General features: G+C 40.4%; 2 protein-coding genes across 4 annotated transcripts; one reads left to right on the plus strand and one right to left on the minus strand.

Annotated features, from left to right (window-relative positions):
* On the plus strand, positions 2,957-16,233 carry AGR2 (anterior gradient 2, protein disulphide isomerase family member). 3 transcript variants are annotated; one of them, XM_005678997.3, is made up of 8 exons: positions 2,957-3,133; positions 6,054-6,199; positions 6,460-6,523; positions 6,641-6,693; positions 8,007-8,080; positions 11,113-11,176; positions 13,961-14,044; positions 15,924-16,222. In XM_005678997.3, the coding sequence occupies exons 2-8, from the start codon at positions 6,061-6,063 to the stop codon at positions 15,971-15,973; spliced, it is 528 nt and encodes a 175-aa protein (XP_005679054.1). In that variant the 5' UTR covers positions 2,957-3,133; positions 6,054-6,060; the 3' UTR covers positions 15,974-16,222. The 3 variants fall into 3 exon arrangements, with proteins under 3 accessions (XP_005679054.1, XP_005679055.1, XP_013818591.1); XM_005678998.3 differs by having other exon boundaries at positions 2,961-3,115; positions 15,924-16,233; XM_013963137.2 differs by lacking the exon at positions 2,957-3,133 and adding an exon at positions 3,207-3,344.
* On the minus strand, positions 23,098-60,699 carry TSPAN13 (tetraspanin 13). Its single transcript, XM_005678996.3, has 6 exons — positions 60,440-60,699; positions 36,282-36,449; positions 35,233-35,313; positions 34,326-34,439; positions 31,450-31,563; positions 23,098-24,214 (listed from the first exon to the last, which is right to left on the minus strand). Exons 1-6 carry the CDS (start codon positions 60,500-60,502, stop codon positions 24,140-24,142), a joined length of 615 nt encoding a protein of 204 aa, XP_005679053.1. The 5' UTR covers positions 60,503-60,699; the 3' UTR covers positions 23,098-24,139.

Genomic DNA, 60,948 nt, shown 5'->3' on the forward strand with positions numbered 1-60,948 from the left:
GCGCGCGCGCCCCAGAGTGTGTGCTCTACATCAAGAGAGGCCGGGGCAGTGAGAACCCCACACACTGCAACAAAGAATAACCCCTGCTCACCGCAACTAGAGAAAGCCCTCTCAGAGCAACAAGGACCCAGAGCAGCCTAAACAAAATTTTTTTAAAAAAGAAACCAGTTCTAGATATCTGATTACAGCATTATGCTTATAGTTTAAAATATCATCTTGCACACTTCATTGGTTAAGAGGATAGCTATATTTTATGCGATTTTTTTTCTTACTATAATAAAAAAAATTAAAATAGATTTTGAATTTTATGCCAAACTTCTCTGTGCTGAGGCGCTTCAGTCGTGTTCGACTCTTTGTAACCCCATGGACTATAGCCTGCCAGGTTCCTCTGGCAGGAACCTTGCCTGATTCTCCAGGCAAGAATACTGGAGTGGGCCACCATTTCCTTCTCCAGCAAAACTTCTCTAATCAAAACCAAATTATTTTTGTATACTTTATACAAATAAACAAAATTTGTATACTTTTAAACAAACTTTTAGATGTAGGAAGAACTAGGTGTTTACATTTTACTTTTAATACAGTATCAGTTCAGTTCAGTTCAGTCGCTCAGTCGTGTCTGACTCTTTGCAACCCCATGAATTGCAGCATGCCAAGCCTCCCTGTCCATCCCAAGAAATGGGAAACGATTGTATTTGTACACAGAAGCCCCCATACAGCTGAGTGACTTTCATAGAGAAGCAAGTTCTGTACCATCGATAGTATATTCCAGTGCTTACTATGTGCTATGTACCATTCTAAATATTTTTTCTCAATTATTTTATATAGCCTTCCACAGATCCTATAAAGTGAGTCTTACTGTTTCCACTTCACAAAGAAGACAACTCAAGTACAGAGAGGTTAGGTAATTTGCAGGAGTTAGAAGTATATGTAGTAATCATCACACTAAATTTGAACTCAAACCAAAGGTGAATCTATAAAATGCCCCCTTCACCATCGCAGGACACTTCCTCTTGAGGATGAAGTCTAAACTCCTTAAAACAGTATTCAAGGTCCCGAGTAAATCAAATAGCCCCCAAACAACTTTTCAAACCTATTGTTTATGAGTTGCCCAGATGTATCTGACTCTAGTCAGGGGTGGTTCCACTAAATATCCAACAAACATATTTTGGGAATTCTTTATCACTGTCTGCATCTGGAAACCTTGCTGTCTAGCATTAGTCATAGCATTTTCATGACTAGCAATCGCTATCTCCTCTGAAAAATAATAAGAGCTGATACCTCTACCACTTCTCGTGTTGGACTCTTTGTGACCCCATAGACTGCAGCATGCTAGGTTTCCCTGTCCCTCACCATCTCCTGGAATTGCTCAAACTCACGTCCATTGAGTCGGTGATGCCATCCAACCATCTCCTCCTCTGTCACCCCCTGCTCCTCTTGCCCTCAGTCTTTCCCAGCATCAGGGTCTTTTACCCATCCATTATGGCATGCTCTTCTCATGCAGATGATTAATTTTTAGTGTGGGTCAATCTTAACTCTTCAATCAGATCATTAATAACCTTACAGCAGAGATAATGTATTCAGTGTCTTTGTTTCCCCATGGGTATGGCTTACCATCCTGAATTGCAACTGTCCATGGATGTGTTTGTCTACCTCAATAACTGACCATGTCTTTTTCATTTTCCTATCTTTAATGTCAGGCATAGTGTTTGCTACATAATCAGGCTTCAAGAATATTTGGTGAAGTGGGTGCTCAAGTGTGTCCAACTCTTTGCAACCCCATGGACTGTAGCCTGCCAGGCTCCTCTTCCATGGGATTTTTCAGGCAAGAACACTAGAGTGGGTTGCCATTTCCTCCTTCACGGGATCTTCCTGACCCAGGGGTCGAACCCGTGTCTCCTGCATTGGCAGGCAGATTCTCTTCCACTGAGCCACCTGGGAAGCCCATATAAAAGGCTTACTGCTTTTCAAAGTTGAGCTCAAATCATTATTTTTATTCAAATTCCTAAAGAGATTATTTCTGTGAATTCATTTCAAATGAAAACTCACCGTTTTTGAAATCCCTTCCTATTTTGCCCACAGAAACTCAGGCTTTATCAAAAAATTCACCTGCTTGAAAATATTTTGAAATAGTATGATCTCAACTCATTTCAAATTTTATTTTTATAGGGCTTGCATCTCATTAGCTAATTTTCTGTTGTTAAAGATTTTTCTGTTCTGAACTTTTAAGGATTACACATAGTTTTCACAGGATTAAAATTTTTTACAGAAAACCCAAGTCCAGTCTTAAAATGTTGAGTGAATTATTGCATAAATTTAAATGAGAAAGTAGTTGCACATCTTAGTTTATAGGTGTGAAAAATGATGGAAATAGCTTCCTGCTATGCTTAGCAGTAAAGTTTGCCATTGAATGAGAGAATATCTGTGAAATACCTTTGAATTCTTTGGAGGGGAGTTCCTGCAGGTGATTAATAAAAACTCATAGTGTTAGGATATCTTTTCTTCAATAACTTCCTTAGTTTTAATATATTATAGGAATTTTTGGTTTGGATTACTTTCGTACCTACAGTGAATACACATTTTGTTTGCCAAGAAAAGGAAGTACATTGCGTGAAATAATTTATACCATAATGGAGGACAGCAGCTTATATGAGTGTAGGGGTTAGAACAGTGAATCATCTCTTGTGTGTTTCTAACTAAATAGAGGCAATCTGCCCAAGAGAGAGAGAAAAAAAAAATTTCTACAAACCACAAATTCCATCCAATCACGTAAAGACAAATCAGCCTTCAGGCAAATCAAATGTCTTCATTTAAACTGTACCTGGATTTGGCACTCTGCCCACCTTTCTCAGATCTCTTAACAATATGCTTTCACAAAGAGTTAAAGGCATGCATACTGAAAGGGACTCCCTCTGCAACATTATTTTTTAAAAACAGGGAACTCTTTAGCCCCGGGAAGACCTGGGGAAAGAAAAGTTCCTTTCAGAGTCTGCACCATGTGAATACAGGATTAGTGGGTGGGATCGAGGTGTGCTCAGGTGCATAAATAGAGGCGTGGGCTGAGCTAGCATACTAGGAAGCTTGGACTGCATCGAGGCCTCCTGGCTCACACAGACAGGTGGGTGGGGAGATCCAGGTAAGGCTCCTGACAGTATTGTTAGACGGGCACCTGTTAGAATGAGCTTTGGCCTCTGGTTACCATGTAAAGGTGTAGGCAATCCACAGGCAGAGGAGTGCGGGGCAGTTCCAGGAGCAGCAAAATGGGATTTGGAGAGGGAATTGATGGAATTTTCACCAGAGGCTTCCTAGAACCTCTCTGTGAAGCGATGTTCCTGAGCTGATTCAAGGTAATGCTTTCCCTTCCAGAAAATGAGAGGTTTAAGAGCGAGCCAACTCCTAGAGTTTTCAAGCCTGACACACAGCCCAGGGTCTCCTGTCTTGGTTACTGAGCCCTGATCACCATCTAATGCTTGTTTCTTTCTTACTGGCAAAGCAAAGACTCACAGGGCTGTGAAACGTCAGCTCAGATTAGCTGCTGGGGATTACCAATCAGAATATTATTGCAAATCAGGAAATAGCTTTCCTTCTGTGTCTGATATAAAGATATCCTTATTGCTTATTCAGTCTTTAAATTCATAGGGCAGAATGTAAAAGGAGAGATCTGGTTACTTTCCTAAAGCATTTATGAACAAGGACATTGAAACCTCCTGCAAGGCATTCATTGATGAAGACAGAGATATAATGAGCAGTGAAAAGTGCTGGTTTCATAGTGTGTGTGTGTGTGTGTGTGTGTGTGTGTGTGTCTCCAAATTATCAGTGTCCTCCATGGTTAGCTTTCTGTTTTGAGGTGGTTTATGCATGCAATTTGCAGATCACAGTCAATTCAGGACTAAAAATTGATGTGTTGAAAACAGTACAGTGAATCTCAGAAAATCTTGTTTGTACAGCAGGAGTTATATTCGGCTCCCTTGAGTCGTTCTGCCAAAAAACATGTATGAGGTATCAATAGTTCCAATCTGAAAGCTGCAAAGCTGTAACAGGAGGTCCTAATGGCCACTTGCACAACAAGAATTGTCAGTGAATGACATAAATACTTCACCACCTGTTTACTGCTATTTTTGCTAATATACATTTGTTGCCATACATAAAATATAAAATCAAACGTTTGTCGATAAATTTCAACCCATTACTTGCATGATATTTTCTGAATCAACCATTATCCTGAATAGTGTAATTATTCTCACATAAGGGTTCTTGGTTTTTAGTGTTGTTGGCATGAAAAAGAAGTCTTTGTAACAAAAAGGCTAGAAGACTTGTGTAGCACAGTTGGGGTGCTTGTGCAAAATACTGGATACAAAAATTGTTACTGGCATTTCTGTATCTTTACGGATATAGAAAATGAAGACAGTGTATCCCTGTTTTTTGCTTACGTCTTTTTTGTGAGACATTGCGTGGCTACTACATATTATGACATAGACAATAATTGGTCAGATTAATACAAGGCATCATCTGGATTTGGTAACTTAGCAATGCCTTTTTTTTTTTTAATTGGCTAATGCTTAACAAAGGCTTCCCCAGGTGGCTCAATGGTAAAGAATCCACCTGTCAATGCAGGAGATGTGGGTTCAGTCCCTGGGTTGGGAAGATCCCCTGGAGAAGGAAATGGCCACTCATTCCAGTATTCTTGCCTGGGAAATTCCATGGTCAGAGGAGCCTGGCAGGCTACCGTCCAAGGGGTCTCAAAAGAGTGGGACATGACATCACAACTAAACAACAATGCTTAACATGCTATCAGAATATAAGAAAGTTTACCCCTTAAAAACACTGAACATTGATGGTCCATCCTGTTTCTCTTGCAGAGTTCATTTCATTTGAAACACACCAATATTAAGAGTTAGGTGTTTCTTTTTAACCAATTTCAGTCTTCGGCTTTACTAGCATCCCAAGTCTCCAGCTTTGCACGTCATGGTCCCTGGACAGCCCTAGTGACTCGTTAGTGCAATTCACTTTGCTAGCTCACTTACTTCCTCACTCACTCATGGACCTTACCTTGCTATTCTCTTTCCCATTCAAAAGCATCTGCTTTGAAATAGTACAACATTTCCTGATATTTAAATTTGGAATACTGGAAAGAAAAGAAAAATTAACAAAGAGACATTTACGAGATTGGTCTCTCTGTGTGATGAGTCCCATAGAATATTTTATGGGATAAAATAGAAATATTTTGTGCATAACCACCTACCTATACAGGCCCACACTAAGCGTCAAAGAATTAGCTCACTGGAAGAAATTTCCACTGATGTATTTTAACCAGTTCAGAACCAATATATCTAGAGTTTGAGTAAATGTTACACTAGGGAGAGAGCTGTGTGTATGCAAGCCTTTAGTTAAAAGATAAAAAGTTGGCAGTTTCTAAATGAAATAAATCATTTCACTCAGATCTTATTTTTCAATGGCAGTGTCCCCATTTTAACAAATATTAAAGAAATATGTATGTTTAGGGCAACTTTTTCCAAATGGGAAGATGGGAGCCAGCAGTGCAAAGTGGCAAGATCCAAAAGCCTTGGTTCTATGCCCCTCTCATTGGTCTTCATTTCTCTGAATTTCAGATTCTTCATCTACAAAATGAGACACTGGGGAGGTGGGGAAAGAGGATGTAACTCCTAAGTTGTCTTCTACTATGATGTTTTTTAGAAAAATATAAAATTTAAAAGCAAATTCCCTTAACTATAAGAATATATACATCTATCTCCTAATTTTCTTAAAATATATCTGTATCTATTTCTACATTGTATATTTCTATGGAGATCTTAATCAGTATATTTTTTTTCTATACAGATCTTATATAGAGGTGGATAGATAGAAATTTATACTATGCATTCTTAGGAAAGTTCTGTGGAAGGTATTTTTGCACTCCAATTGCATGTGCTCAATCCCATCTAAGCCTCAATTCTTGTTGTGTCCCACGGTTGGGTTGCAATCTAAAGACTTTGAAAAATTGCTAGTTTCTTTTAGTTTTACTGGCTTCTTGCTAATTTACTTGTTTTCCATATCAGATTTGCCATGGAGAAGATTCCAGTGTCAGCATTCCTGCTGCTGGTGGCCCTCTCCTACACTCTGGCCAAAGAAACCACAGTCAAACCAGGAGCTAAGAAGGACACAAAGGACTCTCAACTCAAACTGCCCCAGACCCTCTCCAGAGGTAGGAGTCACACTCCCACTGGCCTCCAATTATACTTAATTGGGAAGGATTTAACTCTCAGACCTGAGATCTGTGTGAACAAATTTTTGTATGTGTTCTTTCTACATTTATCAAAGTTTACCATTATTTCTATTTTCTCCAGAGGTTTTTGCTCTTCTTTAGTATCAAGTATATAATGATCCCAGTTTTACAACTGTGTATCAACAGCTCTGGGTCTGAAAACATAACAGTTTTAGATAAACTGGGTTTTTTTGTTCTAGGTTGGGGAGACCAACTCATCTGGACCCAGACATATGAAGAAGCTTTATACAAATCCAAGACAAGGTAAAGACAAGTTTAGGGAACTCTCTCAAAGCTCTCAAGAGAGCCATCTAGCGATCTTTAGTGACACACAAAATCCTACTCATTAAACATGATCCTATCTCTCTTTGTCTCTTGAAGCAATAAACCCTTGATGATTATTCACCACTTGGATGAATGCCCACACAGTCAAGGTAATTTATACTTCTAAATATAATTTCTTTTATAGGTTTATAGCTTTAGAGGGAGGGTTCAGATCTCTCATCTTTATACCCTTAGCACCCAGCACAGTTGAATTAAAAAGAATATTTTATGTAGTAAACACAGTAACTTCAAATATTTCCACGTTTTGTGTTAACCATTGGCTCACAGTTTGAAAATACCAGCTCTAGAATTCATCCCTGACTTCTTGCTTTGTCTTTTATCCCACATTCAATACATCAACAAATACCAAAGATTTACCCTCACAGTATGTCCAAAGGCCAGCACCAGCCTCCTGTGCACACCATCTGCGCAATCACACAGGACACAGCGCTTCAAAGGCTCCTATGCTTGTTGTAAAGATCAGCTGTTGCCATCTTAAAAGTCATAGTAATTTTTGAACAAAGGGCTCCATATTTTCATTTGGCACTGGTGATGGTGGTTTAGTTGCTGTCTGACTCTTGTGACCCGATGGACTGTAGCCCGCCAGGCTCCTTTGTCCATGGGATTTCCCAAGCAAGAATACTGGAGTGGGTTGCCATTTCCTTCTTCAGGGGGATCTTTCCAACCCAGGGATCAAACCCAAGTCTCCTGCATTGCAGGTGGATTCTTTACCTCTGAGACAGGCACTGGGCCTCATATATTACATAGCTGCTGCCCAAATGCAGCCACTTCCTACCTTACTGCTACTGCCCTGGTCCAAACCTAGATGAGATCTTGCCTAGCTCTGTGACAGGCACCTACCTGGCTACCCTAGGATGCATCCCTAATGTCTTTGAACGTATCAGCCTCTCACTCCAATGTCATTTCCTCAAAGAACTCTTCCCTGAACATTCTATACTTTTAAACCTCTTGCTTTGCTTTCTTTTTCTTCAAAGTGCTTATCTCCACCTAAAACTACTTGCTTGTTTATGATCTGTCTCCTACATAAGCATTTCAGTCCTATGAAGAAAGCACATTTTATTTTTTTCCCACTGCTTTATTCCCAGTACATGAAACAGTCTTGCCACATAGTAACCACTCAGTAAACATGGGTTAAAAAAAAATTAAGAGATGAATGATTGACTGACTGAGCAGGAGAAACAAAGCTGGTCAATGGTCTAGATATTTCTTTGTTAACCATTTGCAGAAAGGGTGGGGTTCAATACTGTATTAAAAATACAGTTCAGTTTATTATTTTTTTTTTTTATTTTTTTTTTTTTTAAATTTTAAAATCTTAAATTCTTACATGCGTTCCCAAACATGAAGAACAATGGTTTTACCTGGTGATGAGATGAATGCTTCACTATTTTTCTTTGCATTATAGCTTTAAAGAAGGCATTTGCTGAAAATAAAGAAATCCAGAAATTGGCAGACCAGTTTGTCCTCCTCAATCTAGTTGTAAGTTAGCTCTTCATCCTCACTACCATTTCTCTCAGTATTTGAAATGGATGGTTCCTTTTTCCTCTATGTCTTAATCATACTACTTTAACGGGGATCTGTTCTGAATACCACATCGCATAGACTACAGAGAGAAAAGATTTTATTTTGCATCTGTCTTGCATGTCTACATTTTTGTTTACATGTGTGCGTATATATGTGATCACATCCGTGCCCAGTTGCTCAGTTGTGTCCGACTCTGCAACCCCATGGACTGTAGCCTGCTAGGCCCCTCTGTCCGTGGAATTTCCCAGACAAGAATAGTGGAGTAGTTGCCATTTCCTTCTCCAGGCAATCTTCCAAATCAGGGATTTTGTTTAGTGACTAATAATTTTAAACTGTCTGAATAACACTCTCCTGTGGTCCGGGATTTCTTGGTTGCTGTAATAAGCGGGAAGTCTTTGGCATTTACCAATTCCTTGCTGTGCCCCTTTCCCCTGCAGTCCTGGCTGCTCTCCACCCCTCCATGTGCCCTCTCTCTCTCTGGAAGAGACAGCTTTCTGGGTGGCCAAATATAATCACTTCACGAATGCTGTGGGCCAATGCTTCCCTATCCTAATTGGCCATCACCACCTCTCTTCATGGTAAAGCTTTCTGTTTTTACAAGTTCTACTCGGTGTAGAGACAGGATCCACTTCTGTTTCAAAGGCAAGCGATCAGTAAACAACTCAGAAAACTCTTTCATAACCCTGTGTCACCCGGGACTTCTCTCTCTCTCTCCTCTTTCTGGGTTGACAGGTGAGCTTCTTCAAGGAGCATCCATACCAGCCGTTCTTCTTCACCTCCTTCCACAGGCTCCTCTTTCTCCATTTATCCCCTTAATATAAGTGAGTTCCTGATCTCTATTCGATCTATTTCTCTTTCCATCTTTTATATTCTCTATGGACAATTTCATCCAGACCTGCTCACTGGTAACTCCCCCGTCTTCCTCGAATACACAACAGCTTCCAATCTGTGTCCACAACCAAATTCCAGAAATCTTGCAATCAGCTTTAATGTGATATGTCCAACACCGAATTTATCAACATAACAGGTTTTTCAAAAAGTTCTTTTTTCTCCATTCCCTATTCCATTAGAGTGTTATTCTAGACTTGACTCTCTGGCAGTCATGAAGGCCTGTGGTTCTGACTTGGAAACAGTCTTACTATTGGTCACTTCCCTGTAAATCCAGGACAGCTGTTTTAGTGTAGGAGTTTTTCACTTTACTAGCTTACAGTAACTGGCTCTCTGACTGCAAAGTAAATCCTGTCTGATTCCACATGATTGTCAGGGTAATTACTCTAAAAACCGAATCAGGATCAGGGCTCTTCTAACATCCGTCCAGCGGTTCTCGATTTACGGGCAAATCTGAACACTGTGGTGAGGAGTGCGAGGCCACTCACGAGCCGCCCCCAGAGTAGCTTTCTAGCATCACCTCTCGCTACAGCTTCAGCATCCCTAGCCTTTCTGTGTGTGTTCAGTCACTCAGTCCAACTCTGCGACCTCACAGAATGTAATCCACCAGGCTCCTCTGTCCATGGAATTCTCCAGGCAAGAATGCTGGAGTGGCTTGCCATTCCCTTCTTCAGGGGATCTTCCTGACCCAGGGATCAAACCTGCGTCTCCTACATTGCAGGTGGATTCTTTATCACTGAGCCATCCAAAAGCCATCCCTACACTTTAGACTCATCCAAATACTCGATTATAGAAACTTCTAGGTCTTTCATCTGCCTTTGTATCATCGTCCCCCCTCCTCTGCCCAGAATGACCTCCTTTTCTATGTAACTGACTCCGATTCATTTTCTAAAGATTTCTCTTCACCCACTTCAGAAAGTTCTATGGAACCTGCAGACAGGGTTAAATGTCCCACTCTGGGCACTTGATGTGCCTGCATATCCCTCATCATAGCAACTCACCCACCGGACCCCCAATACTCCTTCCTCATCTCCCAGTGTGTGCTAAGTCACTTCAGGAGTGTCTGACTCTTTGCGACCCCATCGGCTGTAGCCCACCAGGCTCCTCTGTCCATGGGATTCTCCAGGCAAGAACACTGGAGCGGGTTGCCATTTCCTACTCCAGTGATCTTCCCGACCCAGGGATTGAACCTGTGTCTCCTGCACTGGCAGATGGGCACCACTAGTGCCACCTGAGAGGCCCCTGTCTCCCAACAGACATGCATTAATTCAAGAGAAGTACAGTATACTGCTCAATAAAGTTCTGAATTAAAAAATGATAGATGAATTCCCCAGACAGTCCTGTGTGTTCTGTAGTTTCTCCAAAAAGGACTTCCATTTTTTTTCATTGATCTATTTCTTCCTACCTCATCCAAGATGCTTCCCCTGAACACCATCAGTTCAGTTCAGTTCAGTCCAGTCGCTCAGTCGTGTCGGACTCTTTGCGATCCCATGAATCGCAGCACGCCAGGCCTCCCTGTCCATCACCAACTCCCGGAGTTCACTCAGACTCACGTCCATCGAGTCCGTGATGCCATCCAGCCATCTCATCCTCTGGCGTCCCCCTCTCCTCCTGCCCCCAATCCCTCCTAGCATCAGAGTCTTTGCCAATGAGTCAATTCTTCGCATGAGGATGGTGTGATCACTAGTCTAGAGCCAGACATCCTGGAATGTGAAGTCAAGTGGGCCTTGGAAAGTATCACTACGAACAAAGCTAGTGGAGGTGATGGAATTCCAGCTGAGCTGTTTCAAATCCTGAACACCATATGCCTCCCAAATTCTCCCTTATTGAGTGCTGGGGCTCCTTATTCATCACAGCCATCAGCTCTACCTCCTGTCCTGCATCACACTCTGCTCCAGCTTCTTCATTATCTCATGGGTGCAATTAGCTTCTACATCTGTATCACTGAACTCTCTGTTAGAGATGTGCCTTATAGTGTCTTCAGTGTTTTAGTGTTTAAGTGTTATAGTGTTTTAGTCCAGGAATGGACATGTTTTTATAACACGTTTGAAAATAACTGAAGGATAAACAAACTGACAGTTGCTTTTTTTTCATCTTAGTATGAAACAACTGACAAACACCTCTCTCCTGATGGCCAGTACGTGCCCAGGATTTTGTTTGTTGGTAAGTAAAAGTGACGATGAGATAACACACACTCTGAACACTACACAAACACTGCCACATCTTCTCCTCTGTCCTGCGCACCCTCACCTGTTGTTTCACCACAGCCAAGGAAACGACAAAGCTGGGGTGAGGGGTGGTGGGGGATGGTGGGTCCGCTGTTAACTTTCAGTTTCACCAACTGTTTGCATTAGAAAATGCAAGCGCCTACCTATTTTCATACATGACATTTTTTCACCTGCTAATTTGAACTTTTCGTTTTCTGCCATAAGAACACCTGAGATGGAAGTACCCTATTCACTGTTTAAATGTATTTCCCCGAATTATATCCTGCCTGGAAATATTTAATCGGGCATCCTTTTGTTTTGTGCGCTGGATTTTTCTTTCTGATGCTTTTGATCATTATTTTTAGGTGTGTTATGAATATGAGCTGAAAGAAAAAAAAAAAAATCAAAGGAGCCATGCTCCTTCCTGCCCCTGGTACTTTACACGTGCCGTCTCCTGCCTGCCCCCGGCCTGCCTCAGTATCCCCAGGCCACCTGGGTAATCACTGTCATTCACAGACCTGCTCAAAGCCCCATGATGAGCTCTTGTAGCACTGTGTTCCTCTCAATGGTCACTCTTTCCTCAGTTATATTTTTCCATTTACTGGGTGATTGTTGAATAAGTATTGACCCTCAGGTGGCAGAGACTAGATCTTTTTCTGCTCATCATCATATTTTCAGAATGACCCTGTGGTGGGCTGACAGTAAATATTTGTTAAATGACTGAACAAATGAATTGAATTTGGCTTTGATCAAAGTAACTCAGATGGTAAAGAATCTGCCTGCAACGTGGGAGACCTGGGTTTGATCCCTGGGTCAGAATGATCCCCTGGAGAAGCAAATGGCCACCCACTCCAGTATTCTTGACTGGAGAATCTCATGGACAGAGGAGCCTGGCGGGCTGCAGTCCATGGGATTGCAAAGAGTCAGACACAAGTGAGCAACTAACACTTTCACTTTGATCAAGGTGATACTGAAAAAAATGGGGAAAAAAAAATCCGTAATTAAATTCATCCTATAGCACACCTCACTCTGACCAAGTGTAATTCACCCATGTTCACACTAACCTATAAAACAGAGAGAAAAAGTGAAGGGAGGAAAGGAGCAAGGTTGAACCAGAGCTAATCTTACAGATTTGGTCTTGCTGGGATTTAGAAGACTTAGAATCCTTACATTGAAAGGGCCTTTAGAGGTTATCCACCCACACCCCGTGCAGGAATTCTCTTCAGTGCTCCTCTTAAGAGCAGTTTGCAGTGCTGTGCTGTGCTTAGTCGTTCAGTCATGTCCAGCTCTTTGTAACCCCATGGCCTCTAGCCCACCAGGCTCCTCTGTCCATGGGATTCTCCAGGCAAGAATACTGGAGTGGGTTGCCATGCCCCTCTGCAGGGGATCTTCCCAACCCAGGGCTGGAACCCAAGTCTCCCAAACTGCAGGCGGATTCTTCACTGTTCGAGCCACCAGGGAAGCCCAAGGGCATTCTAAGCCCTGTCTAATTCCTCTGGTCATAAGAACCAGGTCCCAGGCAGCTTGCTCTCCCAGCTCAGTAGTTCTCCACGAGGCCTGCATATTAGAATTGCCAGGAAGGTCTGAAAAATCACGTTGCCTAGGCTATCTCTCAAACCAGTTAAATTAGAATCTCACAGTGTGGGACGCAGATGTCAGTCTTTGAACGCTCTGCTGGTGACTTCCCTGGGCAGCCAGGGATTGTGAGCCAATGGTTGGGAGACTTAAAAGCTTTTCTTACGTTAATAGATTATGAAGGTGAGACCCTGTGTGTACCAGGCAGAAGTAGAGTAGATCTTAAGTCTTTTTTGAGCAAACACACGTCAGTTTCCTGTAATTTATGTCTGCTGGTCCCAGTCTAACATTCTGAAATGACAGGGACTGTCCATCAGGTACCAGTGACAGACTTGGCATGCATGAGGCTGGGTTTCATGTGTCCTCTTCATCTAATTCTCAGCTAATGGACCACAGGCTCCTTTAATCACGCTCTTAAGGAAAGGCTGCTAGGCCTCTGTATGTCTTAACACCTCCCTTTTGGATGTATCTTGTTTATACCGTTTTTTTCCTCATTAATTGATAACGTCAAGTTAAATGTAAAACATGAAAAATAAAAAGACTTAAACCTAAAGGAATATATACATAAGGGACTCTCAAATCTCTATTTTTAACATGCAGCTTGTTAACAATAAAGCAAAAAAAAAAATCATAGAGGACAGCACACAATTATTTTATCTTGGCTGCTCTTAAGAGCTTGCATTCTTCTATTCATAAAAAAAAAAAAACTTTGGTTTGGAAAACTATCATTTGATGTGTGTTTCTAATTATCTAGGCTGCTCTTGGTAACATATTTCAATTATAACATAATCATTTCAAAAGTTTAAAATAATTCTTTAGTAGAGAATGCCATTGCTTTCACCAAAAACAAAATACCACTTCAACAATGTATATTACCCTGCTTTCAGGCTGCTATAGATAGAACAACAGAGTTTGCAACCTTTTCCACAAATACCACTGCCAGGCTACTGAATGCTCCCAGTCTGGCTCTGGGTACCAGCTGCGGCGGCCGGGTTGCAGACTGGATGGAGGAGAATCCCATCCAGCAGGGCATGTCGTGTTCCTTTCATGGGATGTGAATAAAAACACAGGCTTTCATGGGATGCAAATAAACACATAGGCTTCCTCTGCAAAAGAGGTTCCCTTGAAACAAAATACTTCATTCCTTTTGGCTTTTTCTTTGTAGACCCATCCCTGACTGTTAGAGCTGACATCACTGGAAGATACTCAAACCGTCTCTATGCTTATGAACCTTCAGACACAGCTCTATGTAAGTGTTACCTCCTTGGAATATCCATAGAATTGCTGTTGTGATGGGTAGAGTCTACATTGGGAGGGGAAAAAAGCCGTGCTCAGAGACTCCAGAGAAACAATCTAACCATATCCAGTCTTGTGTTCTTCATCAAATCACATTCATTTTGATCCCATTTTTTAAAATCTCAAAGAATTATTTACATTAGGTGTCTTTCCCTCCACGAGGATCCTAGGACCATATTACATGCTTTTCACGTTTCTCTTCAGCACAAATAACTCCTTCTACCACAAAACTGAGTACAACAGTAATAGTACCAGGGTAATAGTAATAATCTGCATGCTTTGTTAATTTTTTTTCCCAAACAACAAAAGTAAAATCATTTAGTCCAGCTTTTTAGAGCTGAATTTGAGTTCAGTTTTAAAGATCAGTAGGAAAGGTGGTTCCAAACAGTTGCCAAGATACTCAGTTCCCCAGGGGTTGCCATAAAATGGAAAAAAAAAAAAGTTTGAGACTCAAGGCAGAAGAACCTCAATGGGAGACTGTACCTAGCTGTGACATGTAATTAGTCCTTCTGGGAAGCAAACTGGGTTTTGTCCTAAGGATCAATTTGCTCAATGACTAATGCCTGTATAGACTGGCATTGTCCAATTTGTCAGCCATTAGCCACATGGAGCTATTTAATAGTAACTTTAATGAAAATTAAACAAAATTCACCAAGAGAACACTGTATTTCAAAAAGACACATGTACCACAGTGTTCACTGTAGTACTATTTACAAGAGCTAGGAGCTGGATGCAACCTAGATGCCCATCAACAGATGAATGGATAAAGAAGTTGTGGTACAAATATATGATAGTATATTACTCAGCCATAAAAAGGAATGAATTTGAGTCAGTTCTAGTGAGCTGGATGAACCTAATGCCTGTTACACACAGTGAAGTAAGTCAGAAAGAGAAAAACAAATATGGCATATTAACACAAATATATGGAATCCAGAAAAATGGTACTGATGAACCTATTTGCAGGGCAGGAATAGAGGACTCAGTCACAGAGAACAGACTTGTGGACACAGTGGGGAAGGAGAGGGTAGGATGGAGAGAGCAGCGTGGAAACATAAACAGTTGCTGCATAACACAGGGAGCTCAACTCTGTGATCTGTGACAACCAAGAGGGGTGGGCCAGGGTGGGGGGTGAAAGGAAGGCTCAAGAGGGAGGGGGACACATGTATAGTTATGGCTGATTCACCCTGTTGTATGGCAGAAACCAACGCAACATTATAAAGCAATTATCCTACAGTTAAAAATGAAAATTAAAAAAAATTTCAATCTACAGACACAGTGACCACATTTAAGAACTTAATGAACAAGCACTGAATATTTTTCATCATCACAGAAATTTCTATTGGGTGGCATTGACCTAGAACGTTATTTGGGGAAGGATTGTGAGGTGTGTCCAGCAGCAGGAAAGAATGTCCCAATCCATTAGCAATGTCTCCACTGGGTGCTGAGAGAGCCAGGGGATGCACACCCCAAGTGTATTGAACATTCTTGAGATAACAGTATAAAGCTTAACCTATTAAGTCTTAACTTTGGGCTCCTGAAAGGCAGGTATTCTGCACAGGTAATATCACCATGCCTTGTAGAAAAGGAACTGAATAACCATTGGAAGCGATCTGGATTATAATGAAAGCCATTTCACGTACTTTTAGAAAAAATTTACAAGATTACCAACTATTCACCCTATGATAAAATAACACCTATTATAAATTAATTAATTAATTTTAAAAAACAGCACCTATTAAACAAGAAATAGAATACTAGAGTTTGGGGATAAACTATCACTATTAATATAATTCTGATGATGTGTTGATTCTTGTAACTTTTTCCTCTGTTAGTGCTTGACAACATGAAGAAAGCTCTCAAGTTGCTGAAGACTGAACTGTAGAGACAACACAAAATCTGTAAGATCCTCCCTTTGTGTTGGGCCTTGAGACTGGGAACCAGAGGAGGCTCTGAAAAACCGTGGAGAAGGTCTGAAGCACTGGTGAACCTACTGATTAGATGATGGTTTCATGTTACAACAGCTTTTTTTAAAAAAAAAATTGGTTTTACATATACATGTATGAAAATAATATCATATGCTTCCATAGTAAGCCGTGATTTTTTAAAAAAATAAATCCTTTTAGGAAGTGTTCAAACTGTTCATTTTTTCCCCAACATGGTCTTTCATGAAAAGCTATTTGGTTTACTCACCAAATAGGATTTTTAAACAGAAAGTGTTCGAAAAGGGGACAAGACAAAACTAGTTCAAGCAACAAAGCCCAAAGACAAAATTATCATCTCATCTCACTATAGTTTCTCACTGGGTGACTAAAAGTAGATGTGAGCTTGAACAACAGAAGTATCAAACAATATGCTCTAGGGGGACTGAATATCTAGAAAGGCATCCCGAGCAAATCAGTCTCTAATTGAAGAGGTTCTCCGGTGGCTCAGTGGTAAAGAGCCTCCCTGCAATGCAGGAGACACCAGACATGTGAGTTCGATCCCTGGGGCTGAAAGATCCCCTGGAGAAGAGAATGGCAGCCCTCTCCAGTATTCTTGCCTGGAGAATCCCATGGACAGACCACCGTGGGCTGCCGTCAATGGGTCGTAAAGACTCGGACATGAGTTCGCAGCTGAGCATTACCACTAATTGAAGACCACCTTGCCTCACTCTGGCCAGAAACTCCTATGGACACACTTGGATTTAGCAATTCATTTTTATTTAGACTTTGCTCTCAGAGAAAGCCTCTGACAGGTAGCTTTCTCCTTCAGAAGGCCAATTTTGTGAAAAGGTCATTCAGAGAACATCTGTGTCCTTGAACACACTCCAACCACATCCTGAGAATTCAGTCTCATACTATATTTGGTTTCTTAAGATTTTAGAGTGCTGGTCTGAAATAAATTCAGTAAGAGCAAAGGGCAGTGACATCACCTCTAAGGGGTAAAGATCAGAGGTCACCATCTCTCTTTGGATGGTTAAGGGGGAAGGTGTCATCAGAAATAGGAGAGCAGCTTTACCTATTTTTAACTCTGTCTTCTGCCTGACAAAAACTGTTGTTGTTGTGTTGTCCAGTCACTCAGTCGTGTCTGACTCTTTGCAACCCCATGGACTGCAGCATGCCAGGCTTCCCTGTCCTTCACCGTCTCCCAGAGTTTGCTCAAACTTCATGTCCATTGAGTCAGAGATGCTATCTAACCATCTCATCCTGTAGCCCCCTTCTCCTTTTGCCCTCAGTCTTTCCCACCATTAGGGCCTTTTCCAAGGAATACAATGAAAAGACAAAAATTAGCAATGTGTATTCCTATGTCCTTACTAATTAATACTAAGTATCACTAATGTACTTAGTACATGTGTGCTCAATTATATCCAACTCTTTGCGACCCCATGAACTGCAGCCTTCCAGGCTCCTCTGTCCATGGGATTCCCAGGCAAGAACACTGGAGTTGGTTGCCATTTCCTTCTCCTGGGGATCTTCCTGACCCAGGGATCGAACCTGCATGCCCTGCATTGGCAGGCATGTTCTTTACCACTGAGCCACCTGGAAAGCCCACTAATGACTTCAATACATATTTAATCTCACATTCATTATTATACAAAATTCCTTTATCATCCAACCTCCACTGCCTTCCTTAGCCCCCAGATGGTTGTGGTGGTCTGTGCCATGCTTTGTATATTGGTTATCTATTGCTTGTCTTAATTAACTTTTTGTTTGTTTGGATAGAGCCCTTCTGAGTAGGTCCTTTGGCATTAGTAACTTTCCCAGTTAATACTTTCTAAAATACTTTCTCTCACACAGTACTGTCAAAGAGCTCTGCACTAATCTGTTCTAAGCCTACACTGATGATTTAAATCCTTAACAAAACTGTCACCAGAGAGACTGGGTGCCCTTCTTGTAAGTAGGTAACCTACTGTGTTTAAAAAGGTAAAATGTTCCATTTAGAAATGTCTCTGAAGGTTAGCTGGAGGAAAAAAAAGACATTTCTACTTGAATAAACTAACATTTTGAGTAACAACTTCTAAGCTATTCAGGTTTCCCTTATTGTACAATGAAAGTGGTTGTTTTTTTCTTTTTTTTTAAGTTGGGCTGATACAAAATATGATTAAGCCCTTAAAATTTATCGAATGTTATTTTAGCAACCCATATAATTTATAAAATATAAATACATCTCTAAGAAGCCTAATGTTAAGGTCCCACAGGAAAGTGGCAGAGCAACAGTCATTTTAAAAAACTCATCAACTTTGACCCAGTTTCCTCTACTTGCAATAATTTGTCCCAATTAAATAATTCAAGAGAAATTGTTCTGTGAAGATGCCTATGGAACATTATTTAAACACCACCTCCAAATCTAATGATTACTTGTTCACTAACAGAAAATGCACTATATTGTCATCAATAAGTTATAAACATCACATACAGAAACAAAAAAGACAAGTGAAAAAGAGTTTTTAGGAGTTTCTATGCTATAACTGCAGGTACAGGAAATGTGTCTGTACACAGGTTAGAAAGAGAAGTTGCAAACATAAAAACCGTTGTTTTAGCTCATGGAAATGTTAAGAGTGCCTGCTCTTTCTACCAAGCCCTTTACTGTCATCTCACAATCTTTCCTTTGTGTTTAAATAAACTTACATGAAAGCATACCTTGAGAGAGAAACGGAAGAATGCTTTAAGACTAGAGTCTTATTTCAAACAGCTGAATAAAACTGTTGGTAACCTAGACAGGATATAAAATGGTGCAGCTACTATGGAAAAACATATGACCATTCCTCAAAAAATACAGAATTATCATACATCTGAGAAGTCCACTTCTGAGTAGGTACCCCAAAGATATCTATACACTCACATTCATAGCACCATTGTTCACAACACTTTGGAGGTGGAAGCAAACCAGATATCCATCGATGAATAAACAGGTAAACAAAATGTGCGATATACATATAGGATGGAGTATTATGTAGCCTTTAAAAGAAGGAAATTCTGACATAGGCTATAACATAGATGAATATGGAGGACATTATGCTAAGTGAAATAAACCAGCCACAAATTCTGCCCCATTTCAGTATGAGGCATGTGTATCAGTTAAATCCATAGAGTCAAAGTAGAATGGTGGTTGCCAGCTGCTAAAGGCAGGGAAAAGATGAGGGGTTATTATTGAACAGAGTTTCAGTTTGGGAAGATGAAAAAAACTCTAGAAATAAGTGGTGGTAATGGTTGTGCAACAATGTGAATGTACTTAGTAACACCGAACTACATACTTGAGGCTTAAAATGATAGATGTTATGCTATGTATATTTGACCACCTTCAATTTTTTAAATCAGTTTTATCTGAGGCCCCACAGCATGCAGGGGAGAAGGCAGGGACAAATTCTGGAAAAAAATTAGTAACAAAAAGCATCTGTAAAAGTCATTTATGTAGACCATCAACATACCTGACTACACCTGTTTTAGAACTGTGGTCTTCAAAGGACCAGCTAACTCTGCTCTGGTTTTCTGCTTGCCTGATGCCTTCAGTAATCCTAGGTAGCTACCGAGGTCCCATATTTAGTAATCCCTGGTGAGAACAGAGGCTGAGAGGGAGAAGAAAGAGAGCTCAAAGGCAAGAACGGCACTTTCCAGGGCCCCACCAAGCAGACTTCAAAGGCCAGATGAAGTTAGCCGACTTACTATAAGGCCACTTGTCAAGTGGTGACCTCACCAACCTGTCAAAAGCAAGATCCCCAAAGTAAGCAGAGTGGTTTCATCCTCCAGGTGGTGGCAAAGTCCATTCTTCGACATATATTTTAACTCACAGGCAACTCCCTGAAGCCCTTCTCTGCAAAAGAACTCCAAAAGCTGAGCTTCCTGAAGGGAGGGGAGAGAAAAGAGAGAGGAGGGGAGGAGAGGGGAGTGGGGAGGAGAGGGGAGGGCAGGGGAGAAGCAGCCTGGCACTTGGAGAGGGAAGGGGGGGTCTGCTTTTCCCCTTTCCCACTGTCTCAAGAGTCATTTCAAGGACTACAACTGTCATTGACTACAATTGTGATAGTGACATTCCAGAAACATTTCAGCACGAAAAGCTCTGTCTGGTCTCTTTTTTCCTTTCTCCCTCTCCCTCTGGGGTCAGGTGGAAGTGTGGGGCGAAGGGCGCTGCCCCTTTAAAATTATCTAGAAAACATTCTCTGAAAACCCACCTTGTAATTAATTGCACCTGGCACAGAGAGCCTGGTGTAAAAATCAACTGCTAGCCTCAAACATACTGAGGGCACATCAGCTTTAGACAAACCCCTTTTCTGATCCAGACACCCAGACAACAGTTTTTCAACTTACTGTCATCTCCAATAAAACAACTGACATGTGAATGCCCCTATTTGCATAACCATGACGTCTGAAAGTGTTTTTCCCCTAGAAAATACTACGTAGAAACAGGATTCTAACTTTCTCACTACCAGCTAAATGGTGAAACAGTTTCACATATTTACACAGTGCATTTTCAAAAGAATGAATAAACTTAAACAGGGCTAAACAAATATTTAGAAAAACAGTGTGAGCTTGTTTCTGGCTGAAGGAAATGAAGAACTAAAAGCCACTCTTCTGGTTTCTTTTTCCTCTGAAAGGTTCCATGCAGCAACATATTCCTGAGGTTGAAAATGTATAACTGGTTTTCACAGCAAAATTACGGTGGCTCGGACACAGGAGCTGAGAGGAATTTAAGCTATATGAGCTGAGATTTCTAGAATGCACAGCCTCAAAATTTTCCATTTGTAGTAGCATTATGTTTTTCTAAAACATTTCTCTATGTGAAATACATATACAGAGAATGAGAATTTTTAAAGTCGAGTTTGTCTTTTTTAGTAAGTGCTAGGTTTAGAAGGAAGAAGCTCTAGAGTCTTTAGTCCTCAGTCTGTTGTCGGTCAAGACAGACCCTGATTTGACATGCACCCTCCTCTGAATTCACAAAATGTTTTTGTGGCAAAATTTCTGTGCACACAGACAGCGGCCCTCCCGTCATCCTGGGATCAGTCAGACCTCAGCAGGTTCACCAACAGCCATCTGGGACTCAGAGGTTAGTGGCCCTAAAGAGTCATGTTTCTCAATCCCCGGGCTGTAACTGAGTTGACCTAATTAATGCTGTTGCAATTAGAGCACAAACCAAAGCTATGGGTTGCTTTTCTCTGGAACAGCCCCTTTCCACATAGAATCATTCGTACCAAGAAAAAGTATTCTATTAGGAGATTCTAGAACCTCATGGAAACTTCAAAATGCAACAAAGCAAATGGGGAAAATACAAAATGCTCTAAAGGAAGACAGAGTCCAGAAATCTCACTTCCTTCATGTGTCACACTCTCATGGTACAAGTGGGAACATTTTTAGGGTTGCCCTGAGCCCTGAGGGAGAACAGAACATGTCACCCCAGAAAATGCCTCTTTGGCATAAAGATCATTGTGAGCTGATTACGTGAGGGGAATCACTGACTGAAACTGCCCACCCTGCTCAGGCAATCACAGAAACCATCTGCATGAGTTATTTTATAACAGGAGATCCTGGTAAGGAACATGGAACTAACAGGTTACCACCAACCAGAAGAATTCGGGTCGAAAGGTTGGAAGGCGACAGGAGATGCGAGTCCATATGTCGTCCCAGAATCCTCCTCGCTGGAATCCATCTTGACTGAGCGACGTGTGAGCCACTGGGAAGGACCCTGAGTCAGAAAGATCGGCCAGAGACAGCCCGGAAACTAATCGCATCACCACAAAACCCAAGACAGTGAGCCACATGGCAGAAGAGTCCTCTGGGGCTCCCTTACCCTGCTGCTCTCCACCCAGGTGGCCCTTCTCAACAAAGTCTCTTGTTTTGTCAGCCTGTGTGTCTCTTTGGACAATTCACTTCTGAGTGTTAGACAACCGCCCAACTCTCGGGACCTGGAAGGGGTCCCCTTTCTTGCAACAATTATTTTGGAGGAACAACAGACAGGAGAAGCTCGGAAAAAAAGAGTAGAAACTTACTCTTCTGTAAGATAAACTTACATTTCAATCTCCATTTGTAAATACGTCTCCTTCTCTGTACCAGGAAGAGAAGCATGATTCCAAATCACCAAAAACTCATATCAATGGTGCTGGTTTAAAACTGCTGACAAACCTCATCCCTGTTTACTGTGCCTTTCCTGGTAACTTCCCATAACTGGCTTCCAGACCACCACACACACACACACACACACACACACACACACACACACACACACACACACACACACACACACACACACACACCCACCACACCCCTGGTAACTTCCCATAACTGGCTTCCTGACCAACACATACAAACACACATAAACACACACACACACATACCTGGTAACTTCTCATAACTGGCTTCCTGACCACGACACACACACACACACACACACACACACACACACACACACACACCCCTACCTTTCTCTTGCCCTTAGCTAAAGATGGTATTAAGACAATGGCTTGAGCCATCTCAAAGAGTTAATCTGTCTTTCTGGGTATTTCCTATACGTACATGAGGTATACATGTTAATAAATGTCTGTTGGTTCTCTTGTTATCTGTCATTTATTAAGTGGGGTCTGTGTCGAGAACTCAGGAGAATAGAGGGAAAATGGTTCTTCATCTACAACAGCGTGGGAATTGCAGCAAGAGAATTTAGCTTGCTTAAAAGATGAGCCAGTCTGTCAGAGGCATGTAAGTACCCACCAACAAAATGCTTTAAAATTCTATATATAGGTCAGCCATTTCTCCTCTTTCTTGCTCTAAAAGCATCAAAACAATTACTAATGAAATATCATATACTACATAAAATATGACAGGTAATTAGTAGTGACAGGAAAGAACTTCTATATTTCCCCCCACCGAGATAAGCAGCTTCTCTTTTAAAAAACAATTTTCACATGGAGAAAATAGACACTGAAACATTTCAAGAAAAGATTCTGGCATGACTTACTGGTGCAGGAAGTTAATTCCACAGTTGGATTACAAACTTAAATAGCAACTCAGTTCTATGAACCCAAAGCAAAAAAGAGAATTCCACTTCACTTAATTCATTTATCAACCTTTCCATTACTTTCTTTTAATTCAAACATCCAAAGACGAAGAAAGGTTTCCATACTTTAATTTTTTAACATAATATACAGAACCACAATACTATTTAAATTTCAAATTATGGGAGATCACATTCAAATATGCTTGGATTTGACAAGCTGCTGTGACAATACTGAGAAATTTCATGAGAAGGGTATTTAGAATTTGTAAGATAATCAAATATTGTTTTACTATGTGAGCCAACGAATTAATAGTAACTTGTTTAAAAAGGCAATCTTTTGGACTTCAAATTATTATAAAAGGATACCAAGATTATATATAGATATGCTTTCTGAATTTCTCAAACTCATTTCATTTTGAAGGCCAAAGGTAAACGTTACACATTAGGACATTAAGGAAATCATTTCTCCTTTTCACTTACCTGTAAAAATCAAAACCTAAACCATACTTTCCTAAAGACACGACTATTTCTAGACTACATTAGTGTGATCAGAAAGACTACTAGAACTAACTTATCACTTTTATATTAACAATATTCACCACATCACTTCTTTCCTAAAAGGACAAAAAACTGGGGAGTTTAGATTTCCCTTGTTGAACTTATAATAATCTCATACTTTCTGGCTTTAATAAACTTCAACTCTTTTTTTCCAGTGAGAACTATCTATACAGCACAGTGCCATTTAACAATTATTCCAGTGAGATGTACATTAAGAGTCACAATATGATCAACACAATAGTGCCTTACAAAGTTTTTCTGCAGGTAAAAATGCTAAGAAAGGCCACAGTAGACAGTGCCAGACACTGTGAAAAACAGCAGATTACAGCTACCACTGAGGTTCAGAGGAGACCACAAGTTTCAGATTTGTTTCAGCAACGGAAAAAGAAAAACATTTAGAGAAACATAAAAATATGTAACTCCACTGTCAATAATGTAATTTTTCAGGTACTGTTTCCTTAAACAGGCAAACTAGCTTAACTTAGAAGATGTGTACAAGATCAGCATATGAAAGATGTTCCTTGTTTTCTCATCAAAGGAATGCACTAGGATTAGCACGAGGGTCTTTCTGGTTCCTGTATCTGTAGGTCAGCCAAACTCCCAGGATCTGGAAGGGAAGCAAGAAAAGAAGAAAGAGAAAGTAACAGTTGTGTGTGTTTACTCAGTTGACCCATAAAATAATCTGAACTCTCTGAAGCACTTTGTATTGTTTGTTCAAAGAGGAAGAGATTTCTTTTTAAAATGTAGTAAGTAACCCAAATTCAATGCCCTAAGAAAAACTGAACATTAGGGTAGGCCAACTAATGGTGCTCTGAGCTTGTCCACACCATAATCCTCAGAACCTGTGAGCATGCTATCTTACACCATAATAGGGACACTGCAGACATGACTGCGTTAAAGCTCATGAGATAAAGAGATCACGAGAGTGAACTCTGTGATGTAATCACAAGGGTCCTTGAAAGAGGGAAGCAGGAAGGACAAAAACCAAAGAGAGCCCAGACATACAGCTCAAAGGCAATGTGACAACAGAGGCATTAGCAAGGAGAGTCAGAAGGCACCATGCTGCTAGCTTTGAAGATGGAAAAAATGTCAATTTGGAATCGAGCCAAGGAGCGCAGGCAGCCTCTAGAAGGTAGAAAAGGCAAGGAAACACGTCTCTCCTAGAGTTTCCAGAAACAGTCTCTACTTTAAGCTTCTGATCTCCAGAAGTTTAAGACAGTAAATCTGTGTTGCTTTAAGCTACTACAAGTATGATTACTTATTAGAGTGCAAAAGGAAGCAAATACAAACACTAACTTGTCTTAATAGCTAAAATATCATATGTTTTGCTAATTCAAACTAAGTTCAGTGAAAATTAAGCAATAACAAAAACCCTGCAATAAATACATTTTCCAACACAGATCATAAAAAATGTAATTCCTACCTCTCGAAAGGTGGGGAGATGTATACTTTCAGAAAAGTAATTAAATAGTGATTGTCACATTTCCCTCACCATGTTCACTAATGAGATAACCAATAGAACCTATCATTTTTTTAAATAAGAAATGTGTTCATTCTGGTGGTCCTGCTACCTCAAAGCTGATTTATTTAAAATATTCAAAAATTCTTAGACAAAATTTAATGAAACAAAATGAAATTCAAATTATATTTCCATATTTCAGACCTAGGCCAACTTTTAATCTAAATTTTGTTTGTTCGACTTCATAACTACTCATTAGCTATTGAAACTCGGAGAAGGCAACGGCAACCCACTCCAGTACCCTTGGCTGGAAAGTCCCATGGACGGAGGAGCCTCGTGGGCTGCAGTCCATGGGGTCGCGAAGAGTCGGACACAACTGAGTGACTTCCCTTTCACTTTTCACTTTCATGCATTGGAGAAGGAAATGGCAACCCACTTCAGTGTTCTTGCCTTGGGGAATCCCAGGGACGGGGGAGCCTGGTGGGCTGTCGTCTATGGGGTTGCACAGAGTCGGACATGACTGAAGCGACTTAGCAGCAGCAGCAGCAGCTGTTGAAACTACCTCTAGACAACAGTGGTAAATCCAAAATTTTCTCCATTTACCACAGTAATAATTCCCGAGTTACTGTAAAACTCATGACTGGCAGAGGAGTTCCCTGGTGGCCTAGTGGTTAGGATTCTGGGCTTTCACTGTCATAGCCTGGGTTCAATACTTGGTTGGAGAACTGAGATCCCACAAGCTGTAAGGCATGGCCAAGGGAAAAAAAAAAAAAGGAAATTCATGACTGGCAATGTTTATATAGTTGTTATAACATCTAAGGATGTAGGGGCTGCTGGTTTGAGAGGTAAACTAAGGAAAGATAAGTGTAATTTAGGAAATAGCAACCCACTCCAGTACTCTTGCCTGGAGAGTCCCAGGGACAGGGGAGCCTGGTGGGCTGCCGTCTGTGGCATCGCACAGAGTCGGACACGACTGAAGTGACTTGGCAGCAGCAGCAGCAAGGAAGTAGAAAGTCTGGTTTGGAGTCTGTATGACGAGGCAGGGATGGGGGGAATTTACTTAAACATACAAAGAGTACTTTGTGTCTAGCTCAGTTCTTCACACTTCACAAATTCATACCATTTGATCAAAAACTCTATATGATAGGAATTGTCATTGTTCTCATTTTACCAATGAGGGAACTGAGGCATGGAGAGGTTAAGTAACTGGATGACAATCACCCTGGGCATGAGTGCTAGAGCCAGGTTCAAATCTGGGGTCCATGCATCTAATTATTCTGTTGCTTGAGAGAAGAATCTGATGTGGTACTGGCCATTCTCAGGCTAACAACATTCCATCTGCCATTTCAGCCACACTCATATTACAGGACTGAAATCCTTTCACACAGAGTAACTTCTCCACCACCCCTCAACCTGCCTGACCATCATTTCCTTGCCCCTGTCTCAGAAACATGGGCACACAGGGAACTTCTGCTTTAAAGTTTTGAGATTGTTGAATACTTTTATTATCAACCCAGGATACAAGCTGATAGTGCAAGTTACAGTCCTTCGGGGAAACAGGGCCATAAAGTAAATTAAATGCTCATAACCTGGAGCCATATTCTATCAAAGTTTAATTCCTCCAATTCAACTGTGACAAAACGAGACCACCTCTTCTGTGTGTCCCACTGCCAAACCATCTCCTTGCAACCAGGGAGAGCATGACAGGGAGGTCATGCCTAAAGTACAGAAAGATCCAAGTTGGATAATCATGTATAGTGGATTTTTAGATTACAAAGGTGCTCATGACTTAAAGATTTTCAATGGTAACTTTGACTAGACCTGATCATGAACTCTGCTGATTCTAGAAACTATACCCAGGACATGGTAGGTCACCAAAGTACAGTTTTATAAAATGTCTATGTAGAGTGTGCAACAAGTGTGTCCTTTGCTATTTATTTTTATATTTATTAAATGCAGAAAGATGTAACATAATATGCCAAATTATTAATGTTGATGATTTGAGTAGGTAACTTCAGGTAGTAGATCCCGTCTTTCAGCTTCACAATTTTCTGTATTTTCCAAAAGTTTCTACAAAGCATATGCACTAACTTTTAAAACTTCTTTTTTTAATTTTATTTTATTTTTTAAATCTTTAATTCTTACATGCGTTCCCAAACTTTAATTTTAAATAAATATTTCTTTGATGGTTTAAATTTATTTTCATGTGTTACAAAATAGTTCAAACGAACTCTTTCTATTTCTTCTATGACAAGAAATCATCAGCTGGTTAGACTCATCCCTTCAAGTTCTGAGAATTGCTGATTCTGTGAAATACTGAATAATAAAAATTTAAAAAGAAAAAGTGTATACACCCAAAAAAATATCAGATTGGATAGAATGTTATAAAAATCTCTAGTTAGGTTTCAAAAGGAATTGGTGTATAAAATATAAAGCAGGATTCCATGAAAGAACACTTGCAAAATCTAAGACCCAAGAGTTTATACTCTTAAATAATTAGTATTTTAAAAAAACAGTGGGGGCTGGGAGGAATGAACAGAGCACAGAGGATCTTTAGGGCAGTGAACATACTCTGTATGATACCACAGCAACGGATATATTTGTCTGAACTCATAGATCGTACAACGGCAAAAGTGAACCCTAACGGAGGTGATGGACTTGGAGTGGTTAGGATGTGCCGGTGTGGGTTAAGCGGGACAAACGCAGCATCTGGTGAGCAGTCGTGATAGTGGGGGAGGCTGTGCATGGGCGGGAGTGGGGAGGGCGATCCTGGACATCTTTGTTCTGTACTCTCAGTACCATTGTGAACTTAACTGCTCTAAAAATACAATCCTCTTTAAAAAAATATGCATAGCCGAAGCAGCGTGACCTGATGAGAAGAAAATGGAGCTGCTCAAAAGGATTAAATTCTCAAAATATATCCCAGATATAAAAAAGAAACCACGTGGCCATTGATTCTGGCTAATAAAGCATATTCAGATTGGTCATTCTGGTATTTTTACCATCTATATTTTCAAGTTTTTATGACAAAAATCCAATTTTCTTTTAAAGGAAAGATAGGAAATGTGTACAGAATTGTTTTCAAGTGGTATATGAATTTTCTTGGATCGATGCCATGACCGACCCAGAAGTAAGATGGCTCTTTCCTGAGAAAAACTAAAACGAGAAAATGCTTAGATTAGAAAGGGATGTTAGGGGAAACTTCCTTTAAAAAGTGACTACTGAGCTTGGTCTTTATCTCCACTTTGATCATTATAGCTAAGAGTGGACTTTTCATTCTTGAAGGGAAACAAAAATTGAGTTAGAATAAAATATGTAAAACACACATACACATACATGTATATAATGTGCTATCTATATTAATTATACATTTTATACATATGTATATACATTATATGCATAAATGCAATACATGTCACACACAATTAAAATGAGATCTAATGTGTAACATGGTGACTGTAGTTGATAATACCATATTGTACAATTGAAATTGGCTGACAGAGTAGAATTTAAATGTTCTCACCAAAAAAAATAGGTAAATGTTAATTAAATTGATGCGGGAATCTTTTCACATGTATAGTGTAGTGTAGTAGCGTTACGTCGCTCAGTTGTGTCCGACTCTTTGTGATTCCATGGGTTGTAGCCCACCAGGTTCCTCTGTCTAGGGGATCAAACTCAGGTCTCCTGCATTGCAGGCAGATTCTTTTACCATCTGAGCTACAAAGAAGAGCTTCCACATGTATACATCCGTCAAATCATCATGATGTACACTTTAAATACCTTACAATTTTGTCTATTATACCTCAATAAAACTGAGATTAAAAAAAATTTAAAAAAACTGAGATATATGTATATATTTTTATATTTAGTTGTACAGAGAGAAATAAACTTCTAGGCCCAAGATGAAGCTGCTATAATATTATCCAGAGTGCCACATCAGCGAGTAAAAATATTTGGGTAACTTCTGTGTCCCTGTAAACTCTCTGCTTCACCAGAAGTGCAGCATATTCGGCCAGCCAATCCCCAAAGGCCAAGCCAACTCTAGACCTTCTCCTCCCAAACAAGACTGACTCTCTGGCCCCAGCTAACGAGATATTTTCTATTATTCTCTTCCTTATTCTTCATCCTATAAAAGCTCCTTGCCTTCTGCCTTATTCTGCAGTTCTCCAAAAGAAGACTTTCCACAAAGCGTTAAAGTGTGTTCATATCACCTATACTGTCTACTTTAACCATTTTTAACATATATAATAAAAATGAGAAAGGCCTTTCTAAACATACAAATCAACTGGGTAAACCATATAGGTAAAAGCAATAAACTTACTATGCAAAAGTAACATCTATACATTTTATTTAAAAGTCATAAAAAAGTGAAGTCAATGCCCAAGAAATTGCAAGCAGAACAAGAAGCCAAGCAGAGTGACAGACAAGAGGAAGAGGGGATGGGAGGGAAGGCAGGAAAGAAAAGCAGAACAGACAGCCTTCTGTGTGGCTGGTGAGCCCCCAGCCCTGGGCCCTCCTTTCTAGACACTTTCTGGGCCCTGCGGCCCGCTCTCATCTTTTAAAAAAATTTCCCCTTTTTGGCATAGACTGAGTGACAGGGGACCCAAAGGGCCTTGACCGAGACAGACTTTAGGCGGGCAACTGATAAAAGAAATGCCAGTGGGCCAGAAACACATGAACTTATTTTCAAATTCACTAGTCACATTTCCAAAAGAGCAAGCAAAACTGTAATACTATTTACACCTATTAAACTGGCAAGTATCTTTAAAGATAAAAATATCAAGAATTAGTGCTTAAAGCAAAAGTTGGTAGAATCTCCCCCAAATGGCCATTTGGCAATATTTATCAAACTCTTTTAAAATGCCCACATACTGAACGTGTCATAGTTTACTTCTGGAGGTGTACTCAAAGAAAAAAGCTCACAGATAAAAAATTACATACAAGGAAGTTAACTATGGAATTACTTATTATAGGGACATACTGAAGGGGAAATTAAATATCCAAGAAATTAAATGACACAGTGAACTTCAAACATACAAAACATTAAATATTTTTCTGATTTTCTTTTAAAGATAAATGTTTATTCTTACAATAGCCTACCATATATTTCTATAGTTACGTGCACAATCTCACCTAACAGCATTACTCTATACATACTATTCTATTATATGTCTAAAATAGGGGAGTAACAAAAACAATTAACACAACAATCATAGGGGTGCCAGCATCTTTTTTTAAGCGGGCATAATATGTACAATTTACTCATGTCTACAAACCAGCAGCTAAACACACAGCACCTGCCATATATCAGGCATTATTCTAAATATTGCAAGCTTTATTAATATATATACTAGCTCCTTTAAGTATCACAACAACTCTATGAAATAGGGGCTTTCCGTTATTATGCCTGTTTGTAAAGATGAAGAAACATAAGCACAGAAAGAGAAAATTACTTGCCCAAGGTCAAACCTGGTTACCTGCTTACTAAGCAGGGTAAGTAGGTTTCTAACCACACAGTGCATTGTTTAACTAGTGGCTCTTGTCTAGTAAACTCAAATTTAACCAGCTCCTTATTGGAAAACACAAGCTGGCCCAAAGGTCCACTGTTACAAACAATAAACATTCTTGGTATCCATTTTACAGACTTATAGGAACATCTCCAAAAATAAAGCACTGCAGGCAGAATTTATGAATTAAAGAAAAAATTTAATTTTAATATGTAGTGACAATTCAGATGCATCAAAAATGTCCACGGTTATCAAGCATTCAACAAAAATAATGAGGAATTCTGCATTCCTCAAAAATTACCAAAATAATATGCATGTGGTTTTGCTTAGATGTATGTCAATATAATAATACACTAATATAATATAAATATTATATAGATAAGAAATTAATAACTGTGGTTACTTACAGATTTTAGAAGGCTAGGAATAAAGGGGAGTGAGGGATGGAGTTGGAAGGTAATTTTCCAAAGTAAACCTTTATGTAAACATATGTGGGTATACTACACATTAACAGATATATTAAACAATGTGAAGGTGCTACCTATGCCAAAATTATATTTAAAGTTACAATTTATCATACAACTGTAGAAATAGAAGAGACCTTAGAGATGACTCAGTCCAGTCTCTTCATCTGTTTATTTTATTTTACATAATTTAATGATCAAGCATTTCCTTAAAAAGGAAGCTCTGTCTTCTGATTTCAAGCCAGGGGTCCTCCTATTGCAATATTAGTTCTCAGTGAAAACATCCATCAATATGTTCCAAAAGTTCAGTGCCATGCTAAGGCAAAATGCCACGCCCTCATGCCCTAGAAAACAGAAATCCCTGTTTGTCCCTGTGACAAAGGTGTGAAGATACTGAGTTATGTGCACATACCTCTGTAAAACTGAAGAAGAGGCCAATGCCACCGACAAATCTCAAAACCTCTCCCGCATACCTTCCTATAATTGGAGCACAGGGTGAGCAGGGGTGGCTGCTTTTCACACAGCTCTGTATCAATTAAAAAAAAAAAAAAAAGAAGTTGTATTGAAAAGTACATTTATAATGAGAAAGTTTAAAAAAAAGATACCCACCCACATAAAAATTAGTGTCTGGAATATCATATCCAATTGGAGACCATTCTTCTTTAGCAGTGTCCAAAATGGTTTTAGAAAAGGCAAAGGAACCAGAGATCAAATGGCCAACATCCGCTGGATCATGGAAAAAGCAAGAGAGTTCCAGAAAAACATCTATTTCTGCTTTACTAACTATGCCAAAGCCTTTGACTGTGTGGATCACAATAAACTGTGGAAAATTCTGAAAGAGATGGGAATACTAGACCACCTGACCTGCCTCTTGAGAAACCTGTATGCAGGTCAGGAAGCAACAGTTAGAAGTGGACATGGAACAACAGACTGGTTCCAAACAGGAAAAGGAGTATGTCAAGGCTGTATATTGTCACCCTGCTAATTTAACTTATATGCAGAGTACATCATGAGAAACATTGGGCTGGAAGAAGCACAAGCTGGAATCAAGATCACCGGGAGAAATATCAATAACCTCAGATATGCAGATGACACCACCCTTATGGCAGAAAGTGAAGAGGAACTAAAAAGCCTCTTGATGAGAGTGAAAGTGGAGAGTGAAAAAGTTGGTTTAAAGCTCAACATTCAGAAAATGAAGATCATAGCATCCAGTCCCATCACTCCATGGGAAATAGATGGGGAAACAGTGGAAACAGTGGCAGACTTTATTTTTGGGGGGCTCCAAAATCACTGCAGATGGTGATTGCAGCCATGAAATTAAAAGACGCTTACTCCTTGGAAGAAAAGTTATGACCAACCTAGATAGCGTATTCAAAAGCAGAGACATTACTTTGCCAACTAAGGTCTGTCTAGTCAAGGCTATGGTTTTTCCAGTGGTCATGTATGGATGTGAGAGTTGGACTATGAAGAAAGCTGAGCACCGAAGAATTGATGCTTTTGAACTGTGGTGTTGGAGAAGACTCTTGAGAGTCCCTTGGACTGCAAGGAGATCCAACCAGTCCATTCTGAAGGAGATCAGCCCTGGGTGTTCTTTGGAAGGAATGATGCTAAAGCTGAAACTCCAATACTTTGGCCACATCATGCGAAGAGTTGACTCACCGGAAAAGACTCTGATGCTGGGAGGGATTGGGGGCAGGAGGAAAAGAGGATGACAGAGGATGAGATGGCTGGGTGGCATCACCGACTCGATGGATGTGAGTTTGAGTGAACTCCAGGAGTTGGTGATGGACAGGGAGGCCTGGCATGCTGCGATTCACGAGGTCGCAAAGAGTTGGACACGACTGAGCGACTGAACTGAACTGAACTGAAAATCCTAAGCTGGCTCCCAAGATCCCCATCCCTGAATAATCACCCCTGGAGACTGGATAGAATTTGTGAATATGATGGGTCCTCTCTCCCATGTTTATGTGGCATTACATAAGTCACTGTCTTCATAAAACGAAACTCTGTTGTGAGATGGCTGTATAGTTAAGACCTGACCGCAGCTTCCAGGAGCTAGGAGACACCAGCAAGAAAATGGAACTTCAGTCCTACAACCACCAGAAGCTGAATTTGGCCCACGATAGCTTCGTAGGAGACTCCAAACCTCAGATGAGACTGCAGCGCTGGCTGACACTTCATTCCGGTGAGATCCTGAGCACAGGACCCAGTCAAGCCAAGCCCAGACTCCTGATTTAGGAAACTAAGGTAATAAATGGATATTGTTTTAACCACTAAAATTGCGGTAACGTAATACACAGCAATAGAAAACTATGAATCCCACAAAGGAGGCCTCAGTGAGGGGATATCCAGCTCAGGGCTCAGCAAGGGGGTAATAGAAGTTTCCCCAAAACATAAACACATCTGACTACCAGGAAAGCCAAGCTCCAAGTCTATCCCCATAAAGGACTGGGTTGGACCTGCAAGGTCAGGATTTAGGCATGATCAACAGAATGTCTCTAATTGGTCCATTGCCAGCTTAGCTTTCAGACAGAAAGGGCATGAAGTTGTGATGGGGAGGAAGGGAGAGAGGAAAGAGGATGGTTCCATGTGTTCTCCACCCTGGGGATGTATAGCTGGTTGACAAGTCCAATTTAATACAGACCACTCTCTTCCTCCCCACCAATAGGCTTCCATACGAAGATATTTACTCGCTAACCTTTCACAGCTTGTTCTGGGAAGAGCTGAATGGGAAGGAATTAGAGGCAAAGAACCCAAATCATCTTTGGTGTCTGTGGGATATTCAGGACCCTCAGGAATGGATGCTTGAGAACAGACAATCGATACAAGAGTGTTCATAGAATGGAACACTGGTATATAAAAAAGTTTTTTAAGTACAATTCAGCATCAGAAGTCCATGTCTTCCATGTTAACCATTATTTATCTGTATGTGCTAGTGTGAAAGTCGCTCAGTCATGTCCGACTCTTTGAGACCCCATGGATAGTCTATGGAATTCTCCAGGCGAGAATACTGGAGTGGGTAGCAGTTCCCTTCTCCAGGGGATCCTCCCAACCCAGGGATTGAACCCAGGTCTCCCACATTGCAGGCAGATTCTTCACCAGCTGAGCCATCAGGGAAGCCCAAGAATATTGGAGTGGGTAGTCTGTCCATTCTTCAGGGGATCTTCCTGCCCTAGGAATCGAACCGGGGTCTAATGCATTGCAGACAGATTCTTTACCAGGTGAGCTACCAGGGAAGCCCATCTGTATGCAATATGTCTCCAAAAATGTTTTATACTTTGTACTTACTGCCAGACAGGTATCATTTGGGTTAAAACTTCGGAACCCACAGCAGTTTAAATTTCTCTGGATGTCATTCCGAGCACTTGCTGTATTGTTCCAACCAACTTCCAGGAGCTGAGCCTAGAAAAACGCATTTAACATATACATTAAAATATGGGACATCCCTGGTGGTCCAGTGGTTAAGACTCTGTGCTTCCACTGCAAGGGGTACACGTTTAATCCCTGGTTGGGGAAGACCCCACATGCCACACAGAGTGGCCATCAATAAATAAATAAAATGTGTTACCCCTGCATAAAATATATAAAACCGGGGCCTACAACTCTTAATACTGTGTATACCTAAAACAAATACTCTTTATAAGACCATCAAAACTTTTCAAAGGGTTATACCTCAATCTGCAACAAAAAGAAGGCACCATTGCTATCTCAAGAATAAAAATTCATGTTCACGAGCAGTTTCAAAGAAGCACTTGGTTCAAAGGCTTAGTTCCCAGAATGTAGCAAGACAAATTTTCCATTGCCCCAAAACTGAGACCCATATTCTTCAAACTAATTAATGTTTGAAAAGAATAATTGCCAGAATGAAACTGCAAACATTCTGGAGCACATGTTGCATTGCATACTGGCAGGGAAAGACTGGGTGAACATCCATTAGCAAGAGCACTTTTAGACCCTGTGAGGGCAAAATTCTACTTCAAAGATGCAAAAAATAGCAACATCTGATGTTGTAGGGCTCAAATCAGCCCCATGAAGGCAGCCAGGCACAAAAGACTTCGACTATATAGAGGGAAATGGCATTCTGAACAAGAAATTATTTTATATTCCAATCATTCCTCCCGCCTCCCTCTTTCCCATACTATGTGGTACAATAAAGCAGAAAGAAAAAAAAAAAAGAAAAAAAGCCTTTGCTTACCTGTTGCTCCTGGTTCAGGGCTAAACAGGCACATGATACCGAAAACTGGACAATAAATACAAGCAAGAGAATAATCATGTACTGAGAATCAAAGTTAAGTATATTTCTGGAAATATTTAGAATAACATAAAACAGAGGTACTAACAGCTTCATGAGGCACTAAAAGGAAGCCACCTAGAAAATAGAACAAGGGCACTTAGAGAAACTTCAAAAAGAATACATGTAATTTTTATTTTGATAAAACACTGTAGGTATAATTACATAAAAAAAATACTAACTACAGTAATTATTTAAAGGCTTTCTGTCATAGAGAACAGACTTGTGCTGCCAAGGGGAAGGAGAGTACAAAGGGATGGCTTTGGAGTTTGGGATTAGCAGATGCAAGCTGTTACATATATAAGAGTGGATAAACAAGGTCCTACTGTATAGTACAGGGAGTTATATTCAATATCCTGTGATAAGCCATAATGGAAAAGAATGTGAAAAAAATACATATGATATGTGTATAACTGAGTCACTTTGCTATACAGCAGAAATTAAACACAACGTTTAAATCAACTATACTTCAATGACATTAAAAATAAATAATAGCTGATCCATTGTAATTTCGTTTAGATTAAAATAAAAATTGTCACATAGAAAAAGCAGGAAGTAAGTATAGATAAATGTATGCAAGCTTTCCGAATACGGAGTCTTAAAAAAATCACTGAGAAATTCTCAACCTAATATTAAAGACTTGGAAAGGACCTAGAGGCCACTGAATCAGTTAAGTGTAATGCTGAATTTGCAACATACACATAGGACGATACTAAATTTGCAGAATAAATTCTTCATGATGTGAAAAGAAGAGAGCATATGTAAACATACAGTAACTTAACTAAGAAATGGTCCTAATATTGGTTGAGCAAATACACATAATGCTTGCCAGGAGCTGCTGTCTGACAATTCATCTCCTGATGGTAATTTTAAGTTAGAGTTATAAAAAGAGTAATCAACAAGGTAAAAACAAACCCAATGGGGGTAAAACTCCCAGTTGTAAAAAAGGATACAAAAAAAAGCAACACCTGATGGTGTTTCACAGCTCCAATCAGCCCCACTAACGCGATCAGGAACAAGAAGATGCCAACGGCGATGACCACGCCGACCACACGGAGACTGGAAATCAGCCCGAAGCCGATGCCCCATGCAGCAATTCCAATCAGAAGCAGGCTAACCAACTGCAAAAATCACCACAAAGGGCAGTGAGGCGGGAGGGGAAGGGGCAGGGAAAAGAAAGAGGAAAAGTGCCAACTTATATATTAATATCAAGGACATCCTTCAAGCACCTGCTTAGTAGCTTACAAATGATTGCTAACACTTGATACTAGAATACACATGTGATCTCATCATAGCGTTGTTTTAACAAGCATTAATCCTCAGACACGCTTTTAAAAAACAATCATCTATATAGTGCGGGGCCTCAGAGGCCATCTGGTTTACTAAACCTAAATGATTTCTACTTAAGCTTTTGAACTAATAGCATATTTAAAACTGCCAGACACCAATATATCTCAGTCTAACACACTAGGTTCCTCATGTGGAAATCACATATCTTTCTTTCAAAGCCCAGAACAAGTGAACTTCTCTGGGGTCTTCCTAAGTCCCCAACAAACCAAATTCATTTCTCAATTCTCTGAGCAATCTCTGTTCTTCAAATGTGGTTCTACTCTCTTCTTCACATTAACACTCTGATTCCAAGCTTGTCTCTCATAGGGGTCTGTGAACAACTTAGAGACCCCATCTTTTCACCTCTCTGTATTGCCCACACCTATCACAGAACTTGACCCTTGGAACAGCCAAAAATATCTTGCAGAACTGTCACTGAAATGGATTGCTTTAGATATCATTATCTTTTCCATCAGCATTCAAATATAGAGAGAAACTATTAAAACTTTTAGGACGAAAAGAGTGTTAAGAGATTTTAGCTACATTACTTAAACATGGCATTCTGAGTAAGAAGAAATTATTCTACATCCCAACCATTTAATTTGTATTATAAAACAAAGTCAAGTGTAAGAGGTAAACACGTGCCTCAATCGGTCATTACAACTCAAAGTTACAGCTACTTCTTTAAAATAACACTTAAATAGCATGTCATATTAAGATTATAATCAACTGATAGAAGACACAGCTTCAGTAGGTATGTGGGAAGGGTGGGGATGGGGGTGGAACAGGAAAGAGACAGGATCTTCAAGTCAATCAAGTGTTAACCATTTCCTGGAGCAACTTGACAGTTTTTAATACCCTGCTGGGAGAAACAGAAGTATGTAAAATAAACTTTCTAGCACCACTTTGCAGAGAAGGCAATGGCACCCCACTCCAGTACTCTTGCCTGGAAAATCCCATGGACGGAGGAGCCTGGAAGGCTGTAGTCCATGGGGTCGCTGAGGGTCAGACATGACTGAGCGACTTTACTTTCACTTTTCACTTTGATGCATTGGAGAAGGAAATGGTAACCCACTCCAGTGTTCTTGCCTGCAGAATCCCAGGGACAGGGTAGCCTGGTGGGCTGCTGTCCATGGGGTCACACAGAGTCGGACACGACTGAAGTGACTTAGCAGCAGCAGCACCACCACTTTGAGGCCTAATAAACTTTGTCTTGAAATACAAAATAAGTCAATACTCATTCAAATGATTCTTTACTGAAACGTATAATTTTTTATACATGTAGTTGTTTATCAGACACAAATTTTAAATTTCTTGGTACATAAAAATTCTTAACATGTATAGACATATGAGTAAAACGGCTAAATAACAGCAGCTGTTTGTATTTTTATCCACTTATGATAAAGCAGTAAAACTTGAGAACAAAAGCAACCATCTGTAGCACGACAGGCCCGAGTTACGGAGTTACATGGACCTGGTGGTCTCCACTGCATACACACAGGAAGCTTTTGTTTTCAGAGGGAGACGAAGAGGAAAAACTTCTCACAAACACTAATTTTCTCAACTGCTGCTTCTCAGCAGATCCGTCTGCGTCTGACTCTCTTATCACCTCATTCGCAGCCTTCTCAAACTTCAGACTCTCTTGGATGGACAAAAAGTCCTCGGCCCCATCACAAGTGAGCTTATTTCTGACTTTGTTGTATCCAAATATAACACATTTCCTTTCCCGAGGTGTGAAAGGCAGAAGCCTGGAGGAGGTGTCAAGGAAGGAGAGGGCGATGATGCTGGAGGGGCCTCGCTTCCGTGAGGGGAGAGGGCGACGCTTAGCATCCTCATCGCATGGTGGGAAGAAACACTGAAGATGGCCCACATGCTCAGCACATCAGACTGACCTGCTGTATGGGTCGGGGTTCTCCAGAGAAACAGAACCAAGAAGATACATACTGAGAGAGAGACAGAGGAGATTTATTACAAGGAATGGGCTTATGTAACTGTGGGGGCTAGAAAGTCCCCAATGTGCAGGGCAGGATGACAGGCTGGAAATTCTGGAAGGATTTCTATGATGCCATTTTGAGACAAAATCCCTTCTCCTTTAGGAAACCCAGTTCTTGTTCTTGATGCTTTCATGTTTCATATTGTACATGAGGCCCACAATTACTGAAAGTCAACTGAGTGTAAATGTTAATCACCTCTAAAAAATACCTTCAGAGCAACATCTAGACGGATGTCTGAAAAAAAACACCTTGCAATCACAGCACAGCCAAGTTTTCTGTAAAATTAACCAGCACTCGCCAGCTTCAAGTCCTGGGTGTGATGCCTGTTTATTTAATTAAATTCAGGGGCAGGACATTTACTCTGTATTTCTTTGAGGTTTAGGGCCAAAAAGATCGGAATCATGAATAATATGATACATAAAATTCTTCTAATCCATAGTTTTGAAGAATCCTTTTGGGAATCATCCCAAATCCTTAATGATATTAATGAAATTCTTGCCACAAGTTAAATATTCATCAACAAATGCTTGGTGCCCACTATATACTGGAAGCCAGAGACTTGCCATCTGGCTTTGTGGAACACACGGGCTCTGCCATACTTATTCAATCAAAACACAAAAGCAGCAACTGATAATCCATAAATCAAAGAGCAGGCTTGTGCTCCAATGACACCTCATTTACAGGTACTGAAACTTAAATTCATATAATTTTCATGTGGACCAAAATATTCTTCCCTTGATTTTTTCCAACCATTTAAAAATGTAAAAACTTAACTTTATTGAGGCTTTCAAGGCCTAAGTCAAAGATCTCTCTTGGTAAATGTCACATAGCACTTGAAAATATGTGGGTTATTTTCAAACATCTTTTGATATTGATTTCTAACATAATTACACAATGATAAAAGAATAGACTCCGTATGAGTTCAAAACCTTTAGGCCATGAAGTCTTTGCACCTTGTTTTATGTCCCTGGATATATTCCAGCGTCTCTTGGCTTATAGTCTATGGGAACTTAAAATAGAATCTACATCCTGCTATTGTGTGAAAAACCTTACTTATGTTGAATTGGGTCATAGAGGTTTTCAAGTCTACTATCTCCTTCTATGTTTCTGTCTATTCATGCTATTAGCTTTTGAGAGTTTGATACTGAAACTCCAACTAAAACAATCATAATTTATCTACTTAAACTGTAATACATAATGGAACTATATGTAACATTGTTCTGTATTTTCCAAGTCTCCTGTAAATGTGTTATCATACTTTCATAATAATTTAAAAACTAGAAAGAAAGAAGAAAAACATTTTAAATAAAAAACAATGTACAATCATTCTTCTTCGGCAGATTGTGCAATAACAAGCAATGGAATGGATGTGACTCACAGGCTGCAGCTTGCTGACTTTCATTCTAGAATTCAACATAGGAGAGAAGGAAAAAAATCACAATGGTACAGACCATTGCTATGTCAGAGATATTTTACAAGGTGGGCCAGAATATAGAATAATCAACAAACAACAAAAAAATCCAGATAGATAGAATAAGCCAAAGATTGCAAAGAAACAGTAAGGCAGCAGATAGTAGGCCAAAAAAAATGATCCCAACTGAATACTATCATGTGAAGCAAAAGGAGGAATGTTATATCGTATGGCAAAAGATGTCACTAAGTTAAGGGTCTAAAAAGGAGAAACTTATCTTGGATTATCAGGTGGTGTCTAAACGTCATAACAAGTGTCTTTGTAAGAGAGAGGCATATATGTATAATTATGGCTGATTCACACTGTTGTATGGCAGAAACCAGCCCAGCATTGCAAAGCAATATTCCTCCTATTAAAAAATAACCCCCCCCAAAAAAAAATAAGCGAGTGGCAGGAGGAGATTAGAGAGACACAGAAAGGAGACAGCAATTCAAAGACAGAGGCAAAGGGTAATGAGCCCACAAGCCAAGGAATGCTGGCCACCAGCAGAAAAGAGAAGAGGCAAGAAGGCAAGTAACAGATTCTCCCCTGGGGCTTCAGAGGGCGTGTAATCCTGTTGACTTTAAATATCTGGCCTCTTGAACCGTTAGAATAAATCTTTTGTTTTTAAGCCACCATGTTTGTCGTCATTTGTCACAGCAGGCCACACAGCTCACACAAAACAATTCACACATTTGGAAACAAGCAAGTCAAGAACATCTGTTAAAGAAATCTGCCTGATATTTTATCACTAACATAATCCCCACCAGTAGAGCTGGAGTGAAGTATTTAGCTATCGCTGTCAGGACCCTCCCAACAAACCAAATCCTTTATTTAAAACAGCAGCATTTTAGCAATAGGAGAAAACTGTTCTCTGCTCTCTCAGCTACCCAACTTACAAGCTCATTAACAATGAGAATCTTTTGGCCTTCGAAAAATAAAATCTACAACTAAAAGGGGGTGGGGTGGGGTGGGTAGAGCACTTTATCACTTCCATAAGAAGTTCTAACTCCCAAACTAGGCATTACATGGTTACTGAACATATCATCTAGAACACTCACAAGCGTCTCTGCTCTGGTTTTTCTCCTCTAGATGTGTGCTCAGTCATGTCTGGTTCTTTGCAACCCTATGGACTGTAGCCCATCAAGCTCCTCTGTCTATGGGATTCTCCAGGCAAGAATACTGGAGCGGGTAGCCATTCCCTTCTCCAGAGGATCCTTCCAAACCAGGGATCAAACCTGTGTCTCCTACGTCTCCTGCATTGGCAGGTGGATTCTTTACCACTGTACCACCTCAGCAGCCTTCTGTGGACCTCTCTGTCAAGATTATTCCTCACCAAGTTCACTCTGCTCTATCTCTAATATAGTTTTACTCTATCTTCATCACTGACACTAGGCACCTCTCCTTCAAAAACCTTTGAGAGGGTATATCAGTTTCCTATTATTGCTTTAACAAATTAGCGCAAGCTTAGTGGCTTAAAACACCACAAAAGCACACTCTTATAATTCTAGAGGTCAGAAGTCCAACATGGGTCTTACTAAGCTAAAATACTGGTATCAGTAACACTTCATTCCTTCTGGAATCTCTAGGGAGAAATCCATTTCTTTGCCTTTTTCAGATTTTTTTTTTAAGTGACAACTTTTAATTCACTTTTGCTTCAAAGTTGTCTTTAAAACTAAGCACACAGAGAAACAAAGCCTAGAAACGAACGAGCTGTGTGTTCACAGAAATAAAAACACCACACGGTATGTGCTAGTAGGTTTGCTCTGAAGACAAAGAATGGAAATCACAAGATCAAGTAGCTATCTTACGAAGTTCTAAGAAAAAAAGATTATTCTATATTCAAATGCAAGTTTAAATATTTCCTCTTCAGCTGCCGTTCTAGCAAAACCAATGTGGCAGCACAAAAGAAAAAGAAAGAAAAAAGAAAAAACAAAGAAAGAAACAAAACATAAAAACACACATTAGCATCAAAGGTCAACACAAGGCCAAAGGTGAGAGTTCAAGCATCATAGAAGCTGAAGAGAAAGGGATTCCAGAAGCCAGGGATTCTAGAAGTTCAGACAGGGATTCTGAACTTCTTGGCCTGTATATTCTCCCCTTCCATCTTCAAAGCCAGCTGTGCTGTATCTTCAAATTTCTCAGACTGCAACTTGCTTCTCTAAGTATATCACATTCTTTGAGTATAAGCCACCTACAACCCTCTTATACAGACCTTTGTGATTACATAGGGCTCCCCCAGGTAATCTAGGATAATCATTCCATCTCAATATGCTTAATTTAATCACATCTTCAAAGCCTCTTTTGTTATATAAGGCCACATAGTCACAGGTTCTAAGGATGAGGATGTGTACGTTGAGGGGAGAGGAGTATCAGCCTACCACAGAGGGTTCTGGGAACAGGGGCAACTGAGTTACCCACATAACTGAATCCTTCCTGCTACACATGATTTAAAATATCAAAAAGAGCCTTCACATTTTATTTAAATATACAGCTGACTGCTGAGAAACTATGGGAAATTCCCACAGGCCAGAAAGGAAAGGAGAACTGAAAAGCAGAAAGCAAGCATACAACTGGCGCAACGGGGCCATGAGAAGGTGGACAGGAAGGCCCAGATCAGAACATCACTAAAGGGAAGGACTTGGGCTTTAAACCAGGCAGACATGAGAAGTGGAACTAAGACCCAGGTTTGTCCAGACCTCCAGAGCGCTATATTTTCAGTATAAAAGGTCACAGAAAAATTACACCACCACCCTCAGGGAGACAGTAAAAATTTTTGAACCTCTTCAAAATCTGCAAGAAAGAGAAACTCCAAGCCTACCATGCCTACGTTTGAAGGCTAAATGTACATCATCCAGGAACGCAGGAATCTTCAAGCCCAGCCATTCGCAGGAAAGCAGATCACAGGCAGTGACGGCATTTAGAGGAGGAAAGTCAAGAAAGCAAATTCAAAATGACTCAGGAGGGACACTTGAATCTCAGCCCTTACACCATTCCCCCAAAAAACACATAAATAAAACTTTGTTGTCAATCAAAACTCACAAAACATGTAAGCAAAAAAATTCTATCACGAGAGATGCAACGGACACAGCAAAAGGCAAAGAATTAGAGCTCCAAAGAACTTGGGGTAATAGGCCCAACTGAATGAGATTGAAATTCACACGTTTAAACTACCTAAATAAATAAAAGGAATAAAACCAATATGGGGAAAACAAAGCTCACAGACAGAGCAATCTAAAGAAAGCAGAAAGAAGTGAAACATCCCACAGGAAGGATTAGTAAAGCTTCATTAAAAAAGGAAAACTGACATGCCTTCAACACATTGTTTTTTAAGAAAAAGAACAAGAGTAAGTTCCTCCAAATTTCCTTAACCGAAAAGAACAGCTATCAAAAAACCAAAGTAAAAATCATACTCAATGGAAAAACTTTAGAAACATTTCTTTCAAAATTCAGGAGTAAGACAAGGGTGCCAGCCATTGCCACTTCTACTGAGCACTGGGGTAGAGGTCTTAGATAACTATGTTTAAGAGTGAACATGGCACAAAGATGGAGGATAAACACAGCTGTGGTTACTCAAATTGATGAGAATATCTACACAGGAAATCCAAAAGACCGTAAATGCTATCAAAATTAGTGAGAACCAGAAAAGCTGCTAGAAATAGGATCACCATCACAAAAATCAACAGCGTGCTGATGCACCTCCAAATCTTTTAACGTATTTCTTTAAATGCAATTTCTAATAGGTTCCCAAAATATAAGGTACATACAAACAGGGAAACCTAGGGTGTTGCAATTCATGGGGTTGCGAAGAGTCAGACATGATTTGGTGACTAAAGAACAATAACAACAACATAAACAAATTGAACAGAAGTATTAAAAGATGTCCATGGAGAAAACTGTGAAATGAATTGAAGAACATGAAAAAGACCTAAATTAAATGAAGAGATGTATGTTCACGGTTGGGAACACTCATTATAATAAAGCATCAATTCACCTCCTGTTTAGCTTACAAATTTCATGTATTTCTAGTCAAAGTCTCACTAGGTTTTAGATCACTTATACCATCATCCATCAAGTTACATGGACGAATAAATGTCATCAAAGAGCTAGGAACATTTTTAAGATTAAGGACCAAGCCTGTGGCTGCTGCATTTTTTCTCAGCCCAGCTACAGTATCACTAGCACAGTGCGTAAGAGATGCTTCTAGTGGCAAACCAACCTTTTTCAATGGCTACATTTAACTGTCCCAAATTTTACCCTTGTTATTGCTTTTACCAGGCTCTGCAAAACCTGAGCCTGGCTCTACAGTTTTGGGATCTATTTTAATTAGTAAATTGAAATATATAAACAAAACTAAAAGGACTAAAGAAGTTAAAAATAATCCAATGGTTTGGTAATTAAAATCAAGTAACTAAACAAACAAAAATGCAGACTTGAAGAGACATGGAATTCTAAATCAATATGGAAATAGTAGTCGTTAACTAACAGCTTTTTCACAATTACTTTCCCATTTTGAAAAATAATAGTAGGAATCCCTACCTCACACCATAGCTTTATTTATTTATTTTTTTTCACACCATAGCTTTAAAGCCTAAATCTAAAAAGCAAACCTTAAACTTTGTGGGGGAAAGTACAGAATAATGTTTTGCCTTTGTGGTTCAAGACAAATTCTTACACAAGACTGCCCCAAAGCACATGTAATACAAATGTGGCATTTACTATATACAAAAAGTATTCAAAATGTTTCACATTTACTAACTAATGGGCTTCCCTGGTGGCTCAGATGGTAAAGAATCTGCCTGGAATGCAGGAGACCTGATTTCAATCCCTGGGTTGGGAAGATCTGGAGAAGGGAATGGCAACCCACTCCAGTATTCTTGCCTGGAGAATCCCATGGACAGAGGAGCCTGATGGGCCATAGTCCATGGCATTGCCAAGAGTCAGACATGAGTGAGTGACTAACACACACATATACAATCTTCACAACAACCCTGAGAGGTATGTAGTACTACTGCCTCCCTTTTCCAGGTGGAGAAAGTTGTGCACGGAGATGTTAAGAAAGTAGCCCAAGGTTACACAGCAGGGAAGACACAGAACTGGGATCTGAATCCTTGTTCTTATCTACCAAACTAGAAATCACATTAAAATTGTAAATTCTATATAATAAAAAGACACCAGACAAATGTAGGATATGCCTAGGACTAGAGGATGATTCCAGCACACACATATATATATATATATTAAAGAACACCTACAAATCAATTTTTTAAAAAACAACACACACATTGAAAAGTGGTCAAAGATAATAAGAGGCAGTTCACTGAAGAAGAATCCAGAAGGCCAATCAATAAATGAAAGATGTTAAATCTCATTATATATCAGGAAAACAAAAATTAGAACAATGAGGTACTCACTAGTGAACTTCATAGCAGATCTCACAGTCACTAGGTTGGCAAAAATTAAGCATGATGACACCACAGTGCAGAGACCCTAGAACTTACATTCAAGCAGAAGTGTAAATTATTGTAGTAACTTTACAGAACAACTTTGTGGTACCTAAAAAGGTTACACATATGTGTCTCTTACTAAACTAGCAATTCTGCTTTTAGGCTAATATCCAAGAAAAATGCCCCTGTCCCCAGCCAGACATATATGTATCAGGATTTTGCTGCAGCCTTGTTTGAAATAGTAAAAAAATTAAAACCACCTCGAACACCATAACCAGGGAATTCACAAACTCTGGTGTGATCACACAGTAGAATAAAAGTGTTAATCTATTTCTAGTAAATCTAGAAATTCCAAACACAAAAATGAAACAAATTGCATAAATATAGATAAAACAGACCATTTACAAAAATTTTCAAACACAAAAACAACACTATATAGTCTTTGTGGTTGATTAACAGATCAAATGGTCATACAGTTTTATAAACATGCATAGAAATGACATATGCAGATTTTAGGGTAGTAAGTACTTTTGGTGAGGGCTGGGGAAGGGAAGGGAGAGTGGGCCTTGAACTGTACTATAGCTTTTAGCCTCTTACAAAGAGAGAGGGAATTCCTTGGTGGTCCAGTGGTTAAGACTTCATTTTCCAACGCAGTGAGTACAGGTTTGATCCTTGGTGGTCAGGGAGCTCAGCTCGCACATGCCTCATAGCCAAAAACCCAAAACATAAAGTGAAAGCAATATTTCACAGATTCAAAGAAGACTTTAAAAAGGAGAGAGAGAGCACAATACTAACTTTGTAAAATCAGTCTGTTGGGCTCAGGAGAGTATACCATATTATTTTCTGTGCATATGAAACATTTCCTAATTAAAAGTAGCTTGAAGATGTAACAGCCCCTTCTTACTGGAACACTAAAACTAAATTCTTCTGCTTTGCTTTCTTCTGTGAAGTTGGTCCAATTTGCCTTATCCAGCCTTCATTCCCACTATTCCCCAAACACAGCTACTCATATCAAGATAGTCTCATTTGTCTCAAATATTTCACATCAAATCCCATCTGTGCATCTCCAGGTACTGCCCACATCCTCCCCTACAATGTGCTGCCATTTAGGAAAAAGGAGGCCTTGCAAGTGAAGGTGGTACAGAAGTGAAGGCAGCAGGCGGCCCTTTGTTGAATCTTTACTTGTCTATCACACTTGGGTAGACGTGCATGTGAAACCTGATACCACCTATCATTTCCCTCAGGTACCCATATCCTAAACGCACATGCATGCACACACACACACACACACACAAATATACACTTTCATTTGTAACATGGAAGTGCACTTAGATTTAACTATCCAACCTAAAACAAGTCTGACATTTATTACTACAAAGGTAAAACTGTCCAAACAAAAACTTATTTAAGTGACTCAATTTTCTGATAAATCCCCAAAATATTTTTTTAAATTAAAAAATTGAGAACAACATAAATGTTTTCTTGTGTGTGCGACTGCAATTTCCAATACATTACAGCAAAAATCCCTCAAGTCCTCATAATTAACCGTCTGAATTAGAAATAACATCTAAAAGTTATGATATGCTTCTAATTAGATTTGATTATCATTGTGTCTCTAACTTTCACTAAGAAGGAGCCTTTTAAAGATAATAAAGAAGCAATTTATTTCTGAGTAGTAGTAATTGCATGTTATGGTTGGTTTGTAATTTTGAAGAGAATGGGATTATGTAAAAGTCTACCAAATGAGTGAAATAAAAATTATTGATTCCATAAAACTACTTCTAAGTGTATAATTAAAAAGCCTATTTGTCACTACAACCTGGTAGACAAAGGAATTGCAAGAATTTTTTGTTTAACAATAACAACAGTTTCCTTATGAGATCAATTGTAATAAAAAGTAAATTTAGACCTATGACAAATAGTTTCCTTCCTTTGGGAGACAGAAGGCTGATAAAAACAAATTACGGATCTGTTAACTTGTTGATAGTGATGTTTTTTTATGAGCAGGAAGCGTCAACCTTTCCTGTTTTCTCTTTAAAACAAAGAAAAGTGAATACACAAGGAAAGCTTTTAAGAGAGTACAAAAGCTAAAATGAAAGGCCACACCAAGGCAAGATTATAAAAGTGTCTAAAACTGGCATTGCTTTCTGAAGCAAATGCTTAAAAAAGGAGGTCGTGGCAAAAGTTCTAGTGCACACATGGACAGATTTTGATGAAGGAGGGTGTCAGTGGCACAAAGTCATCTGGCCGGTAACCTTAACCAAGTCTGTTCATTTTACAGGTGAATAATCCAAGTAGCAAAACGACAGGCTTGGTGACAGAGGCAGAACTGGGGCAAACTTCCCGTCTGGTGCATTTTTTTTATCCCGGTAGGACTGTATCATAGTGCCTACTGGACACAGTGCCTATGTCATAGGTCATCACAGCAACACAGGTCACTTTTAACACTGAGATATAACGGCAAGGACAATATTATAATGCATAAGAAACTGTAGGCCTTGCTTCACAGCCAGATCGATATGGGTTTAATTAGCATGTCCTTAACCCTAGCAGACCTGGTTGCACAGTTATAAACCAATAGTAAGGTCCTCACTCATACAGCTTTGCTGTTAATCAACTACCAAATCCCGGCTTACTGATTTCATGCTTATTTTTCTTTTACCCAACCTGGAGAATTTGTCACGTATGCTGACATTCATATACAAGTTCACAGTGCATTCGCTGCCTGGAGTAGAGGAGCAAAAATTTCTACCCAGGATAAACAGTCCTTATCTCCGAGATCATTCTAGCAAATAAAATTGCTTAAAACTAGTAGACATGCATTTATGCACTTTTTGGGATTGATAACATACAATGCCACCCCAGTAGAAATGTCATGCATAATGTTCTTTATAATCTGGTTTAAGTAGGTGTTGAGGCATTAAACCACTGAAACTGAAACTGTTGGTTGCTCAGCCGCGTCCAACTCCTTACAATGCCATGGACCATGGCCCACTAGGTTCCTCTGTCCATGGGATTCTCCAGACAAGAACACTGGAGTGGGTTACCATTTCCTTCTAGAGCAAGCCTTTCAAATGATGAAGAAGTTGCTAGAACATTCTAGAATTAAGAAGATTCGGGCAAATTCCTGCTCAGAGGACAAAGGATCTCTGTAGGGGACATATGGGGTTTTTACAATCAGCACATATATTTCTTATAAAACTCTTAATCCTGGCATCTCACTGGCCCTCTCCAGCCAATGCTAGTAGCAGTCATGGTTACTCATCCTCCTGCTCACAGTAGTTGGTCCATGGATTGGGCCCATAAACCAACATGGTTAACTAGTATGTCCCGTATGATAACACAGGGATATTGAAAGAGCAAAATAAGGACAATTAAAATTGATTCTGCCAATGGCTTGTCTTATACACGGAAAGTTCTGGCCTCAAAAAGAACCTATGCAGAGGCAAGCTGGGCTGAGAAGTGGACAGAAGGAGCAAGAGTTCTGACCTTTTTTGAGCCCCTTGATCCAGCCATACTTGATGATATAATCGCTGAATCTCCCAATTATATCCTTTTAGGAGTTTGTGCTATCTTGCGAACACATTAAGTTCATTTATAACTTATAGAGAATTCAACCTAACACAAGCTTCATCTTGCAAATGTTTATCGTAACTTTTTAATACTTGCAAACTTGCAGTGACTGTCTACCTTCCCTACTGTGACCACCTTCCCAACCTAAACTAACTCTAAATCCTTCACTTTGTCAATGGGCTTTAAAAAAAAATATGAGTACTCCCTTTAAGCCTAAAGACCTCTCTGAAACTGGTTCCTTTTGGGACCAAACAAAAAGGGAATCAGAGAAATGAGCCAGAGAAATGTCCTAGGCCATCATCTCCTGCTCACACCCTCCCCAGGCCTGAACTCCAGCCTCAACTTTACTGCTGAGCAGGTCAGTGGTTGCCTGTAAATTGGGACCAAAGGTTATGCGACAGAAAAGAGGGATTACAAAGGAGCATAAGGAAATCTGGGGGGCTATGTGCAAAGTTTTGAATATGATGAAGGGTTGACAGGTCACGTGTGTCACAACTTTATCTCATTTATACTTTAAATACATGCAGCTTATTGTATTCCATTAATATCTCAACAGAACTGTTGTCTCTCACACACACACAGTTTTATAAGGAAAAGCATTTTCAGCATCATCCTTTTTCCAGCATGGAACAAAACCTTATACCGAAAGTTGCAAATGTAATTGGCTGACAAGGAAGAAACTCACACACCAAGGATGGTAGGGCAGGATGACAGAGGAAGACTGGGACATTGATAACATGCTTATAATGTACACTCGTTCTAGACTACCTCCTTCTAGACATCTTGCTACATGAAGACAGTAAAGCTTAATTATTATATGAAGCAGAGCAGCTGGGTTTCTGTTGGCTGCCTCTGGACTCTACTCCTAATATGGTGGTCTTCAAAGCCAATAAGATCAGGTCATGCCCATGCTAACTATGTTTTGTTTCCAAATCCCAGGCTAACTGGGGGCTTCCTCAGGGGCTCAGAGATAGAGAATCTGCCTGCAATGCAGGAGACACAGGAGATGAGGGTTCAATTCCTGGGCTGAGAAGATCCCCTGGAGTCAGGCATGGCAACCCACTCCAGTATTCTTGCCTGGAGAATCCCATGGACAGAGAAGCCTGGTGGGCTACAGTCCATGGGGTCACAAAGAGTCAGACATGACTGAAGCAACTAAGCACACACACCCAGACTAACAAATACAAGGGTGTGAAGGGTCTGGATGTCTAGAGGTAATTCATTAGCCACTTCTCCCCACGTCCAGCCATACTCTGCATTCTTCTAATGAGTGCTCTCCACTTTGAGTGCCATACAGGCATAGCACATGGTACCCTGATACTCCTAGCACCTGGCTAAGCGCCTGGTACAGGAGAGGTACTCAAAATATCCTGCTGTCCTAAAAGAGCTCATGATCTCGCTTATCATGCATTAGAGATGCTTACTGCCAAATCTAATCAATAGTTGGAAGAAATCCAGCTTAATGATCTTCTAGATTATTCTATCTCTATACAATCTATAAAAGAGCTTCATTCTTTCATCAAATATCCACCACATTGTAGAAACAAGAGAGTCCTGAATCATTTCTAGACCCCCTACATTTTTTTGAGCATCCAAACTCTATCAGGGTAAGTGAATTACTCTGAGGATGAAAGAGGAATGTAGGACCTTTGAAAAAACTGGATGCAACTCTGTAGTTAAATTATTCAAAAATGTTCTGTCAGCACTAGAGCAAGAGAGAGGTCATGATGATATTGGAGGGTAAGAAACTTAAAGTGGTAATAAGATTTACAGGGACTATACCACCAAAATGCAACGTGGCATCCACAGATACACAGAAACTAAGGCCCCAGAACCCTCCGTCTCCATGCTCCAACAGTCAGAATGAGGAATTACACTTGACGCTGAATTCTCCCTCTGAACTTCTGCCTAATGTGGACAACTGAAGAACAATTTTGTGATGACTGAGCATGTATTTCTCTGATGCCAAACATCTGGACACAGATTTGAAGATTCTATTAAAAGTCTGCATATTGCAAAATGCTTAGCTAAATGTTAAGTATTTTGCAATATCCAGACACTTAGCGCTGAAGCCAAGACCTCAATTCTTCATTTCATTTTCATTCCTTAAATGACACAACGAAGGCTGACGTGTCTTTTGTCACGTTTTTCTTCTCTATGTTCTCCTTGGTGCCAAGCACACTGGTTTATACTTACAGGGCACAAAACGGATAGCATATATGTTATCTGCTGGGGAGAAATTATATAAATAGATTCAAAAGTAAGGGATTCTTACTTGCCATCTTCCAAGGATAACTACTTTAAAGTAAATCTCACAGCCACCCACAAAATTTCCACCACAACTTACATCCTCCTTCTTCAGAATGGCTCTGGGAGACAAGAAGCAGAGTTATGGGCAAAATAGCCCTGCACTGACCCCTCCATTCAATATACTAGATGCCAACCATATGCCAAGGAGGTTCTGAGCATTCAGGAAGGCAGAAGTGACTGGGACACGGTCCTTACTGTTGAGGGGCATACAGTCTAACATGACAAAATAAAAGGGCAATTGCTTTTTTCAATGACTTCTTCATTGATCAACTTAAGAATCATGTCTGAGCAGCATCTGACACAGATGCTCAACTCTGCCTCTTTAAAACAGGGTGCACCTGCCTCAACCAGGTTTTCCTCCTACCTGACCAACCATTCCTGCTCAGGCTCCTTTGCTGGCTGCTCATCTCCCAAAACTGTTACTGTAACAGAGTCCTTGGTTCAATTCATGGATCACTACCCTTCTCTACCTCTCCTCCCTAACTGGTTGATTTCATCCAGAAGCAATGCTAAATACTACTCTCTACAATTATGACTTGCTGAGTATAAACCTCCAGCTATTCCTCTCCCCTGAACTCCATCATTATTAGTCTACCCGCTATCTGACATCTCCACCTGGGTATCTAATTGGCATCACATCCAATACTGAACCCCTTACTTGCCTTCCAAAGCCCATCCAACCACAGGCTACCCATTCCTGTTAATAGCAGATTCAGCCAGCCAGTTGCTTGACTGGCCTCTCTCTCACCCCAAGCTCATCCATCAGGAAATTATATTGGCACCACCTTCAAAATCTGACTCTCTCTCTTACTTCCTTTGCTATCTTATTGGTCCAAACCTCTGTCATCTTTGCTTAAATTACTGCAATAGCCTCACATGTGGTTTCACAGCTTCCACATTTGTCATCTATAATCTGTTCTCGATTCAGGAGCCAGACAAACTTTTAAATGAAAACCAGGCCCAAAGCCACCCATGGCTCCCCATTTCCCGTGGTGTAAAAGCTCAAATCCTTCAATCTGGGTCCAGAAACTCTGACTCAACTTTAACCACTCTACCTACCCCTTGCTCGCTCTGTTCCAGCCCTAGTAGACCCTTCTCTGTCCCTTGCATACATGAGAAATATTCCTTCAGGATCTTTTTAAAGTCATTCCTTCAACCAACTTTTTCCAGGTGTCTGTTCATCTCCTTCAAGTTTCTGTTCCACGGGTGTCTTCCAGAGAAGGCAAATTCAGACCACCATATATAAAAATATGCCTTCATCCTCCTCTACCCACCACACTCCCCCTCAGTCCGTGCTTCATCCTTCTTACTCTATTTTCCTCCATAGCACTTTTTTTTTTTTAACCTTCTTTTCCCAGGTGGCGTTAGTGGTAAAGAACCCACTAAATGCAGGAGACATAAGAGATGAGGGTTTGATCCCTGGGTCAGGAAGATCCCCTGGAGGAGGGCACAGCAAGCCACTCCAGTATTCTTGCCTGGAGAATCCCATGGACAGAGGAGCCTGGTGAGCTACAGTCCATGGGTTTGCAAAGAGTCAGACATGACTGAGCAACTAACACTTTGACTTTGATGATGTATAACATTTACTTCTTTGCTTATTACCTATCCTCCCCTTCAAATGCAAGATCCATGAAGGTAGGACATTTTGGTTTGTTTTGCTCACTGTTGCCAATGCTCAATTAATATTACTGGAATAAATAAAAGAAAAATTAGTTGGGTTTATCTAATAATATTTATACTAGATTAATAATAAACTGTATTAGACCAATAATGAGCCCTAGACAACTATGACTATAACATAATTTTACAAGAAGTTGATTTGTTCAGGGGAAATATGACAGGAAAAACCTCAGACATATAGATTTTGACCAACAATGGGAGAAGAAGAAAATAATATTTCAAGAAACAGATTCTATAGTAGACTGATAAAAGTAATTCATATTTATTATTTTTAACTATATTTTAATGCTAATTTTCATGTCTTAAAATATTTGCTTGTCTTCTAGATTTGATTTTGATCAAATTGCCATGTTTATGCAAGTTTTCATTAGGTATGTTTTACCTCTGGCGAATAGGGAGCAGCCAGTTCTGCAAATTCAATTCAAGAAGTTATTTAGAGCATAAGCTCTCTGTTAAAAGCAAACAATGTCAGGAACTGCAGGATGCAATACAGAGAACGGTATGATCTCTGCCAACTACAGGTGGGAAAAAACAAACACAAATGATCTACAGTATGGAGCATTAGTGGCTCAACAGAAAGGACAAAGTGAAATAAAATCTTACAACACTAACTCTCAGCCCTCACTGTAATTTACAATTAGCTAGAAAGCTTTAAAACAGGGTTTTCTAACCAAAAAAATGACATGCCTCCTCCCTCGCTCTGAATCCTGATTGAATCAGTCTGGGGTAGCACTCAAGTGTTACAACTCCCAAGTGAAAATTTAAGGAACCAGTTCCCTCAGACTAAAGAAACAGGAGGCTTTGGGTAACTTTACAAAGACAGAGCAAGGTATGCTAGGTCAAGACCAGAGGATCAGCAATGACAGGCAACAAAGCACGAAAGGTCTGGGGAAACCTCTGAGGCCGGAATACATGACTTGACGCACATGGTGAAAGATGCTGAACAACATGCTAAGGAATCTGGGTTATTCTCTAAGAGTTTCCATCCATTATCACAAGGAGGTTCGGTTTAATCATGGTTCAGTGACAAGAGAATATGGAGGATCAATTCAGATGGAACAGGATATGGAGGAGGGCCAACTAACCCTAGCCTGTCTTCACCAGTAAAGCAAATGTGTTTGAGGTGATGATGGCCCACTTTTAAACTACCTAAAACTGTATGAAAATCAAACCACTGAGATGTTCAAAACTCCCTTTTCAAAAGTAGGCTGAAGTACAACTATTCCCTAAATAAATTTTCTTTCTTTGTAAAAGCCTCTTAATTACCTTGTTAAACTTGGTGAAAGAAAATAACCTCATTTCAAATGAGAAAGGACATACATGGCACCTTTGGGTCACTCTATTTTAAAACCAAAAGTTGGGAAATTTCACAGACATATTTGGCACAAAGGCCAATTATAAATGCCAGCTCAACAGCATCATGTGAAAATTCTCGGTTCTGTAAATAGTGAATCATTTTAAATTCAAAATCCAAGTAAATATTCAGCAACCACTTACATATTTTAAATTCACTCAGTAGTTTGAACAAGTGCCGAGAAATAACATAAATCTAACTATATGTTAAAATATTAAATAAGAATAATTTGAAAAATGAGAATTTTGAAAAATAGCAAATACAGTAATTTGAAGGCAATTACAGTAAGCAGATTTTTTTCTTTGGATGAAGTACTAGTGTGTTTTCATTTATTTTAGAGCACAGACTGGAAAAAATTATACTTTTCCGGCCCTCCAATGACCAGAATAGGACTCAAAATAATGTACAGGTAAGTCATTCCATCTTTATACTCACCATACCTCAGCCATTTCTTTTCTTACAACTGAAGGATTAGTATTACTATTTTGAGGGTAGGAACTCTTGTCCCTGTAGGCCTGCTTGAGTTAATATCAGCCTGTAAGTGTTAGAAACCCCAAAAGCTTGAAAATCTTTTCATTATAACATATAGATTTGTAATTCTGAAATTTAACTCCTTTAGGGAAAAATGAAAAATAACATCCACCAGTCGATAAATGAAAAACTCATGGAGACATTTGCCTGAAGTTAAATTCCAAGCAAGCTGTAAAGCTGAAATTCAAACTTGGGTTCTCTTCCTGAATCTAGTTCTTCTCTCCATAGACTGTCCAAATATATGTATTTTATCTGCTATGTTTTATCTATTTTAAGACAATTTCAATTTCAGAGACACTTAAAATGCAAATAAACATATATTTTACAATGGATGTAAACAGGTATGATTTTTGACTGAATAGAGGTTTTTTTCCCCAAAGCAACCCAAGGTATTGGAAATATATATATACATATATATCAATAGAAACAAACTTAGATTTTAGGAGAACAAATTTAGAAAAAGAAACAAAACTGAAACTTCTGAAATGACCCTTCTCATTTAAAGACTACAAGTTATTTTCTGTTCTTACATTCTTAATTAAAACTATTCATACACACACACACACACACACACACACACACACATTATAACTAGCAGTCCAATTCCTAGAAGTTTTTTCTTCTCTGCTTGAGAAGCAGGAGATATAAATCTTCAAAATGTTACATATTTTAAGATAACACTTACCTCATACTTCCTAAAATTCCCCATCAAAAAACTAGGAATAATTTTTAAAAGCTGCTTTTCACTTTTTTACCAAAATATTTTCAATCAAAATTATTTTAAAATAAACTATTAAAAATAAAATAGACCATTTTTCTAAAGCAGTTTTCATTTTATCTATATTCCGAACAGTATCAAAAAGACCTGAGCTATCTCCACACTTCCCCAATTCAATCATACTTTCTCTATCCGACAAGGATCTCCCTTAGTCCTACATTTTATGGCTCCTAAAGTCAGTCCTTCCTTTACACAGCATTCATTTTCCCACCTCATAAATCCTAACTAGATCTTGTCTTCACTGAGGAGGTATTTGCCTTTGTGTGTGTTTATTATTTCCTACAGTTCTCAGCAGAATACACACAATGGGGAAACGTTTATTGACTGAAGAAAACTCTTGAGATCATACGTAGAAAAGATAGTGAATGAAAAAGAGGACTGATAAGGCATGCTTATTTCAAAGCCATTTGGCTCACTGCTGTACTCCCAAACTGAGAACAATGCCCTGCACACAGCAGACACTCAATGAGTATCTGGTGAGTGAAGAAACATTGCTTCTTCAAATGGAGAGAGTTCTAGAGCAAGTCACTCATATGACATCATGAAGGTACATGAAGAAACCATTGCTTCTGCCTTTCCTCCTTTATCTATAAACTTGATATTCGCTCAGTTCAGTTCAGTTCCTCAGTCATGTCCGACTCTTTGCGACCCCATGAACTGCAGCATGCCAGGCCTCCCTGCCCATCACCAACTCCCGGAGTCCACCCAAACCCATGTGCATCGAGTCAGTGATGCCATCCAGCCATCTTATCCTCTGTCGTCTCCTTCTCCTCCTGCCCCTAATCTCTCCCAGCATCAGGGTCTTTTCAAATGAGTCAGCTCTTCACATCAGGTGGCCAAAGTATTGGAGTTTCAGCTTCAGCATCAGTCCTTCCAATGAACACCTAGGACCCAGAACTGATCTCCTTTAGAATGGACTGGTTGGATCTCCCTGCAGTCCAAGGGACTCTCAAGAGTCTTCTCCAACACCACAGTTCAAAAGCATCAATTCTTCAGCACTCGGCTTTCTTCACAGTCCAACTCTCACATCCATACATGACCACTGGAAAAACCATAGCCTTGACTAGACGGACCTTTGTTGGCAAAGTAATGTCTCTGCTTTTTAATATGCTGTCTTGGTTGGTCATAAGTTTCCTTCCAAGGAGTAAGCATCTTTTAATTTCATGGCTGCAATCACCATCTGCAGTGATTTTGGAGCCCAAAAAAATAAAGTCTGACACTTTATTAGTATTCACTACACTAATGTAAAACTGTTCAGTACAAGCATGTGTGTAGATGCACTTAGTCGTAAATAGTAGTCGTAACTTTTGCCACCACATGGACTGCAGCCAGCCAGGCTCCTCTGTCCAAGGGATTTCCCAGGCAAGAATACTGAAGTGGGTTGGCATTCCCTTCTCCAGGGGATATCTTCCCGACCCAGGGATCGATCCTGCGTCTCTTGTGTCTCCTGCATTGGCAGGCAGATTCTCTACCATTGGAGCTACCTGGGACGTGCAGTACAAGGGATTCTATTAATTGAAACAACCAAACCATAAACAACAACAAAACTCAACCACACCTTTGGCTAGTGATCACAAATCCATGACAAGTTAGGAGGATGTTCCATCCAACCAATTTAATGACAGGCTTTTCAGACTGATCACCAGTTCTGCTCTAGTCTCAAAGCCATTAGCAGGCCACCTGCACATGTAAACTGCACTGGGCAAGTAAACAGGCTGCTGCTGTTAAGTCGCTACAGTCGTGTCCGACTCTGTGACCCCATAGATGGCGGCCCACCAGGCTCCCCCGTCCCTGGGATTTTCCAGGCAAGAACACTGGAGTGGGTTGCCATTTCCTTCTCCAATGCATGAAAGTGAAAAGTGAAAGGGAAGTTGCTCAGTTGTGTCCCACTCTTAGCAACCCCATGGACTGCAGCCTCCCAGGCTCCTCTGTCCATGGGATTTTCCAGGCAAGAGTACTGGAGTGGGTCGCCTTTGCCTTCTCTGTAAATAGGCTGATTGAGTCCTAAGTTCCTGAAGAAAATACTTCAAGAAACAGAGTGATGACTCTCAAAGCAGGCTGTGGCCTTTACACTTGCGACTGCCACATTCAGTGTAGGCTTCAACAACACTTTTAGAAATAATCTCAGATCTAATCCCACAACTTCGAGTTTATTCCAGAAGCAGTAATCCAGGTGGAACTGAAACCTCTAAGGGGTCCTCTTCTTTATGTCTTAAAAAGAAACGTCTCCCAAGTCTTCAGCCTTTACCCTGTACCCAACCACTTCACATGCCCCATCTTAAAATGATGAGGAGAGACCAGGAAAGATACAGAATCTAAAGAATAGCAGCGGTACATTTTCAGCATCTATTTAAGACTTGGTTCAAGGTTAACCTTTCATTTGTTTCCAATTTAAATCGCCGAACTCATCTAAACTTGTTCACAGTTTATAAGCAGTAGACATTAATTCAAGAAATATCCTTTCTTTAAAAAGCCTTAGATTTAAAAAGCTAACCATTTGTACAGTCCTGTGAATTCCCAATTAATCATGTTTTACCATATAGCTATTAAAAAACAATAGAATGCCCTTTGAAGGTCAATGCACTTTGAAGGTTGGACAGATAACGAAAGTCTTACGGCTTCCCTCGTGGCTCAGTCGGTGAAGAATCCACCTGCAATGTGGGGGACCTGGGTTCGATCCCCGGGTTGGGAAGATCCCCTGGAGGAGGGCACAGCAACCCACTGCAATATTCTGGCCTAGAGAGGCCCCATGGAGACTGGCAGGCTGCGGTCCATGGGGTCGCAGAGTCAGACATGACTGAGAAACTAAGAACACATACACATAATAGTCTTAGCATGTTCCTTCAGAATCACCTTTCTCCTTGCTCTCCTGATACCACCGTAGACACAGCTAGAAATGACATATCTGGAAAGCAAGAGAACTAGATTTAATAATAATTTGCCTATGGCACATTAATTTATATAGACCGCTCAATCAAGTACGTATTCTATGTACGTAAGCAGATACTATAAGGTGAAATATCTGGTGAACAGGTGACTAAATCATGAGGGGGAGAGGGCATTAGTCAGAGCATAAAGTGGGGAATATGAAGTTCTAAGCAGGCCATTCAGGCTAATAAAAGAAAATACCTGGAGAACCGGTCAGAATGTATTTACTTAATAAACAATCAAAGTGATAGGCATGCTTCAGGGAACACAAAGGTGAATTCTGATCTGAAATTTGACATGGACCTCCAGTTACAAGGAGCTGAATCACCAGGTGTTCCAGAATTTTTCCTAAGTTTATCATTAGTGACATGTTGATTAAATTCCTACTAAGACACACACAAACTAGCCGGAAAAACATACTTTACACCATTTATGTTTCTTTAACATATGCTTCTTTATATCTTGTTTTCAAAGCTTTGCAATCATGTTCACATACACAGGAACAGTAATAGTCAAATGACCCAGCTCTCTCTCCTGTTGGTGACCACAAGGCAGTCTCCCCACTCTGAGGAGGTAACCTAAGCTTACACAGATGGCCTAGCTCTCAGCTAATGAAGAGGAGCTGGGTTTGTTTTCAGGGTGGGTGCTGCAAAAAACACCAGGTGTATTTATAGAAAGGAGCAAGACTATGATAGAGGCATGACGACACAAGTCGAAGTTTCTCTCACCTAGTAAAGAAGGCTGCAGAAAGATCTGGATCCCACAGCCCGGTTTCCACTCCTGACTCTCCAACTACCAACTCTGTAAACTTATTAAAGCCCTTTCTGGTCTATCACCTTATGTATAAAATTTACACAAGGCCCCTTGCCTCGGATGATTGTCAGAAAAAGGAACAAAATAGGGTATGTAACATCTGGGACGTGGGAGTTACTCGATAAATGGCAACCTCCTCTCCCATCCTCCTGTTCATCCAGAATTGCCCCTCAAAAATTACAAAGATACGGACAGCAGGGTTAAAACTAAAAAGCCCAAGCTGGTTGGCAGGGAAAGAACAATTTCGGTGGAGGCTCGCTTATTTACCGGAGGCTTTCGCTTAAAATGGAGTTAGGATATTGGTAACGGGGGACACATGGAAAAAGCATCAGGTATAAGCAGAACTACCCCCCTGCCCCCACACACCTCCCCCAAAGACATTCCTTTAAGTAAGCACGAAACAAACTTCGGAAGCTGCGGATATCCTGTGAACCTACTCGGTGGCCTCAATGAAAATCACAGGCACACGTAGGGCTGAATACGGCGTACACCATCCATAAGCCGCCTTGTCAGTTTCTGATCACGCTATTTTTGCAAAACTGTCTTCAAATCCGAGGCTGCTCCCTCGCCTCCAAATTCGCCCCAGAGGCGGCTGGGAGCCAAGAGCGAGTTGCGGAACGGATAATGAGGATGGCAAAGTGGAGATGTCTGGTCAAATGACTGAAAAACAAGGCGGTGGATGAGGGGGCGGGGTAGAGCAGTAGGGCAGCGACGCGCGGCCACCGAGCCAGAAAGACGGCGGCTTCACAATGAAAGGAAGAGACTGCGACAGCCGCCGGCTCCTGGTCCCCGGCGGAGACCGATGGCGAGGCCGGGGGCGCAGAGCGTGGGAAGACGGGAAGAGGGGGCCGGAGGAAGTGGCCACGGAGCACCCGAGCAGGTGCAAAGCCCCCAGGCGAAAAGAAACGGGCTCGGGATACTCACTGTGTAGAGTAGGTTGAGCGCGCACAGGCAGTTCTTGGAACACGCGAAGCCCCCGCAAACCATCTTGAAGCCTGTGTTTCCAACTGCAGGTAAAATCTGGCTCCGGCGGAGCCTCCAGACAGCCTCTTTGTCCTTGCCTTCAGGGCCTAGCCAAGGCGAGGCCGCAGCTGGGCTGCGAGTGTGGAGCCCAAGGCTTGGGCTGGGGCTGCAGTGCGCGGCGCGCCCGCGGCTGCTCCAACCCGCTCTGGAACCTGCGGCCGCAGCATTGGGAGCCCGAGCCCGAGCCCCGCCCAGCAGCCCCCCCTCCACCGCCTCGCCCTACGCCCTGATTGGCCGCCGGCGGGGAACAAAGGTAGAAATATGCAAATAAATGCGCTCAGCTAGCTGGGATCCAGGAGGGGAGGGGCGGGGCGGCCCCTGGGAGAGTTGGGCAGGGGCGGAGGCCGTGGGGGAGGGTGCCGGAGGCCAGAGTGTGACAGCGACCTCGCCTCGGTTCCTGGGGAGCAGGT

Source organism: Capra hircus, chromosome 4 (assembly GCF_001704415.2).
Source record: "Capra hircus breed San Clemente chromosome 4, ASM170441v1, whole genome shotgun sequence".
Lineage (NCBI taxonomy): Eukaryota > Metazoa > Chordata > Mammalia > Artiodactyla > Bovidae > Capra > Capra hircus.

Coding starts and splice junctions, on each gene's coding strand:
- TSPAN13 (XM_005678996.3), bottom strand. CDS start 60,502: ATGGTTTGCGGGGGCTTCGCGTGTTCCAAGAACTGCCTGTGCGCGCTC. Junction 34,440..35,232: donor CCCTGAACCAGGAGCAACAG/GTAAGCAAAGGC, acceptor GCGTTTTTCTAG/GCTCAGCTCCTGGAAGTTGG. Junction 31,564..34,325: donor CAAATGATACCTGTCTGGCA/GTAAGTACAAAG, acceptor TAATTGATACAG/AGCTGTGTGAAAAGCAGCCA.
- AGR2 (XM_005678997.3), top strand. CDS start 6,061: ATGGAGAAGATTCCAGTGTCAGCATTCCTGCTGCTGGTGGCCCTCTCC. Junction 6,524..6,640: donor TTATACAAATCCAAGACAAG/GTAAAGACAAGT, acceptor TGTCTCTTGAAG/CAATAAACCCTTGATGATTA. Junction 11,177..13,960: donor GCCCAGGATTTTGTTTGTTG/GTAAGTAAAAGT, acceptor TTTTCTTTGTAG/ACCCATCCCTGACTGTTAGA.